This window comes from Pinus tabuliformis, chromosome 1_2 (genome assembly GCF_031772625.1).
Source record: "Pinus tabuliformis cultivar Carrire ecotype Pingquan chromosome 1_2, CPIR1, whole genome shotgun sequence".
Lineage (NCBI taxonomy): Eukaryota > Viridiplantae > Streptophyta > Pinopsida > Pinales > Pinaceae > Pinus > Pinus tabuliformis.
In genome coordinates this window covers 1,221,763,011-1,221,835,099 of record NC_142298.1, presented here as the reverse complement: position 1 = coordinate 1,221,835,099, position 72,089 = coordinate 1,221,763,011, and the positions used below count along the sequence as shown (strand labels likewise).

General features: G+C 36.4%; 1 protein-coding gene and 1 long non-coding RNA gene across 2 annotated transcripts; one reads left to right on the top strand and one right to left on the bottom strand.

The window, feature by feature from the left end:
• Positions 1-33,891: 33,891 nt before the first annotated feature.
• On the bottom strand, positions 33,892-34,311 carry LOC149210662 (uncharacterized). The gene has a single exon (XM_089399038.1). The coding sequence runs from the start codon at positions 34,309-34,311 to the stop codon at positions 33,892-33,894; it is 420 nt and encodes a 139-aa protein (XP_089255164.1).
• A 25,421-nt stretch (positions 34,312-59,732) lies between these two features.
• LOC149210661 (uncharacterized) lies at positions 59,733-62,016 on the top strand. Its single transcript, XR_016252297.1, has 2 exons — positions 59,733-60,156; positions 60,776-62,016. It is a non-coding gene; the product is annotated as an uncharacterized LOC149210661 (long non-coding RNA).
• Positions 62,017-72,089: the final 10,073 nt, after the last annotated feature.

Genomic DNA, 72,089 nt, shown 5'->3' with positions numbered 1-72,089 from the left:
TCTTCTACATTTTTATTAGATATAGAATCAACATAGATCTATGAAGGTTTCGACTAAAAAAATAATAAAATGTAAGAATTTTATTATTTTCACTACTTTCATATAATATATACATAGTTAATTTTGGAATGTTTTATTCGTGATTTACTTTTTCTACATTAGAATGTTAATACATGCCCTTTTAGAATGTGAGTGGGCTCGGGTGGGGGGGTTTGTGTGGCGTACGGTGAGGGGGGGGGGGGGGGCGTGCGGGTGAGGGGAGAGGGGGGGTGGGGTGGGCGGCTGAGGGTGGGTGGGGGGGGGGGGGGGGGGCGAGTGAGGGGGAGGGCGTGGGCAAGTGGAAGGGTGGGTGGAGGGCAAGCGGGTGAGGGGGCGGGCAGAGAAGTGGAGGGCAACAGAGGGTGAGGGTGGGTGGAAGCCTTGGGGGGGGCTGTGTGGGGCTGTTGGGTGGGCAAGGGTGCGTAGGAGTGCCTAGTGTGTGAGGGGGTGTGTGAGGGGGTGGGGGTGTGAGGGGGTGTGGGAGGGGTCGGGTAGGTGGGTGGGGGAGAGGCGGGTTTGTGTGAGGGGGTGAAGGAGTGTGTTAGGGGGGGCGAGAGGGCTGGGGGAGAGGCAGGTGGGTGTGAGGGAAGAGGGTCGGCGTGGACACGTGGAGGTGGAAGAGGGCTGGGTGTGGTTGGGGATCGGGAGGTTATCAAGTCAAAGGGGTCGGGTGAGAATGGGGAGGTTGGGGGCCGACCCAGCCCGCCTGGGCCCCCCCCGCCCTCACCTACCCGGCTGCCCACCCCGCCCCACCGTCCCTCACCCGACCTCCTGCTTACCGACCGACCCGCCCGGTGCCAACCCGCCTGCCCCCCCGGTTAGGGGTGGCTGGGCGATTCTGATTATACAAATAAGAAATTTATGATATGTTTTTGTTGTTAATTTAAGTTAATATGTTTTTATTATTTACTGATTTATGTGTTTCTAATTTTCAGGGAAATAGCATCAAAGAAAATTTCTATCAATCTTTGTGAACCAAAGACTCTTAAAGGTGCATCTTCAAGAAACATTGGTGAACAAACTCCACCTGAGCTCATAGCTACAAATCTTTCAAGTGCCTCAAGTGATAAGAAGATGATTTCAGACTGGAAGAATTCAAAAGAGGTGAAATTTCCATCAATAATCTGATATGTGAAAGAAAGAGAAAGCACAAATGTGAATATATATCTATATATTGATATACCGAATGATAATGGAATTTTTGAGGTGATGGGAAGAGTCATAGATATGTGTTCGGTACGGGACACTGAAGTTGTTTACATACAAAAGCTCCCAAGTCACATGAAAGGATTAAATACCAACTATCATATTCATTGAATGACACGAGAGAGGTATCTACAAAGTTGTGTAAACAAATCGTAAATGAGATGACACAAAACATCGTAAGTATTGTTATTTATATTTGTATTTTGTGTTCTTGAAACTGTCTCACTATATTTTTTTAACTTTGTTTTTTATTGACATATGATATTTTGTTTGGCATAATTTTGTTGAAAGTTGTTCAATTAGGTTTGGAGGCATTCATTTCATAGAGCATGATATCATGAAATTTGTTAGCAGTTTTTACTCAGTGTCAGAAGAAGATATGGGAAACAAGCAAAATGTAGTAATTGATGATGCTACAAAACTACATCCAAAGAATCAGAGAAAAAGGCCTCTGGTGGATAAATCTAGAAAGGGTAAACAAGTTACTTTTGAGGACGATGAAGTTGAAATTGATAGTGAATCATATGTTTCCATTACTGAAGATGACATTGGAATTAAGAAGAGTCGTAAAATACCAAAAGTAACAATGCCCTAGAATAAATCTGTTGGGAATGTTATGACGAATAAAAGTAAAGTTGAAGATTTTGAAGCAGTCATTACCAGCAGTCAAGAACCTAGTGAAACTTCAAAAGAAAGTAGAGAAATCATTACACCAGGAGCTGATCTAGAGGATGGCATTATCAAAAAAAAAAAAAATGCCATTCGAGAGAATTTGACAAAGAGAAACTTAATTGATGGTGGTCATACATTTCATCTTAATGTCAGACAAACCTATAAGGCAAGTGAAGGACAATGTCAATATCAAGTTAGAAAGCCACATCATCTACATGTTCACAACTTGAAGACATTGATGACGTACAATCCATATGCTCATGTGGTTAGTTATGTGCTTCTTTTTTATCCACTTCAAGTTCCCAACAAAGAAGCATTTGATAAGTCAAAATGTTTTGAATACAATTATTATGTGCTTGGGGGGAACCATTTTGTAGAAGCTCAAAGACAATTGATGGAGGAATCTCCTAATAACCCACATTTTGAAACAATGAAATGTATCATTTACGCTGGTTTATCAGATACAGAAGCAAAGTTAGTGGCATGGGATCATAATTCAGATAATGAATATAGGATGTCTATTAATTTCGTCCAAAGGGTTAGATTTATTCATAGTGAATTTGAAGAAAAATGTGGTGGGGATAGGATAAATGTTACTGTAGATTTCCGAAAGGAATGTTGTATGGAAATAGGCTATCAAATTGAAGAGAAAACCAATTCAAAAGGTGGAAAATGAAACAAAAATAGTGATTTATTCAGAGGTGTTGATAACATTTTCCAATTGGCATTTAGAACTGGAGATGTTTGGAAGTTGATTGATGAGATTCTTAGCATGTGGGAAGACATTGCCATTAAAAACCATAGGGTCAAAAATTCTAAGCCATTGATATGTAGCAACAGTAAATTAGCTCTTGAAATGAAGCAACTTCCAAACGATATGACTATCACACCTTGGAGGGCGATGCAAGGAGTGAAAGATGAAAAAAATTTCAAAACAATATTATCTCGTATGAGGTCAGGGGAATTATCATTGGAGGAAATGTCTGAAGAATTTCAAAAGTAAGTTTGTTGAATTATTTTTATTTATTTCTAAATTATAATTATATTTTAAATAAAACATGTTGTTCTTGGTAGTATTTGTCATACATATCATTATATTAACTTTTTGTAACTTTATCTATGCAGTCACAAAGTTTACATGAAAATTCAAGAACACATGGTTAGATTGTTGATTGAAGATAGTTGGGATGATGTTATACGCAACTATCCAAATTCAAGTTCTACATCAACATTAAAAGCTTTTTATCTTGCATTTAAAAAGGTATCTTGATTTATACATTCATTTTTATTCACCTATGTACTATTTTTAATTTATAACTTACACATATATTTGTTTATTTTATAAAATATGAGGAAGGATGATAATGGAGCGCCAGATAGTTTCAAAACCTTTATTGAAAAAATAAAGATCAAAAGACTAAGGAAGCAACGTATTAAGAATGTTCAACTTGATCCAACTCTTAATCATTTCATTTGGAATGGGCTAGACACTATTCAATATCAAGTAATACAAGTCGACTGTGAAGACATTGCTAAACTCATAACTAAAAGGGATTATGCCCTATTCATTGCAGATATTCCCCATGGTTTCAATATTCCAAACATTGACTATGATAGTGACCCTTATACTTATCAATATCTTAGTAAAGTGGTTGCGGGATTTGTAGAAGTCACGTCATCACCATTATGGAGATTTGTGACATTTCATTCAAACACACAATTGGAAATGATATTGTTAAGCTTCAAAGGGAAAACAAATTCAAGGATGCAACTTACATGGTAAGACATTTAAAATGTATATTTGATTAATGTTGAAAAATTTATTTATGTACAAGTTAATTGAACTTTTACTATTTCATGTTACAAGCAAAAGTCAAATATTCTTAACAATGGAGATTAACAATTTATAAATGATTGTGAGTTCATTCATATTGATAGTTGGGCAAAAGATGATAGCCATATGTCTATGATTTTTAATCGGGTAGGCGGAAAGAGTCATAGACAAATACTGACTTATGATGCTATTGTGAGAAAACTAACATATGAAGACAAAGAAGCAAAAGAATAGATAGTTAACATTTATCAAAAACCACAATTATTGATTAACTATCTTATAGTCATATGTTCAAATGAAAGAGATTGGGTTCTAGATTTATTTTCTAGCTCAGATAAGTTTTATTGTATGGAATTGAATTTCAATATGTTATTTTTTAATTAATATCTCATTGTAATAATTTAGTTCATTATTTCTTTTGTGCTTGATAATTAGGTACAACACTAGCATGTTGCCTTCAAAAAGGAAGAAATTGCATTGCAATCGAAAAAGATCCAGTACAATGCAATTTCATTCAGCAAAGAATTAATGCTCTTCAATTTCTTCCAAATGCAATGCAAGAAATTGGGTTGAAGAAAGGGGCCTTTAGTGAATCACTTATGGCAAAAAAGGCAAAGGAACCCCAACCACCATTACATGGAATGTTTGGAAAGACATACATTGGGAGATTCGCAGACATCAAAGATCCATTAGAAGAGGAAAATGAGCAAAAGGAAATAGAAAATATTGTGGAAGAAGACAATGATGAAACTCTAGAGGACAAAGAGTTTGGATTACGTGACATTGTTGATTAAATTTAAGTTATGCTTAGAAATCAAGCTTTGCAATGTTTTGACTTTGACATTTTATGAGAAGAATAAACACTCAATTAGGGTTGTTATGCGTTCAATATTTGTAATATGTGATTTTCGCATTGATTTTTAAGTTAATCATTATTTTTTGAAAAAAAAAAATGATTATTATTATTTTTTGACATGAAATTCATAAAAAAAACTATTATTTAACCATTTTTAGTTAAAATTTTCGTATAAAAATTGTGATTTTTACATGTCAATTCTAGCAAAAAATTACCAAAATGTGTAATGTTAAAAAGGGTTACTTTTATGTCCATTGTTAAAAAATATTGTTTTTTAGAAACAATTATTTCTTGTGGATTGAAAAATTAATTAAGGATGTATAAATATGTAGAATATCGAAAATTCAAAATATCAACCTTCTAATTTAAAAATGCAAAACAATAAAAACCTCACTACAAAAAAAATTAAAATTAAAATAAAAAACAAGAAAATATGAAGAAAACAACCACTTCAAAAATTATCAAATTTACAAAATAATTATTTAGATTTTATACATTAGAAAATTTAAAGCCAAAAAATAGGTCTTTTAAAAAAAGGGTCTAATGCAGAATACCCACTTTTTCATATCAGCATTAAAATCACTACCATTCTAAAATGTAATGTACATAAAAAAATTAAAGTGCCAAAAACTATGCTCTAAAAAAAACATGTGTGTTCTACATCACCCCTTTTCAAAATCAAGTCACTTTTTTGCTATCTCTACGAAACGGGTAACAATATCAGTTCCCGTTTCAAAGTTTACATTGATATCTATTTTTTCATCCCTTTTTGTATCCACTTTTGCATCAGGATTTGCAATGGGTTTTGTATATCATTTTGCGTCTACTTTTTCATCGACTTATGTTGCATCCACTTTTGCATCTAATTTTGCATCCACTATTTCACCCATGTTTATGTCCACTTTTGCATCCCTTTTTGCATTTATGTTTGCATCTTTGTTTGCTTCCTTTTTTGCAACTATATTTACATAGACTTTTATGTCCATTTTTGTTGTGCCATGATTTGCGTCATGTTTTGCACTTACTGTTGTACCGACATTTGCTTCCAATTTTGCATCTATGTTCGGATCCTGTTTTGCATCAAATATTGCATCTCTTTTTGCATCCACTTTTGTGTTAGGTTTATGCATTGAGTTTTATTTTTCATTTTGTTTCTACTTTTGCATCCAATTTTGTTTCGCCTTTTACACCCATTTTTGCATCCACTTTTACATCCCTTTTGGCACCTTGTTTTCCATCCAAGTTTGCATCTTTTTTTGTGTCTATTGTTACATCCACTTTTGCATCCATTTATGTTGCACAACAATTTGTGCCATATATTTCACCACCACAACCTATGCCATATCTTGAACCCATCGTTGCAAACCACATTTTCTTCCAGATTTTCATCCTATTTGTATCCAAGTTTGCATCGAATATGTGTATATTTTTTCATCCCATGTTGCATCCACTTTTACATCACGGTTTGCATCTCGTTTTTCTTCTACTTTTGCATCCACTTTTGCATCTAATTTTGTGTCCATTGTTGCACCCAAGTTTGTGTCCATGTATACATCCCTTTTTGCATCTTATTTTTCATCCAAGTTTGCCTCCTTTTTGCATCCAAGTTTGTCCTTTTTTGCATCTATTGTTGCATCCACATTTGTTTCACCACGATTCGTGTCAAGTTTTATGCCTACTATTGCTCCCAAGTTTGCTCCCACTTTTACATTGGTGTTTGCATCCTATTTTGCGTCCAAGTTTGCATTGACTATTGTATTTGTTTTTGCATCCACTTTTGTGTCAGATTTTGCATCTTTTTCATCTACTTATGTTGTAACCACTTTTCATTCAATTTTATGTATTTTGTTGCCCCAATTTTTGTGTTCTCTTTTGCATCCATTTTGCAACACTTGTCACATTTTTTTCATTGATAATATTCCTTATGACATTGACAATTATGAATAAGTAATGACAACCTCCATAATCATAATGATGATCATAATGAAAATGATGAAAATGACATGAATTGTGATTATGGTGATAACAACGAGGTAGGTGACAATGTAAATGATGATGATGATGGTCGTGATTATGATGATGTCGATGCTAATGACCTTGGACAATCTTCCCAATTTTTAAATGTTGTCATTGTTATAATAATAATCATTATCTTAGGTGTCGTCATCCAAGTCATCATCATCTGATCACCATTGTCATCTAGGTCATCATCAACAACAATAATGGCATGAATGATGATGATTTCCATGATGACAATGAAAACAATGATGATAGAAATTACATTAATGATGATGATGTAGATGATGAAAATGATAATGACGGTGATAATGGTGGTGATGCTCATCATCATCAATCATCTCTTAAAAATAGAGTTTTTATTTCTCTTGCATATATCATATGTGTCGTAAACAACCCTTTTCTATCACTCATCACATATTTTGGGTTGATGATATTTCTTACGACACCTATAACTATGAAAAAATGATGAGAATGTCCATAATCATGATGATGATGATGATGATGATGGCATGAATGGTGATTATGATGCTAATAAAAATGACAACGATTGAGGTGATGATGATGATAATGGAGATGATGAAAATGATTATGATCGTGCTAATGACCTTACAGTCATATGGATTCATGAACTTACTATTTTCAAGACCATCTTCTGCATACGTATTACTATCAAACTTTTGGCATTTTCCATATCTCTTGAGATATATTATTGTAATGGTGGCACCAACAATAGAAAGATATCTTGTTGTAATGGCGGTTCTAATGTTAGCACCAAATTGTTTTTGTTAAATTTTGGTTAAAAAATTGATGTATGAATTATTTTTACAATCTATATAAAAAACTAAATAACATACAATTATTTTGACTACAACCCCATGGATTTTCATGAATTCACTAGTTTCAAGACCATATTCTACATACATATTATTATTAAACTTTTTGCATTTTCTATCCCTCTTGGGATATCTTGTTGTAATGATAGTATTAGCACTAGAAATATATCATGTTGTAATGGGGGTGTTAGTATTAGCACAAAAAATTTGTCAAATTGTGGTAAAAACTTTTAATAAAGATTTTTTTTTAGCATTAATAAATTTTTTGCTAAATTTTGTTATTAACTAGTTCTAGGTCTAATCATATGTATTAACCATGTTCTTTGTGCTACATGTCAAATTCTTGGGACAAAATTTAGTTTTCAACTAAATTGAAAAGAGCTTATAAATGGAAGAATAACAATGACAACTATTTGTATTGTCCAACTATTTAGGATATCATGTGTGAAAATATTTAACAGTTACAGAAATAATGGATTAGAGGTGAGCTTGTAATTGTACAAAAAAATTTGATGATACATCAAAATAAATTTGGTTTCATCAATATGCTTAGTATCTACTTTAGATAAGAAACACCAGGTTTTGGAAGTATGCAAACAATTAATTTGGTCTACATTAATAACCAATGAAATTTTATTTCTTTTTCCTCATCAAACCAAGGAAGATATGGCAATAATCCTCATCAAAAAGCAACTTGTTGTTGAAGATTTATAATTGGTTCCAAAATTTCAACAACTGGCTATAGAAGTTTTCAGTTTCTATTAGGGTAACAATGTTATTATAGGTTTTAGTAGACATAGATCATTCTTGGTATTTGATTCACTTTGATGGTGGCCTCTATTGACCAATATATAAGATTATGAATTTGTTGATATTTTTGAGATTACCAAGTAGAGATAGTTGTCTATAGAATTTTTGTGAGACTTTGAGTATTAACAAATGATTTTTCACTGTCAAGCATGTTTAAGTTAAATTGGGTTGCAAAACTTAAGGAGAAAGAAAAATCAATTTTCAGTAGTTGTGAATTGCTATAGACATTAAATGATTCTCAACCATGTTCTTTGTGCCACAAATCTAATTCTCAAGGAAAAATTAATATTGTTGATCAATTACAAAGAGTATATAACTATAATAATATCAACCATGGAAACTATTTGTATTATCCATTAACTATTTAGTATATCGTGTGTGAAAATATTTAACATTTTATAAAACAATGGATATAATAGGTGGGCTTGTAGATATAAAAAATGTTTGGATGATACATCCAAGATAGAGTTGCCTTTGTCAATGTGCTCAGGATCTACCTTGGATTAGAAACCCTACGTTTTGGAAGTGTGCAAAACATTAATTTGATCTACCGTTAAATATGGTTTATGTACATTAACCTAGGCAATTATTTTTTTTTTCTCAACACACACACACATATAAGAAACTAGGGAAGATGTGTTGATAATCCTCATTAGAAAATAACCTATGATAGTGGTGGTGATGGTGAAGATGACGATGATGGAAATGACAATGAGGATGGTGATTAAATGATGACGATGACGACAACAATAAAATGATAGGAACCCCATGCCATCACAAATTCCCTATATGGGGAAAATATTACCTGCATGTGGGAAAGTTATCATTGATTAAAAAAATGAATAAAGTCATTAGATAATTTTAATTCAACTTCATTACCCATCCAAAGATCATCAACAACTCACATTTCTGTTGTAGTTGAGCTTAATATATTTGTGTTCATTAATTCCTTAATTAAACTTCACAAGTTATATTTGTGTGTATGCATAATATCTGACAGTTTATACATACATATATTATTTTATTTGTGTCTCAACCAGTAAATTCATATCACTTCTAACCATTTTCAACCATTATATGAAACTAACCATGGTAACTCTTATCCAACTCATTGAGATTGTTTTTTTTTTGTTGAAGCAAGAGTCGAACCTTCAATTTCATTAAAACTATAAACAACTTACATAATGTATAGCATTCCCAAAGGAATTGTGGGCCAAAGAAAAAACCCACCTCTTACAGCCCAGGCTTAAACACTGAGCCTCAGTCCCCAAAACAAAAAAACTACCATTACCTCAAAATACAAATCAAGCCGAAACTGTTCGAGCTAGAGATAACAAACAAATTAAACATTAGAAATGGACCCGAAGTGGAAATAGGGACACCACTAAAAGGAATACGGGTCCGGAAGGGGAACAACGCCTTCACCCTTGACTGTCGATTCTCCATGCCAGATCCAACAGTGGAGGATAATATCGCAATACCAAGTAGCCTGGCCATTAACCACACGATAGCCATCCTGGACCCACCAACATGCTTGATCATTCCTGGCCATTGATCTGTCTTGCACGATCCGATGGTCAAGGTGCATATCGCGTAGGCCTAACATACCGAAGATTAGTGCGGATGAGGGCGGTATTCTTGCCCCGTACAATGCCACATGTTTCTTGGTGAGTGGAATTGCTCCCAACTCCACAAAACCACTTCTTACATGAAAGGCTTGCGATGGACAATAAACCACTTCTTGAGCAGTATTGCATCCACAAAAAGGAAGACGGGGCTTTTTAGGCTGCTAGGAAAGCCAGAATTTCAGCCCCACTTACCCTCACTTCTCCGCCACTTACCATCACTTCTCCACGAACGTATGTACCCGTGTAGTACGAAAATCCAGCTTTTCGGCCAATTATTTGCAAAACTGTATCTGCTCAGCAACTCCGATCTGAAACTTCTGTGTTCATACTATCGAGGGTTGGGGAGGCCGACAGTGCCCTGAATCCCCAGAATATTCTTGCTTCTAAAAAAACCCTGCATAAAGAATCCAAATCAACTCGACCCCACCTCTGTGTCTTTGTTTCGAAACACCATTATATCCTCATCCGCCTGGTCGTGACATTGCGCCTTTAATCTATTCAGAGGCATCTCATGCCAATTCATCGCAACCCTGCTATTGTTACAAAGTACACCTTGATTGGCCAAGATGTCTGCCAATTTGTTTGCGGTCCTTCACACATGGTTAAAACTCACAGTGTGTAGACCATGGAGATGAAGTTGAATCCTTTGAAAGACCTGGAGCAACCTCCATTGTTTTGAGACTTTTTCTGGCTCCGTGCCATAGCTGATTCTTTTGACCGAGTTTATGATTAACTTAGAATTGGCTTCTACAATAACATTCTAGAGATTATCCTACTTCAGGAATTCCAAGCATTGCTCCAAATCCATTAACTCCGCCATATTGTTAGTGGCTCTTCCCAATTGGCAATCAAAAATAAAAAGGAGACTGTCATTTTCATCTCTTAACACCCCTCCACAGCTAGCAATACCCGAGTTATCTTTGTATGCCCCATCAATGTTGTACTTCAAAAAACCCTAAAGGGGAGGATGCCAATAATCCTACTTAGTGTCCATTTTCAAAACCTTCCTATCCAGGCCCTATGGAATAAGCCCCTGCATACCTAACTTGTGAAGAATCTACGTTTCAGCTTCTGAAGGTGGATTTTTAGGGGAAGTTCGCACTATGGTACTTACTGTCTCCTTAAGATGTCTTAAGATTTTCTCAAAAAGGCATTGGGAGTAACATTTTTCATTCTTGAAGATTCTGTTGTTCCTTTCTTTCTAGACATTCCAAATTATGAAGCTTGGTGTTAAAGCCCAGGCAGAGCTTAGAAGTTCAAAATCAGAGAAGTTGCTTCTCCAATTGATTAGGGTATTGATAATACTTCCTTTGTCCCTATATGTCTGCCGGAAGATAGTGGCAAATGTATTCCACAACCAAGAGGTGAAAATGCAATCATTGGGAAGGTGCTCCATTATTTCCTCTTGGGCTTCATAGAGCTAGAATCTGGAAGGGCCCATAACACCCCTCTTCTGAATGTTACCCCAAGTCAAAATTTTCCTATGATGAACCAACCATAGGAAGAGTTTAATCTTCATCCATCCTTGATGTTTCCATATGTTCTACCAAACCCTGTCTGAATCATTGGAAACCAGCTCAAGGAGTATGTGTTTTTCCTCCTTAAGATTGAAGGTGCCTGCATTGTTGTTGCCCCATCTAAGTTGGTCATGCCCCCCTATCACTAAAATTTTCCTTTGTTCCAATATTCTTAGAAGTGCCTCTGCTTTGGCTTTCAGTGGGTTGTCTTCCCTGTGATCCCAATTCTTCCAGGTTCTCCATTTTCCTTCACTGTTGGTTTGATCCCAAAAATATTTTACTTTGAATAACCTTTTGGTATCTGTTTCTTTCTTGAGGCCCAGAAGGTTCTCTCTTAACGGTGTAGGTTCTTGTTGCCATTTCTCCTCCCAAAACAAAGCAAGATCACCCTCTTTGATTTCATAGAAGCTATTTTTTTGAACTAATCCTCTATTCCCCCAGGCCTTATTCCATATGTGTGAGCCCTTTATAATGCCATACATCCTTATTAGATCATTATCTTGCCAATTGCTGGCATATTTTTCTTTCCAGATTCTAGCCCACTGCGCCTTTGGGTCTTTCACCCAGCGCCACCATAATTTTGCCCCTAAAACTTTACTTAGTACTTCTGGATCATCCAGTCCAACTTCTGGATCATCCAGTCCAAGACCCCCATAATTTTTGGGTTTGAAGATCTTCTCCCAAGCTACCAAGGCCCATTTCTTTCTTTCCTCCCCTTTACCCCAAAGAAAGTCTCTTTGAATGGTTCTAAAAAGTTGTAAAACTCCTTTTGGAGCTGGAAGGGCTGATAACATGAAGACGAGGATTGATTGGAGAACAGCTTTTGTAAGCACTAACCGACCAGCCAGGTTTAAAGATCTAAAGGTCCATTTCCTAATTTTATCCCGCATCTTATTAATCACTGGCTCCCAAATTCCCTTGTGCAAAGGCTTATCAATAAGAGGAACTCCCAAATATTTGGAGGGAAGGACATCCCTTTGAAAGCCTAGAATCCTGGAGATATTTTTCTAAATAGCTATATTGGTGTTAAAGAAAAAAATCTTAGATTTGGAGAGATTAACTTCCATACCTGTAGCCATGGCAAAGTTAGAGAGGATATGTTTATATGCTAGAGCTTCTTTGACCATGGGGATTCCCTGTAGCATAGTATCATCAACAAATTGTTGATGGGTCAAAGCCTGACCAGTCTCTAAAAATTGGAGGCCTTTGATATTACCAACTTCTTTCGCATGCTTGATATGCCGACCCAGATCTTCAATCATGAGGATGAAGAGAAAGGGAGAGAGCGGATCACCCTACCTGAGGCCTCTAGAAGGAGTAAAATTCCTGGAAGGAGAACCATTAACTAGAATTGAAAAGCTAGAAAAAGTTACCAGGGCCATGACCCATCTAACCCAGTTATGGTCAAACCCAAAAGCAATAAGGACCCTCCTTATATAGGACCAATTCAGCTTATCATAAGCTTTCGCTAGGTCCAATTGCATAATCATGCCAGCCTTCCTATTTCTTGGAAATGAGTGCACCATGTCATGTGCTTGAATGATGTTATTGAGAATTTGTCTACCTTCCACATAACCATATTCCTCTACAGAAACTAGAGTAGGAAGAAGTGGTTTGAGTCTGTTAGCAACAACCTTGGATATAATCTTGTAAACCACATAATACATTGCACAAGGCTATGGGTCTAAACCTATCAGGAGTCTGAGCATTGTCTTTTTTTGGGATCAGGGAGATGAAGGGAGTATTGAGAACCTTCAAAATAGTTCTATTCAACCTGGAATCTTCCACTACATTCAGAATATCCTGTTTAACTATATTCCAGCAAGCTTTAAAGAAATCCACATTGAAACCATCAAGGCCTGGTGCTTTACCATTCTGCATTTCTTTGATGACCACACTAACCTCCTCTTCTGTCACTAGCCTATTGAGATTGAAATTGTCCTCTCTAGTAACCAGTCTAGGAATATGCCCAGTTAAATCCCTGATAAAATGCTCTCTATCTGAAATGGTTTCCTGTGATATTCGATGAAAGTGCTGAACTAACACATTTTCTATATCTTCATGGGAGTTAAGAGGATGACCGCCCTCATCCTTGATTAAAGAGATCCTATTATGAGATCTGTCCGCTATGGTTGATCTGTGGAAAAAACCAGTGTTACGCTCCCCTTCTTTCAGCCATTGAACTCTAGATTTTTTTCTCCAAAATATTTCCTCTTGTTTACATAAATTCTCCCAGTCATGATGGTGTTTGGTGACTTGGTCATTTATATCTTTATCAAAGTCCTCTAAGATAAGGGTTTGATTGAGTACGTGCATTTTTATCTTCAACAGCTTTTTTAGCTGAAAAAATATTTCCAAATTCATTCTTGATCCAATCTTTAAGTCTTAGCTTGATGTGCTTTAGTCTTTTGTGTAGTTGGAACATACTTGTACCCTGAATATGCAAATATTCTTTCCACCACTTTGTAATGTTACTGATGAAGTCGGGGTGTGTGAGCCAGATATTCTCAAATCTGAAAGGTCTGTTCTTTGGGGTACCAATGCCCTGAACCTCAAGTTGAACAGGCCAATGGTCCGAACCTCCAAAGGGGAGAATTCTCACTATCATTTCCTTGTTGTAGAGCATAAGGTCCTCTGAGATTATGAATCTGTCTAACTTTGAGGCTACTTGAGGATCACCTCCTCTTTTATTATTCCAAGTGAAGAGACCATTGCTCATGTCAGTGTCAACAAGCTTCATATTATCTATAAAATTTTGAAAAGTTGTGGATTCTCTGCTTAATGTTCTGGTTCCCCCTTTTTTCTTTGAAAGTGATTTGATCATGTTGAAGTCCCCACACAAGATCCATGGTACATTTACATGTCTGTCTCTAAGCTCCATAAGAGAATCTAGGAACCTAAGTTTATCATCCAATATTTGAGGGCCATATACATTCGTGACCAGATAGGTCTCCCTATCTCCCACCGACTGTATAACCACTGACAAATAATTTCTAGATGCCTCAGCATCTATTATGCCAATCTTTTGGGGGTTCCAAAGAGTAAGTATGCCCCCTGTTGTATTATCTGCTTTGACTTCTAGAAACTCAATTTATTGAGCCATTTGTTGTGAATTTCTTTTATTTTCTGAATGGAACATTTAGTTTCCTGGATAAAGATCATATCTGGAGCTTCTTGTTTCATTCTAATACTAAGATTTCCTTGTTTCCTTTTACTACCTAGACCTTTGATATTCCAAGATGTAAACTTCATTATTAAAGATTTGTAAAGGAGTAGTTGGTTAGATCTTTCATCTTACCTGAATCTATCACTAGCTTTCCACATTCCATCAATAACTCATTCTGCTTTTTCCTGCCTCTTTTCTTACCTGGTTTTCTAGGTGCTAATCCAGGTGTGATTTTCATAGTTTTCACGCCTTCGTTGCCCTGCCTTTCATTTTTTCCTTGTCTGTTCAGCCCTATATCCTGAGTTTTCCATAGGAACAGTTGTTGTACTCTATTGAACTCTTCTGGTGGTAAAGAGTCTACCCCCCTCATGGTCCCTTGTTTCAAGAATCCTTCGAGATCTAAGTGTTCCCTGTCAATAATCTCCTGTAGTTCGTGATCCTCCATTTCCATCTCACTCTAGGTCATTTCTTGGTCCATCTCCGGTTCTACATCGCTCAACATAGTCTCTTTCCGTTTGTTAATATCCTGTGTTTGTACTCTCTCTTCTTCTTTCTCCTTCTCCATTGGGCTTCCCTCCATTTCCCGATCTTCTTTTGTTATTTCTTCTTCTTTTTCGAGTACTTGTAACTTATTCAAATTACCCTATTTCCCTTCTATTTGATGTTGCTTTGGCCCCCTTTTTCCCCCTTTTCCTCTATGAACCACTTTGTGAAAGCCTTCAGTATCTCTCATTGTGGTCGCTTTACTTCTATTCTCTATTTTACTGGGAGGGTAGTCTCTAAATAGGTGCCCATCCTCATGGCATCTCCGACATCTGAAAGGAATGTGTTCATAGTCTACTCTTTGCACCCATTCTTCATCAAAAACTTCCAAGATGACCTCATCCGATAGAGCTCCAGAGAGATCCATCTCCACACATATTCGTGCAAAGGAAGTGTACTTTCCCCTTTTGGTGGCCTCAGAAGTTTTGACAAAATGCCCTAATTTGTTTCCTATGGCAGATAACGATTCTGGTTGCCAGTAATCAAGAGGTAGAGAGTAGAGTCTTACCCAGACTAGGACCGAAGTGAAAGTTTCTCGCTCAGGGAAAAAAATCATCATCCACGGTCGCATGCACAGGCCTGCTGCTGCATAGAAGCAGGGCCCTCCTTCAAACACCCTATCTTTATCCTCAATATTTGTGAAAACCATAGTAAAGAATCCCTTTGACCCAAGATGTAGGTCAATGCTTCCTTTTGGTTTCCAGTGGTATTTAAACCATGTCTGTAATGCCTTTTCAGTGGGCCATAATCCCATGAATTTATAAATGATAGCATATGTCCGCATGTGGTCCCTGTGTGCCTGTAAAGCAGGATCATTCAGAACTACTCTGGGTGTGACCTCAGCTTTGGGTTTACATGGTCCCTTTTGTGCTTTGTTTTTTGCTCCCTGTTCCTTGTCTTCTTCCTCCTTTTCTTTTGTGCTATTATTCTCCTTTGATTTGTTTCCCTCTTGCTCCTCTTCCATGCTCCTTTTCCCTTCTTCTGCAGGACCTCTGACATTTTCTATTGGTTTCTTACCTCGGTTGGCCACGGCCTGCTTGTAGGAGGGAGTGGAGCTCCCTCCTTTGCGCTCTTCCATGGAGTTCAACACCTGCTAAAGCCAGTAAACCCTAGTTGTTCGTCCTGTCGCTGTCTAACCTTAGAGCTCATTCATAATTCATTCCACTCATTGAGATTGTTATTTCCAACCAACAAATCATATTAACTAACATACTTTTTAATGACATTAATTTCATCAAGTAATTAGTATATCTATAAGAATATCCAAAACACCAATTTGGATTATGAGTTTTAAACATAGTAATTAAATGAAAATTACAACCAAATAACAATGAACCATTTCAAAACTGGACATAAAAAATGTCCTTATGTAAATAAATTACATATCCTGTAAAGTATCTAGAAGTTTTCATTTATGTTATCATCTGCATCTTTGTCTTCCAATGCTTCCTTGTCAATGTTCATATTTTCTTGCAGGCAATTAATATATCTCTTCCTAACCATTTTTATAAAGTCATACTACGATATCCTCATCTTCACCTTCATCATATTTTTTTATCAATAAAATTTGTTTCTAGATCAAAAACATCAATGTTATGAGATATATTAATTTGATCTTCATTTTGTATATCATCAATATTGTCTTATTCTATAAGATCATTTGCATTTGGAAATTGTTGATTGTCATGGTGAATTGCCTCATTTAATTTATAATTTTGTGAAGATATGCCTCTAGCCCTGCTTCTCCATACTGCTAAAGGAATGTTTTCATCATCACCTAGTTCATAGTCTTCTCGTTGAACATCATCATTGATTCTAATTTGTTCTATGTCCTTTAATTCCTGAACTATATTTGGTTCGTCATCAGTACTTTTCCCTGTATTGATTAAGGCATCTTTAAATATATGCCTTAATATTGGATCATAATAAATCCAGGATCAAGTAAATCCATTATTAAATATGCATTACCTGAAAAAAAATCCTTAGCATGTGTGAAAACAAAAGTCTTCATCCTCACTGAATTCTCTATCGCTACACATCTATGACACTTAGTTGATTCTTTAGTTTCCACTTTTCAATAAGGTTAGCATTATCTGCTAGAGATAACTATCATTCACCGAATCCACTTTATATCAATACAATACATGCTACACCAAGTTGTGTAGTCACATGTACGTGTAGTCATACATTTATATATCTAAATTTTTCTCAAATGATCTTTCTGTAATATTTATTCTATTAGTAGTAGGAGTTTATGTATTTAGTTATTTAATTTTTCAAGATAGGTAGTCATAAATTTTATATATCTCATTTTTTTCAAATGATTTTTATATAATATTTATTCTATTAGAAATAGGAGTTTCTATATTTAATTATTTAGTTTATCAATATAATCTTCTGAAATCTATTGTTCTTTCAGTATATCTTTACAAATTTAGGAGAAATTACTAGTTTTATAATCAATGCAATGTAGCCACCAAATAATTGTTATAAACCTTTATAATATGGATTAATAAAAAATTATTTAAAAACTCTAACTGTGACCCATAGAAAAAAAATGCAAAAGAAGAGAGAAAGTGCATAAGAGAACTCCATCTTACAGGACTTCCTTGTAGGTTGTACCAACACTTCCTTTCCCCAAAACCTCTGCAAAGGCACAAAGAAGATCTTCTAGGTCAAAAGTATATTTTCTTCCCTCTAAGAATATGAGCTTGTTGCACTCTGTCGCTTATGCAGTCCCCATGTATTCCTTCTTAGAAGGCCCATCCTTCTCTATTATGGTTCGTTCGTCTTTCTAAGGATTTTCTGTCACACTCTCGTCCCTGTGTTTTGTAACGCATCACAAAATCAAGCATGCCAACAAAAAGAACAACACATTAACGATGACCATGATGATAGCCACGACCATGTTGGTGCTCAACTTCAATTTCTTGGACCCCCCAAATTGCAGTGGAGGAGCTGTGAGAGGAATATAATAAAGGGAAAAATGATTTGCATAGTGTTATTGGAACCCCACATATTTGAGCATTTCCTTGGAAAGAAATTTTGGGAAACCTCTATAGCGACCTAGCAATCAAACCATTGAGTTGATTGTTTGCTACACAAAAGAAATTCAAGTTCGGCAAGTTGAGATTGGGTATCCATCCACTCATTGAATTTTTCTACAGGAAGAGACCAGTGAGATGCATGAGGTTATTCAAGCAAAAAGGAATAGACTCATTCAAATGATTGAAGGAAAGATCTAATCGATTCAAGCGCCTCCATTGATACATAAATGGAGGAATTGGCCTAGAAAACAAGTTATATTATAGATAGATGCTTCTCATAGTGCTTCTTATTAAATAAAAGTGGAGGTGAAACTAAAAATCCAAATGATTCTTCTTCTACCTCCATAACAACCACTACCTCACAAACTAAGGCAATTCATTGAGACAATAGCTATAGGACACACTTTGAGATTTGTAACGTGGGAAATGGTGTTAGGATATTCCGACACATAGGATATAGTTAAGTTCAACTTGGTCTAGTATAGAGTTAGGTTAGAGTTAGGTAAAGTGTGTTTCTTTACCGTTGTACATTTTGTAACTTACAATCCGACGGTCACGATATGTAGTGATCCGATGGTTCACTCTCACCTCGGTATTACCGACACTTGATCCGTGGCTTGACACCCGATTGGTCCATGAGTTCTATTTAAAGCGCATGGAGGGTCATTGTTCGAGTAATCTGTGCATGAGAGAAACTTATGTAAATTTTCATTCTTTGATTAATAAATTGCCTGTAGTACCCACGTTGGGACAGGCCGTGGACTGTTTCCCTCCTTGCACTTTGAGGGTTTTAACCACGTCAAAAATACTGGTGTATTGATTTGAGATCTGGTTGTGAGCGGTGTCCTTTTGGTATTCTTTCTGAGGAACTTACCCTGTAAATTCCTAATGGGTTTACAGAACCAAGTATGGACCAGATGGGAAAGTTGATAAACATAAAGCTCGTCTCGTTGCTAAGGGCTTTTCACAGGTTGAAGGCATTGACTACACTGAAACCTTCTCCCCTGTCGCCAAAATGAAATCCATCCGCCTTGTTCTTTCCCTTGTTGCCTCGTTAAAATGGGAAGTCCATCAAATGGATGTTAAATCTGCCTTCTTGCATGGGGACTTGCAGGAAGAAATCTATATGGAACAACCCATTGGCTTCATACAAACAGACTCCAGCCTTGTTTGTCGACTTAAGAAATCCCTTTATGGCCTCAAGCAAGCTCCTCGGGCTTGGTATGCCAAAATGGATAGCTTTCTTTTAGAATCTGGCTTTTCTAGGTGTCATTCTGACAATACTGTCTACACCAAGAAAGTGGGCAACTCTCTTATCATCCTTGTTCTTTATGTTGATGATCTTATTCTTACTGGTAGTGGTCCCAACCTTATAAACCATGTGAAGTCTAGCCTTAAAAAGAAATTTGAAATGACAGACTTAGGACACTTACACTATTTTCTCGGTCTTCAAGTCTTGCAATCCCAAGAGGGTATTTTCCTTTCCCAGTCCAAGTATGCTTGTGATATTCTTCGTCATTTTCACATGGAAGACTGTAAGCCAGCCCCTTCTCCCTTTCAGTCTGGAGTCAAACTTTCAGTCTCTTGTACTTCTCCTGAAGTTGATGCTACCTTATACCGTCAACTTGTCGGAAAACTCTTGTATTTAACCCATACTCGTCCTGATATTTCCTTTGTTGTTCGCCTTGTTGCTTGTTTTATGCAAAACCCCCGTGAAAGTCATTGGAAAGCAGCTAAAAGAATACTTCGTTATGTTCGAGGTACAGTATAGTTTGGGATTCATTACAGTGCCAAAGCAGCTCCTCTGTTAGTTGGTTTCACTGATTCTGATTGGGCTGGTGACCCTGATGATCGGAAGTCTACTGCCGGCTATGTCTTCACTCTTGGTTCAGGACCTATTACATGGGCTTGTAAGAAATAGGCTGCCATTTCTCTTTCGTCAACAGAAGCAGAGTATCATGGTGCCGTGGAAGCTAGTAAGGAAGCCTTGTGGCTTCGTCAGATCCTATCAGAGTTTGGCTTTGAGCAGCAGCATCCAACCACACTTTGATGTGATAATCAAAGTGCCATTCAGCTATGCAAAGATCTAGTCCAGCATCAGCGCAGCAAACACATTGAACTACACATGCACTTCATCAGAAAGCTCATTCATGACCATGTTCTTGAAGTGCAATATTGTCCAACAGATGATCAGGTTGCAGACATCTTCACAAAGGCTCTCACAGAGGCGAAGTTCACTAAACTTCGATATATGCTTGGAGTTCAGGAAGTTGTCCCTAAGGGGGGATAGGCTCTAGTGCCTCCTTCCTTCTCCTGTTGTGTCATATTTGTAAATCCTTCAATCCTATCCCAAGTTGTTCTTAAGGGGGGATGTTCGGATATTCCGACACATAGGATATAGTTAAGTTCAACTTGGTCTAGTATAGAGTTAGGTTAGAGTTAGGTAAAGTGTGTTTCTTTACCGTTGTACATTTTGTAACTTACAATCCGACAGTCACGATATGTAGTGATCCGACGGTTCACTCTCACCTCGGTATTACCGACACTTGATCCGTGGCTTGACACCCGATTGGTCCATGAGTTCTATTTAAAGCGCATGGAGGGTCATTGTTTGAGTAATCCGTGCATGAGAGAAGCTTATGTAAATTTTCATTCTTTGATTAATAAATTGCCTGTAGTACCCACGTTGGGACAAGCCGTGGACTGTTTCCCTCCTTGCACTTTGAGGGTTTTAACCACGTCAAAAATACTGGTGTATTGATTTGAGATCTGGTTGTGAGCGGTGTCCTTTTGGTATTCTTTCTGAGGAACTTACCCTGTAAATTCCTACAAATGGGAAATGTTAGGATCAAGCATTGCCTCTATGAATGGAAGGGACACACCTATACCTAGTCCTATATTTATAATTACTATTATAGAGAAAAATAATATATATAAGCTTTAAATCGTCTAGGCTATAAAGGAATGGTCCTTGGGGATCCTCGTCCTTACTCTGCCTCTCTCCATTAAAGGATTTATGTATCAAAATTTTTGGTTCATACCTACTTTATGGTTCCAACAAATTATCATCAAAAACATATTCCCACACATACACGCATACATGTTTCTGAGCCATATTCATAGTAAAGCCTATAATTGAGGGCATCTTATATCTCATGTGTTCGCATAATGGGGTTGCCTTTAACCTTACCGCCTTCACTCCTCCAGAATATATACGATTGCCTTTAACCTTACTACCCTCTCTCCCCCTAATCTTGTGACCGCACAAAGGTCATGAGCATATTAATGGCGGTAGCTACTTAACCTCTAATAAGTCATAGTTGCATTTTAATTTAGAGTAAGATAATGGGTTGCAGCAATAAGGGAGACTAAATTGGCGTTTTTAAGAAATTTAATTAAAAAAAATTGTCTTTCCTTCATGAAATTGCACATATATTTTTATAATTCCGTATTATGGATATGACTTGATAATGTAAAATTCTAGTTATTTGGAAATCGTTGTTATTATTTTCAATATTGAAAGGAAATTGAAAAAATTGTATGTTCTTATATTTAAGTAAAAGGATTTGAAAATTTTGTGTGATTTAAAAATTGTTATCATTTTTAAATGTTGATTTTTTTTCTTAAATCTTACAATATATTTTTCTAAAAAATTTAATAGAAATATAAAAAAAAAAAAATCTAAAAACTTTTCTTAATTTTAATATTTAGATATTTTAATCATACAATTTTATTCTTCTACATATTGAAAAGTTAAAATAATATAATAGATGTTTTAAATAATACTATAAATATTTTGACATTATTATATAGATAATAATTAAATGTATAAATGAGAATGATATAATATATATTTTAAAAAATATTATAATGTATAGATAATAATTAAATGAATAAATGAGAATGAAAAAATAGTTATATACCATAGCTATTAATAATATATTCAGTACAAAGTCATATAGATAAAAAATGCTAATTAATGTAATCAATACAAAGTTATATAGATAGTGTACATAATTTTACTACGGAAAAATTATATAAATAATTTTTATTAATATTAAACAATAAAATTATATAGACTGTTTTATTAGAAATAAATTATATAGATAATTACACTGCAAAACTTTGGTGAGAGATAAAAAATTCAAATTATATAAAGAGATAAAAAAACAAATAATAATTTTAAAAGCATTTTATTTTATTAAAGAAACATGGCTTGTGTAATTTTATTTAAATATTGTTGACTGCGAAAATGTTTAAAATGAGAAAAAGAGAAATGAAAATAGTAATACGTATGACTAAACAATATTTTTTTATTAATATATTTGTATATTGGTATAAAAATAAAATTTTATTATTAATATATTAATAATTAAGTTATTAAATTTATAAATAAATTTTCAAAAACATATATTTAATTTTATTTATATTTATAATAAAAAAAAGTAGCTTAAAAAAGAATATTTATATTAATTCATATTTTTAATTAGTTATATATTTTTATAAAATTAAATGATACATATCTTTTCTATTCAAATTGTAAAATGTTTTTCACTTTTCTTGAAGAACGAGTTAAAAAATAAAATTGTGTTAAAAATAATTTTAAAAAAATACTGTATTTTTATTAAATGTCTCAACATATTTAACGTATTGATGATAATTTACTTCAATGTTGTCTCAATACTCCTTAAATAATAGCCTTGAATTTTCCAACACTTTAATATAGTTATAATGGTTTTGTTCCCACATGTTTTTCTAGCATAGAGCATGTACTATTTTTACACAGAAGGTCTGTCTATGGGCTTCATCCCAACCAATAGGATCCATCCACTTTCATCTCCCTCCATAGAACCATTTTGTACTATGTGGCACTCTAAACAGTGTAGTGCATCAACCTCATCGCCAACAACTCTTAGCACTCTGAACAGTGCAATTCATCTACCTCACCTCTAACAGCTCTGACCAGGTCAACATAAAGCTTTCCAAGAACGTTCGAATAAGGCAGTCAAGAAGCAGTCTCACACGACATATCTAAAGAGTTGGTTTATCATTTGAATCCACACTCACTCCTAAAATCCTCGTGGGCATGATTTGTGAAGTATCCAGAAAAGAGACATGAGGCCCTCCAAATGCCATCGAAGCCCCAACCTCTGAGTAGATCCAATAGTCATATATGCTCTAAAATCCCCTAAAGGCTTTTATATCATCAAAATCAATAGATGTGGCCATGAAAACTTTAACAACATTGGCATGTGCATTCCTAACAAAATCAAAGTAATATGAGACCCCTCCTTGGTTTCATGACATTGGATCATAACCTCGTAGACATCCTTGGAATTACTATAATCAAAAACCTTCAAAACAACCTTTAAGACCTTCATATCAAGGGTGCCTACCCGAATCGACCTAGCTTCTGTTGCATTAGTCTTTTCATCAAGAAGAGAAGCCTTCGACATGAGAAAGTCAGTGACATATGTAATCATCATTAGGAAACTCAAGAGTGGCTCCAACCTCCCCTAGGCAATCTCTTCCTAGTCAATTTTTTTCCTATCTCTTTAAAGTTGTCCTCTGAGTTGTATTGACCTAAATGGTAAATGCAAAAATTTGAAAATTGATACATTTTGTCTTCGCAGATTACCCTGTCTAGCATAACAACATATAAACCAACAATTTCATTAATGTTGAAGGAATTAAATAAGACATTATATAAAGATGTGGTCATTTAGCTATTTACCTATGTAATTTTCCATCAGTCATCCTACGTCGGGCATAACCAAATGTTGCAACCAAAAATTTCCAATAAACCAACAATTTCTTTAATGTTGAAAGAATTAAATAAGACATTATATAAAGATGTGGTCATTTAGCTATTTACCTATGTAATTTTCCATCAGTCATCCTAGGTAGGGCATAACCAAATGTTGCAACAGAAAAAGGAACCACTGAAGTAGAAGCTTGCTCTTTGTAATCCAACAATTTTTGTCTCTTTCTTGTAATAAGAGCATTAGCCTCATTCCTGAAGTAGTGTTGAATATACTAGTGGAATCTCACAGGATGACCCATTGTGCGGACTAGGGAACAAGTCACTGGGATGTAGGACATCAAAGAATGTTAAACTCGTGCCCTGGAAAAAATTCGAGACTAGCAGCATTGTTGGGTGGAGAAAATATAACTAGGCAAGTGTGACGCCTCTAGGGTAAGGTCTTTCAACACTTTGTGCTCATGCATAGGTTGTGAATAGTGGCAAAAATTCGAGACTAGCAGCACTGTTGGGTGGAGAAAATATAACTAGGCAAGTGTGACGCCTCTAGGGCAAGGTCTTTCAACACTTTGTGCTCATGCATAGGTTGTGAATAGTGGGCTAGCCTTGTGGCGCTTGCATTAGAGAGTTTGACAAAACTTATGGCATGTATTATGTAGTGGGTAAATTATAAAATAGTTTTATTAAATACAAAAATGATTTCTCTTTACAAATTTATAAGACATGTCAGTGATGCTTTTGGAAATTTGGAAGTCATCTAAATTTGATGCCCTTTGTTGTAAATGCTGCCATTTTTGTTCTATTACTTGAGTTTTGGAACAACTAGATGTCCGCTGGTGTAAAGAAATAGAGAAGCTATGAATCAGTGCCATCTTCCAAGACTATGTATTCGGAAATGCAATCAAATACTGGAGTTGCTATGTGTGGAACATCTAATGTTTTTGGAGAGGCTCGATGCATCTAGCTTTCCCTTAAGTGGCGTGCAGGAGTAGTGGAGCATAATAAATTGAGTTACGTGAAGAAAATCCTTGGCATGGGTTAAAACGAAAACAGACAGTCATCCTCAGTAAATTTGTTGTCTCTACACATCTATGACACTTGGATGATTCTTTAATTTCTACTTTGTAATAAGGTTAGAATTATTTGCTAGAGATATATGTAATTTATTAAATCCACTTTATCTCAATACAATACATGCTACACCAAGTAGAGCACTTAAATGTACGTGTAGTCATACATTTTATTTATCTCAATTTTTTTCAAATAATCTTTATATAATATTTATTCTATTAAAAATAAGAGTTATGTGCTAGAGATATATGTAATTCGTTAAATCCACTTTATCTCAATACAATACATGCTACACCAAATTGTGCACTTAGATGTACGTGTAATCATACATTTTATTTGTCTCAATTTTTTTCAAATAATCTTTATAGAATATTTATTCTATTAAAAATAAGAATTTCTATATTTAAATTTTTAAAATAGTCTTCGAAAATCTACTATTCCTATATATCTTTTCACTTTTGAAAATTATACTAAAATCTACTATTCCTATATATCTTTTCCCTTCCCTTTTAAAAACAGTGACTAATTATATAATCAATGAAATTTAACCACTAAATAATTGCTATAAACCTTTTATAATATAGATTAAAAAACAAAAAAACTCTGAACAGTAACCCATAATAATAATAAGAAGTGCGGAAGAGAACTCCATCTTCTCCTCCGCTAAATGAGTAGTTTAGTAGAGACAACAATTACTTAAAGCTCAACCATTACCACCATGAGTGAAAAATAATATAAATATATATTTCTAGTTATTTCGACATCTAAAGAGATTGGGACAAATTCAAGGTTGACACATGGAAAGACACTCATAAAAGTCTTCCAAGTTCTTTTCATACTGCTTTACTTTCAATTTAAAATATTGGAAAGTCATTTAGTTGTGGGAAAATGCAGAGAAAATTCCCATATGGAATAATTCAGGCACCTTTGAAAGGATGTGATGAGCAAATTGAATTTGAAAACTGTGCAAAAATAAAGGTAGTCTAAGTGGCCTCACTCAAATGCTACAAATCTCAAAGTAACAATCTTAGATTCATGCTTATCATCTATAATCTTGTGAAAATCTTCTGGTCGGCTGCTTTTTCAGAATTATTGTCGTACGGCCCTCTTATTTTTATTTAGAAAGTTGGAAAGTCATCAAAACTCTGAGCAGTGTACCACTATTAACTCATCCCATCGTTCACATAGTGCATGTTACCTTACACGCCTTTCAAACTTTTTTGGCGGACCTTAAATCACTCTGATCGGTTTGATCATTTTAAATAAAAATAAGTGGTCCGAAAGATTTTTAAATCTTCCGGTCGGCTGCTTTTTCAGAATTATTTTTATTTAAAATGATGAAGCCGATCACCTTGCGAAACTAATCTGTAGGCATCTTGAGAGGCAGCATTCAAAGCACCAACTTAACCCAAAAAAATACATGATGGACACAGAATTATGGGGCCCGGGATACTCTGTTGCTTTTGTATTGGACTGTTCACGGAAGCCTCTAGGACGATATTGAAATTTCCACTGCTTTCGTTAGTGGATGCCGTGGGTGTCAAGTAATTAGTGGCAGAGATTTGGGTACAAATCAAAGATTAGGACAACTCTTTTGCAAAGTAAAGACAATCCATGACTTTAAAACCGAAACCTGGAGCCTCCTTTGATTCCATGCACGTCATTACAGGGTACGGTAAGCTGAAAAGGATTTAGGTAATTGTCATTCTAAGCTTGCTTGGGAATTTATTTTAGATGGTTAAAACTAATTTATTTTAGAGGCTTAAAACTAAGTATTTTATTATTATTATTTTTAATTAAAGTATTAAATTTATTTATATATTTATAAATATATTTTAAATAATTAATATTTATAATTTTTCAAAAAAAGATATTATTAAATTATATAGATATATTGTGGTGAAAGACGCACCAATCTAAAAGTATTTTCCAATTTTAGTGAGAGAAACATAAAAATCTAGGCTACTTTGATTTACGTTATTGTTAATTTTGTTTAATAATTAAGAAATGTAATATTTTTTTATGATTTATATTTTATTAATTTAATTTAATAATTAAAAAGTTTGGTAGATTTTTTTTATGGTTTATATATATATATATATATATATATTGTTATGTCTCCCCATATTACCCAAGATTACCATAGTAAAAAAAAATGAATTATTACACATTACTATAGAACTATTACGACAGCACCCTTTTTTTATTCCGGCGCTAGTGGAGTCTTTTCCCGGCAACCGGATTGTTGAACTCACAGTGATGTTGTCGACCTGGCACTATAGGATCTGGTTCATTAACTTTGCACGTACTTCGGAAATCATCCGCCTCCTCGCGATCAGCAACTGGGCAGATATGTGTTACACATGGCATTTCATTGATTTTTCTCTGGTTATGCAGTACTGTTTAGAGTTATTACACTGGGTATTGGTGTTAATTCTCCCTGCTCGGCCCCCTACGTGGCACGAGCAGGCTCCTCTAACCGCAGGTGTTTACCTCGAGCCCCTCACCATTGCATCGGAGGATGGGCGGGTTTATGATCCGACAGTTCAATCCTTTCAGGGTTTGGTTCATTCAGCACTCCGTTATCAGTTTGCATTATCGCCTCCACCGTTTGGCTCCGGCTCGATTCTCCCCTTAGTTTTCTGCGGGCCTACTCAGTCTGCTGCCAGGCCTTGGAACAGTTTGGAAGACCACCAGAGGAGAGGATATGGCGACTCTGTTACACGGAAAAAGTCTGGGTATGCTTATATATATATATATATATATATATATATATATATATATATATATATATATATACATATATATATATATATATATATATATACATATATATATATATATATATATATATATATATATATATATATATATATATATATATATATATATACATATATATATATATATATATATATCCACAGTTATTTGGCATTCCCGTCTCTGGAGTTTATTTCTTGCTATTTGTTTCCACCTCTATCTGCTAACTACAGTTGTAATGGTGTATTTTTGGTGTAGAGCCTGCCTCAAACAACCGAGGCCCTCAGACGAGGCTACAAGGTCAGCATTTCTCTGGTTTCCTTGCTCAAGAAGCCCAGGTACGGGTTTGCTCCTGGATAACTATTTTTTTTAATGAATGTGACTCATCAGAGGATTCGAATCTGAAATGGTTAGCTATTTTGATTCTGTATCACAGCCTTCTGAGTTCCAAAGGTTTGAAGCTTGTTGAGTTAGCAGGGTAGTCCTTCTTGTACAGTCGAGAGCTGTCGGGGTTGGAACCTGTACCCCTTATACTTGGTAGAGGGATTTGTTTGTAGTTTCCTGGCATCAGCTGGGCAATGTTATCTTACTGTAATTGTGTATATTCTTTTATCTGCCATGGAATGTTTTCGGGGTTTACTAGGTTGTATTAAGTGTACTTGCACGGTGCTACGAAGCAACTCTCAGGAATTTTTGAGGGTATCTGTAGGAAGCACCTCTAGTTGAGTAACTCTCTTCTCCAAATGCATAATTGCAACTGTGTAACCCTCTGTTACAAAGTTATCATTGACTGTTAATGGATGTTGTTTTCTAGCTATGTACAGTTGCATGCTTTAATGAAATGGATCTTGTTTTCGATCTAGATTTGTAAAGATAGAAGTTCCCATCTAGATTGTCACTTAATCTGATAGTTTGAACTGAAATTTACATGATTGTTTAAATGTCTGGCACCATTCATTTCTCTGCACTTATCATTTTTGATTCTTTACAGCCTCGGTGCTATATTTGGTAATTTTAAATTTCATATGCAGGGTTTCTTAGTTAAATGTTTGATGTAAAACCCCACCCGTAGAGTCCTGAGGGTCTGCGTGCATGGCAACCCTTGTCGGCTGGTTTACATGATACAGGTTTCTCCCTCCATGGATCTTTGGGGTCCGACGGTTACAGATTCTCTTGCTTTTATACACTGTATGTATATGTATATATCACTGGACTGTGTACCAACTTGTTGACGGTAAGGAGATGTATGCATTTTTTTTTTTTTTAAATGAATGGCATTGTCACACCATACCCTACTCCTGTATAACACCCTAATGAAATTTATAGGCCGGTATTACTTGGATTCTACCCTTCCTGTTCTGGTTAACTTGAACAGAAAGATTCTTGTCTTTTGGTTCGTTTCCTGAGTATAAAATTTATATATTTACAGTTCCAGAATTACACCTACCCACCGAGAGTTTCATTAGTGGTTGTTGTATACTACACCTACTGCTTCCTAGGCTCATTATCAGAGTTTTGTGTAGTCCAAAACTGTACAATTCCACTAGTTTACTGTGGTCACCCTTACTCACATGTTTCCAGATATGAAATAATTTATATATCCTACCCTCTTCTAAATCTTCTATAAAGTCCACCAACATTTCACTTAATTAACTAGTGCATTTAACTACAGAATTAATCTTGTACAGGTATTAACTATTCCCTCACTGTTACAGTTCTTTTATATCAAATCAATAACACAGAACTTATTCACACACAGTAAATAGAGTTTCGTTTGGTACCTGTCCCTCGATGTCAATGTACTGATTTCACAGAATTATTCACCTATGTTTCTTCGCTACGCCCTCCAGACGTCGAGCTTTCCTCTGCCTCCTACTTTTGTTTGCCACCCAACCTTGAGATTCGTCTTTCGGGACCAGAATCTCCCACCGTGCTCTCTTACAGGACCACTGTCCTTGGCAAGATATCTGCACATAGTGCTTGGCTATCTGGTCCTCACCAGACTTAGCCATCTTTTTCTTTCTGTCTGTCTGTCTCCACAACACAGCCTAACTTTTTCCTTTTTCCTGGAAATCTTTCCAGTTAGGAGAGATAGTTAGGGTTGCAATCACTGCAACCGTTCTTTCCCAACTTCCACTCAAAAGTTGCCAGCATTTTCCAAAAGGAAAAACTTTTCTTTTTTTAACTTATTAAAGAAATAATAACAATATTATTAAATTTCAAAACAGTTAATAATGTCATATTCAGTTTCTTCTCTTTTAACCACGGTAAAATCAAATATTTACATTTCTCTGGGGCATTACATCTCCCCCTCCTGAAATTGGACATCATCCCGATGTCCGTTGACCACGAACAACCCTGGGTAAGCCTTTTTCATGAGCTCTTCATCTTCCCAAGTGGCCTCATCAGGCCCAAAGTGCTGCCACTGCATTTTAACTTGGGTAATAGCTCGCTTCCGCAGCTGCACTTCTCTCTGGTCGAGAATGCTCAGCGGCTCGACCAAGACTTCTCCTTCTGGTTCGACCTGCACATGCAATATTCTAAATCAGTTTCTTTTGAAGAAAACTTTTAGACTGGTCTACTGGAAATAATCCTTACCTGTATATCTTGCCATCTGATCACATGTTTAGGATCATAAACGTATTTTTTTAACACAGAGACATGGAAGACATTGTGGACCCGGATGTGACTTGGTAGGGCGAGCTGGTAAGCCATTGGCCCAATTCTTGCTAAGACTTGGAATGGTCCACAATATCGAGGTGCCAACTTGGCACACCCACTCCATTGCAGTGTAATCTTCGTTGCTTGGATCCTCACATAAACATGGTCACCAACTTGGTATTCTTTAAACCTCCTCTTCCGGTCAGCAAAGCTCTTTTGCCTATCCTAAGCAGCTTTTAAATTAGAGTGTACCCTTTTTACCATTTCCTCCATTTCCTTAAGCATTTCTGGCCCTAACCTTAATTTGTCTTCAGGTCCACCCCAGCTTGAGGGTGTGCGGCATTTCCGCCCGTACAGGACCTCAAAGGGACTCATTTGTAACGAGGTATGATACTCGTTGTTGTATGCAAATTCAACCAAGTGCAAATACTCCTCCCACTACGTTGGTTGTTGCATTACATATGCTCTTAACATGTCTTCTACCACCTGGTTCACTCACTCTGTTTGTCTGTCGGTCTAGGGGTGATACACTATACTGAAGTTCAGCTGTGTCCCCAATTCTGCAAATAATGTCTTCCAAAAGGCTATCATGAATTTCACGTCACGATCTAAAATTATCGTCTTCATAAGTCCATGCAATTTAAACATATTCTGCATGAAGATATGAGCAATCTGTACAGCTTTGTAGGTGGATTGCACAAGTATAAAATGTGCTGCTTTACTCAACTTGTCTACCACCACCATAATAGAGTTGTTATTCTTCTTTGTCTTAGGCAGCCCTGTTATAAAATCCATAGAAATGGTTTCCCACTTCCATTCTGGAATGGGTAAGGGTTGTAATAGCCCCGTTGGATGCTGATGCTCTGCCTTAATTTTTTGGCACTCCAAACACCGTGCTAAATACTCGGCCACATTCTTCTTCATACCCGGCCAATAGTATTCTTTTCGAAGCACAGTGATCATTTTCTAATACCCTAAGTGTCTAGCATAGTGACTGATGTGAAATTCATCCAAAATCAGATTTTTAAGACTATTTTGACTAGGTACATATAGCCTCTTTTTGTAATACAACATTCCAGCATCATCTACCTCATAGCCTTGCCGTTCCCCTCGCTGGTAGACTATTGTACTTGCTGTTTTATTTGCTGGTATACAGTGCCTTGTTCTGCTGCTTTTTTAATCATTTCCTCGAAGGGGCTTTTCCATTCACTAAAGGAAATTTCATACAAACATTGTAATTTCCGACTTAAAGCATCCGCCACCCGGTTTTCTTTCCCCTTCAAGTGTTTGATATCAAAGTCAAAACCACTTAGGAAATCTACCCACCGTGCTTGCATCGCATTTAAAGTGGGCTGGCTAAAATAATTGGTCAGACTGTGGTGGTCTGTCAGTAATAAAAAATTCCTTCCCAAGAGATAATGTCGCCACATCTTCAAGGCGTGTATGACGGCTGCCAGCTCTAAGTCATAGGCAGAATATTTCTGCCAATGCTCCTTTAGTTTTCTTGACTCGTAAGCAATCACTTTCCCTTCTTGCATCAACACGCCTCCCACACCTTCCTTGCTGGCGGCAGTGCACACCACATAGTCCTTATTAGGATCAGCTACGCTCAAAATGGGTGTTGTGGTGAGCAAGTGCTTAAGCTGCTCAAAGCTTCTTTGACATTCCGAGATCCATTTGAATGCTCTTCCCTTTTTCTGTAAAGAAGTGATGGGGTATGCCACTCTTGAGAAGCCTTCCACAAATCGTCTGTAATAACCGGCTAACCCCATAAAGGACCTAATGTCTACTACATCTTTTGATACGGGCCACTCCATTATGGTTCTTATCTTTTCAGGATCCACCACGATCCCTTCCCTTGTGATTATATGGCCCAAATACTATCTTTCTTCCTTGAAGAAGTCGCACTTGTTGAACTTCGCATATAACTGGTGTTCTTGGAGGGTTTGTAGCACCAATCTGAGGTGCACCTTATGCTCTTCCATGGTACGGGAGTATATCATCGATAAATATCAGCACACATCTGTCCAAATATCGATGAAATATGTTGTTCATTAAGCACATGAAAGTTGCAGGGGTGTTAGTCAACCCAATGGGTAGCACCAGAAGCTCGTAATGCCCATATCTAGTTCTAAAAGTTTTTTTAGCTATGTCTTCCTCCTTAATTCTGATCTGGTGGTAACCTGACCGCAAATCGATCTTGGAGAATATTGTTGCACCCTTCACTTGGTCGAAAAGTTCATCAATCCGAGGTAGAGGATACTTGTTTTTGATTGTCAGCTTGTTCAGCTGATGATAATCTATACACATGCGAAGAGTTCCATCTTTTTTCTTAACGAACAATACTGGAGCTCCCCAAGGAGACACATTGGGGCGAATATATTTTTTGTCCAACAGCTCCTGTAGCTACATTTTTAACTCTGTCAACTCAGGTATACTCATTCTGTAGGGTGCTCAGGATACTGGGGCTGCCCCTGGTACCAATTCGATAGTAAAGTCTATATCCCTCTTAGGTGGCAGTCCGGGAATCTCTTCCGGAAACACATCAGTGAATTCTTGTATCACAGGGATGTTGTCCAATGTGGCTGTCTTATCTTTTGAGTCAGCATAGCCCACTTGGATGGCATAAATTTGACATCCCTTCCTAATGCATTTTGCTAGCTGAGAGGCAGTTATTGGCCTGACCTGTACTGGCCGCTTAATTCCTTGCATCTCTTGCCTTGTTCCCAGCTCATCTCTATAATAAATAGTCTTTGTTTTGCAGTTGACTAAGGACTAGTGTTTCTCTAGCCAGTCCATACTGATTAGAACATCATATGAACCAAGGGGAAGCACGTTTAAATCTGCCATTACTGGCTGTCCTGCTATCTGTAGAGAACAGTTATTGACTTTTGCAAGTACTCGCCTCTTGGCTCCTGTAGCCAGCTGTACTAGCCATGGATTCTTGAATTTAACATGTTGTAGTTTACAATGCTCTACAAATTTAGGACTAATATAACTTAATGTGGCTCCAGGATCAATTAAAACAGCTGCAGTAACGTCTGAGATTTTACCTTCGAATTCCACCATGGTCGACTGGTACTCCACCTGACGATCGTCCAAAGCTGCATTAATCCTTGGTAGGCTACGTCCTATGTCACCGACTATCGATGCTTCTTGAATCTAGGATACCTGTTCGGTTCCCTTTCGTTGAGGGAAGTTTTGAACATAGTCAGGTCCACCACAACCCCAACACTGCACTGGAGGCCTTGCTGCCCCTTCGCTGTCCAACTTCACAGACTGATCGCCGACTCTGGACTCATTTGTTGGCTTGGTCCTGAATGAATTTTTCTGTACAGCTCTGCTGCTTTGCCCATTGCCAAGACCCTTGCTACCACCACTATGCATCCCATTGCTGTTTCCAGCCGACTTATTACTTCTTTTATCATTCCATATTTTACCTGAAATCTCCCCCTTCTGTTTACTCTACTAGTAACAAATTCTGGCTTTATGTATTGCCTCATCCATTATCTTTGGATTGTCAAACTCAATCCTCTCCCGCATATACAGAGGCAAACTACTCATGAACCTCTGTACTTTAGCTTTTTCTTCTCTAATATAGGGCACATAACGAAGCAAGGACATAAAACGGGTGATAAATTCATCCACGGTTTGTTGTCCCAACCGCAAGTCATGAAATTCTCTTGCCTTTTCGTCGTAAAAATTCTCAGTCAAGTATCTCTCCTTAAAGTACCTTTGAAATTTCTCCCAGGTTATGGTCTGTTCGCTTACTCCCCTTACGATCTTAACTTCTTCCCACCACAAGGTAGCTTTTCCCTGCAGTTGGAAAATAGCCAGTCGTGCTTTAAGGTTGTGATCGTATTCATATAGCTGGAAATATTTGTTCATATTAATCAACCATGCCTCAGCTACTTCCTCCTGTTCTCCATCAAAATGTGGCAATTTAATCTTACGAAACTCCCCTTGCAGCTCTATCCATTGCCTTTTTGATGTCTGTTGTTCGGATGCATTATCGGATCATTCCTCCCTTTCCTCAGTCCCTTCAGGTTCTGTATGGTGATGCTGCTCCCCAGACATTCTTTGCTGCTCCGCACTGGGATTTGCTGGCGGAGGGTTATGTTTGTCAGACAGGCTTTTTATGATTCTCTCTTGTTCCATAGTCAGCCGTGCGTTATCTTCTCGTAACCGGGCCATCTCATTTCTCAATTCCTGCATGGATTCCAAGATGGCCATGTTTGTATTTCGAGCCTCCTCTCCGAGTTGTACCCATAGCTCGGGGTTGCTCTCAGGACCAGGTACAGGTCCCTGGCCCATCGCATACCTGCGTGATGCACTGTCCGCTCTTCTCATACTGTCAGTCTTCCGGTTCCTGGTTCTGTCCTTAACATCAGAAAAGTGACAGCAAGGAAAAAAAAAAATAGCACACTAACTGTTTTCTTGAATTGCACAAATAAATTGAAAATAAATTGTATGTGTTGTTTTCTGTAGTTCACTTCCAATTCCCAGAGGCCTCAGTTTTGTAACTGGGCTCTGATACCAATTGTCATGTCTCCCCATATTACCCAAGATTACCATACTAAAAATATTTTTGAATTACTACACATTACTATAGAACTATTACGACAGCACCCCTTCTTTTATTCCGGCACTAGTGGAGTCTTTCCCGGCAGCCGGATTGTTGAACTCACCGTGATGTTATCGACTTAGCACTATAGGATCTGGTTCATTAACTTTGCATGTACTTCGGAAATCATTCGCCTCCTCGCGATCAGCAACTGGGCAGATATGTGTTACACATGGCATTTCATTGATTTTTCTCTGGTTATGCAGTACTATTTAGAGTTATTACACTGGGTATTGGTGTTAATTCTCCCTGCTCGGCCCTCTACGTGGCACGAGCAGGCTCCTCTAACAGTAGGTGTTTACCTGGAGCCCCTCACCAATGCATCAAAGGATGGGCGGGTTTATGATCCGACAGTTCAATCCTTTCAGGGTTTGATTCATTCAGCACTCCGTTATCAGTTTGCATTATCGCCTCCATCGTTTGGCTCCAGCTTGATTCTCCCCTTAGTTTCCTGCGAGTCTAGTCAGTCTACTGCCAGGCCTTGGAACAGATTGGAAAACCACCAGAGGAGAGGTTATGGCAACTCTGTTACACGGGAAAAGTTTGGGTATGCTTTTATATACATATATTTTTTCCACAGTTATTTGGTATTCCCATTCTGGGAGTTTGTTTCTTGCTATTTGTTTTCCATTTCTATCTGTTGACTATAGTTGTAATGGTGTATTTTTGGTGTAGAACCTGCCTCCAACCACCGAGGTCCCCAGGCGAGGCTACAAGGTCAACATTTCTCTGGTTTCCTTGCTCAAGAAGCCCAGGTACAACTTTGCTCCTGGATAACTATTTCTCTTAATGAATTTGACTCATCAGAGGATTCGAATCTAAAATGGTTAGCTATTTTGATCCTATATCACAACCTTCTGAATTCCGAAGGTTTGAAGCCTGTTGAGTTAGCAGGGTAGTCCTTATACAGTCGAGAGCTGTTGGGATTAAAACCTGTACCCCTTATACTCGGTAGAGGGATTTGTTTGTAGTTTCCTGGCGTCAGCTGAGCAATGTTATCTTACTGTAATTGTGTATATTCTTTTATCCGCCATGGAATGTTTTCGGGGTTTACTGGGTTGTATTAAGTGTACTTGCACGGTGCTACGAAGCAACTCTCAGGAATTTCTGAGTGTATCCACTGGAAGCACCTCTGGTTGAGTAACTCTCTTCTCCGAATGTATATTTGCAACTGTGTAACCCTCTGTTACAAAGTTATCATCGACTGTTAATGGATGTTGCTTTCTAGCTATGTACAGTTGCATGCTTTAATAATATGGATCTTGTTTTCGGTCTAGATTTGTAAAGATAGCAGTTCCCATCCAGATTGTCACTTAATCTAATAGTTTGAACTGAAATTTAAATGATTGTTTAAATGTCTGGCACCATTCATTTCTCCACATTATCTTTTTTTGATTCTTTACAGCCTCGGTGCTATATCTGGTAATTTTAAATTTCATATGCAGGGTTTCTTAGTTAAATGTTTGATGTAAAACCCCACCCGTAGAGTACTGAGGGTCTGCATGCATGGCAACCCTTGTCAGCTGGTCTATATGACACAGGGTTTCTCCCTCCACGGATCTATGGGGTCTGACGGTTATAGATTCTCTTGCTTTTATACGCCGTATGTATAGGTTTATATCACTGGACTATGTACCAGCTTGTTGACTATAAGGTGATGTATCCATGATTTCTTTTTCTTTTTTAAAACGAACGGCGTTGTCACACCATACCCTACTCCCACATGACACCCTAATGAAATTTATATACTGGTATTACCTGGATTCTACCCTCCCCATTTTGGTTAACTTGAATAGAAAGATTCTTGTCTTTTGGTTTGTTTTCTGAGTATAAAATTTATATATTTATCATTCCAGAATTACACCTACCCACCGGGAGTTTCATTAGCGGTTGTTGTATACTACACCTACCGCTTCCTAGGCTCATTATCAGAGTTTTTGTAGTCCAAAACTGTACAATTCCACCAGTTTACCGTGGTCACCCTTACTCACCTGTTTCCAGATTTGAAATAATTTATATACCCTGCCCTCTTCTAAATCTTCTATAAAGACCACCAACATTTCCTTTAATTAACTAATGCATTAATTACAGAATTAATATTGTACAGGTATTAACTATTCCCTTACTGTTACAGTTCTTTTATATCAAATGTATAATACAGAACTTATTCACACACAGTAAATAGAGTTTTGTTTGGTACCTGTCCCTGGATGTCAATGTACTGATTTCACATAATTATTCACCTCTGTTTCTTCACTACGCCCTCCAGACGTCGAGCTTTCCTCTGCCTCCTGCTTCTGTTTGCCACCCAACCTTGAGATTCGTCTTTCGGGACCAGAATCTCCCCCCGTGCTCTCTTGCAGGACCACTGTCCTTGGCAAGATATTTGCACCTAGTGCTTGGCTATCTGGTCCTCACCAGACTTAGCCATATTTTTCTTTCTTTCTGTCTGTCTCCACAGCACAGCCTAACTTTTTCCTTTTTCTTGGAAACCTTTCCAGTCAGGAGAGATAGTTAGGGTTGCAATCACTGCAACTGTTCTTTCCCAACTTCCACTCAGAAGTTGCCAGCATTTTCCAAAAAGAAAAACTTTTCTTTTTTTAACTTATTACAGAAATAATAACAATATTATTAAATTTCAAAACAGTTAATAATGTCATATTCAGTTTCTTCTCTTTTAACCACAGTAAAATCAAATATTTACATGGGGCATTACATATATATATAACTGAATATAATATCATATTCAGTTTCTTCTCTTTTAACCACGGTAAAATCAAATATTTACATGAGGCGTTATATATATATATATATATATATATATATATATATATATATATATATATATAGATATATTGTTAAACATTATATATATATATATATATATATATATATATATATATATATATATATATATATATATATGTTTAACAATATATCTATATATATATATATATATATATATATATATATAATTTAAATTGTGATTAATTTTGTTTGATAATTGGAGATTTTTGATAGAAATTTTCAATGATTTGTATTTTATTTAATTGAATTCATTGATTAGAAAAATTGATAGAATAATTGATCATTTATGTTTATTTAAAAAATATAATTTTGGACAATAATTTTCCCAAAAAACATTTAAAATTGTTGGACACCTAATCCTAAAGGGTTAGTGTGGAAGCCGAAAAGACTAAGCAGTCCAAGAGACCTTGGGATCTGAAACCCAAGAGTCAGATATTGTACTATAAATGTAAATCAATTGTTAATAAAAATTGCATTGCATGATTTATCCTTCATATCTTTTGTGTTGTCCATGTGTGTTTAACATGGTATCAGAGCCGCTTGTTTTTCTGTGGCCTGTTATGTGCATGTCAGTTCTGCACCTCTGCCCTGCATAATTTCTTTGAACCATTTGTTTTATGGTTTCTGCCATCACTTATTAAGGAATATTTTCTCAGCTAGAATTTAGCTGCCACCTCTTGCATATACCTGCGCTGCCCCTCCATATTCCTTTCTCTGCGTTTTTGTCTGCCTGACCAGCGCTGTCCAAAATAAGCTTTGTGCGCTTTCTGCCATAACGGTTGTCTGCTATTCGCTGCCACCCCTGTCTATCAGGTCTACTTCCTACATGCACCCAGCGGTTTCAGAAAATTATCCCTCTGCCATTTCTTCAAAAGTCTGACTCTGTCCCTCTGTCAATTTTCCTGGTATAGCCTCCCACGCTCATCCACTTTCATGCGTTACCGTGTTCTTTACCCAGAATAATGCATTCAATTTGACATGATATTGATAACGCTCAACCCCTCTGTCCATAACGCATCTGCATAACATTTTTTCCATAACGCATCTGCATAACTGAGGGCTATTTGGTTCCGTCGAATTGCTAGCAGAAGTGGATTCGAAGTCCGATTCGGCTCACTGATATTATGTTGGTTGCATTTATTAAACTCTGAGATATGATCCATGCATATATCTAATGGTTGATTTCACTGTGGATTGGAAGGCGTTGATGGTCTTTTTATTCCTCCGCTTACTATTTGATTGTGTGCATTAAACCAACACTCTGATTTGATAACATTACAATCAGATTAAAATTCTCTGTTTTGGCGCATTCTAGAATAAGAACAGTATATACGATAAGTATATTGGGGATGCAAATATGCGGGAGTTTTGTTAGAACTATAGATATCGAGGGATCACCATATTGAAACAAAGCTGAGTGGGATCGATTTAATAGAATTTCCAGCATATATGTATTGCAGAACCGTCAAGATCAACGTCGAACAATTGCAAATATCTATAACCATGTGTATTGAATATGTCTGGAAAGGGTTTCTGTTCATTATATAATTGTGCGCAGACAGAAGGTGTCCGCTGGCAAGTCGGTTCTTAGCTACCAAACCAATAGTTACATATCCGCGCGCGTGGAGAACCTTTCCGAAGCCATCGACATTGGTTGTGAGGGTTGTCGCAGTCATTGTGTTGTAGGGTCGAAAGAGATTGCTGGTATTGCTGTCCGTGCATCGATATGAGATTGCTGGTATTCTAACCAGCGATCACAGGCCGCCTTTATAATGATAGTTGCTGGTGGAAATATATCCAGAACGCAGGTATTTTGATGCTCCATATTTGGTTTATATTTGTTTAAATTTAAAGGCGATACATCTATGCCCTCGAGCTTTTGAAAGCCAACGATAACCAGCGTGATAAAGAAAGACTGCTGCATATATGTGTATATTGAATACGCATGTGCACATTAGGTGTATATTGAATACGCAGTTGGATATACACATAGTATATTGAATAAGAAGGTATATTGAATACGCATGTGAATAGTAGACCTTCTTAAATCTATGTTCGCATTGTCTCCTTCTTATACATCGGTTACGGTGTTATCTTTTGGTGCGTTGGCTCCTTCCTACCCTGTGTTAATTGTGGTGCTACATGCATATTTGAAGACTATGATTTTGTGCATTTAAACAATGGTCCATTGGAACGATTCCTCTGTAATTTGCTTTAATCAAAGGTTCGTCATTGAATTGTGGCTGAACTCTGCCTCTGCACTCAAGATCATGAATCTGCTGCATTGAACTGTTCCTGGAATCTTTGTTGCTCATGATTAGTGTACACGCTGCTTATGAAGCCTTCGAACCTGTGTTGAATGGTGCATAAGGTTATGATGGTCATGCAGTGAAATATAGAGCATTGATTTGTGCTCCCTGTTGTGCATTGAGTTATTCCTGACTGTGTATACTTCTCGGAAATGATTTGAGCACTTTGTGAGTGTTGGTTCATATACACTAAAGGGAGTTTATATGGTGTGTTGGAATGTGTTGGTGTGCATTGTTCATTATATTTTCGATAGCTGAGTAAGCGTGAGCGTAACTGTGGTATGGTGCAACGTAACATGATCGATGATATCAGCGCTGTGCCGAATTGGGGCAAGGTGAATAGTGGGATGCTGAAGATGTACAAGGCTGAGCTGCTGGAGAAGGTGCCCATCATGCAGCATTTCTTGTTTGGATCGCTTATTAAATGGTGAGTTTAATCAGATAGCGTTTTCTTTTGGATGTTTATAAAGAAACTACTCCAGCGGGGCTGCACATTATTTGGCTTAAGTGCCAGGTCTGAAAGGCATGCATTCCACCAAAATCATCAGGTCCTATGCCCGTGGCGCAGCGGAAACCAGGTGGACGGCTTAATTCTCTGTTGATCACACTAGTAAACTGACATCGGTTGGCAATTAAAACAAAGTTTTGTTTTAGACAGAATCTTTGATTTTTATGGTCACCAGTATCTGTTGTTTTTGTTTCAACAGAATCCGGCATTTCACGGTCACCGTTGACCGATGGACTGATTTCTTATAAGATATAACAAAGTTGCCCTCGATCTTTAAGTACCAGGACTTCATGGACAAACATTAGAATATGCCTTTTGTACATTTTAGCAATATCTTACTATTTCACACTGATAAAATATTGTCAAAATGGTCAGTGACAGCCTGACAGGTATAATGCCTACTAAATTCTAAAAGCGATATATATTTCCTCCGTTAGAAAGGCCGAGTGCATACCTTGGTGGTTGATAAATCACTGTTGGAAAGTCGAATGCTTTGTATTGTGCACAAGTCCATATTATCTTTGTTGTAGCAGAATTTTTTAGAGATGCCAAGTTGAATTGGTTAAATGATTTTGGTGATTGAAGTCGAGGAGTTCTTGCCTGTTCATTTTCAGAAACTTTGTTTCAGTCCTGTGGCTTTAATTTGAGAAGACAGTTGGTTCCAGGCCTAAAGAAATCTTTCTAAAGTTGGTTCGTGACCTGCATAGGCCAACTTTGTATTTTCTACAGCGACTTCCATAAAGAATGATCTAGCCCAAGGCTACAAACTTGTATTTTCTGTGGTTGTTTCAGTTGAGCAACATATCTATTGTATCTATGTTGGAAGGACTTTGAGCCTCTCATTCTTGCTGTGAAATTTCTACAAAATTTAAAGAACAGAATCTCTGAAAGTCTGGTGATATTTGTATAATTTTGACAGTTTCAAGATATCTCTGGTTGATTTTTCCCTTTAAGCTATAGGGCTCTCTTGTGCAACTTGAAGATATTTAGCAGCTTACATTTTTCTGTGGGATTTGGAGATTTTTAAGGTATAGAAAAATGGCTAAGCTTGAAAGAATATTAGAATTATTGAGAACTCTAATCATGTCCACTGCTAACAGCACAGTCAAAATTAACAAAGCCTCTCTTTCAGACATTCAAACATGTCTGCTATATGCACAAGAAAAGATAGAGTTTTTGCAGCTTGAATCACAACTGCAGCAGGAAGAATTACAGCAGTGGAGTCATCATTCTGAACCTGTTTCTGTTCAGAACAATGAAACAAACTCCCATGAACAGCATGTTAATAATGGTACAATTCATTCAAATAAAGCAGCAGTTGTATATGCAGATGCAGAAACTCAGTCTGCACTTCCCAAGCCCATCATCGGACCTTGGGAACAGCTTGTCCACAACAAGCACAGAACTAGTCTTGGATATGACAAGGACTTGTCCTTTCATATTCCAGACTACTCAAAGCCCATTCAGTTTCAGAGTGCTGGACTCATTCATGACAGTTCACCTGCTCCTCATGACAGTGCACCTACTCCTCATGACAGTTCAGCTTCAGCTGTTCCAGAATCTGCCCCTCTTCCACAGCAACAACAACAACAACAACAACAACATCAGATTGTAAAATGCCAACACTGTGACCGAGTTGGCCATCTGAAAGATCATTGTTTTGATCTTCATCCATGTGAGCACTGTCATAAAACTAGCCATTCTTCACACAGGTGCTTCAAAAACAAACGTCCTACAAGAACAAAGATTCATCTTGGATGGATCGCTTCTTGGCAATGGGCATCAACAACCAAGAAGATATTCCAAACACATGTCAGAACTTGTTCCAGAGTATTGAACAGTCTTGCAGTTGAGTTTTCTCCATCTTCTCACCTTGTACCTGACAGGGGGGAAAATGATGGTCATCTACAAGCTTCAAAGTCACATCAAGCGAGCCTGAGCCACAACCTGCCACACCAGTTTCAGAGTTGCAGCCAGAGACAAAGATGCCCGTGAACACAGATTGAGAACACTTCCTCTAGTAGAAGACTCCAGCTTCTTGCCAGTTTTGGAAGAGTTCTAGAGTTGTTGGTCATCCTTAAACCATCACAGATTGAGAACACTTCCTCTAGCAGAAGACTCCAGCTTCTTGCCAGTTTTGGAAGAGTTCCAGGAATTGCATTAAGCATTCCAGAGTTGTTGGTTATCCTTAAACCATTACAGGTTGAGACTTCCCTTTTCAGGTTGAAGTTTTACCTTTTATGCGGGGTGAGACCTCCCTTTTATGGTTGAAGGTTTCCCTCTTTAAAACAATAGGATCACTTCCTCTAGCAGAAAACTTCAGTTTCTTGCCAGTTTTGGAAGAGTTCCGGGAACTGCACTAAGCGTTCCAGTGTTGGTGGTCATCCTTAAACCACTGCCCTTTTTTACCAACATTTCATAGAGCACATTCAGCCTAGTGCTGCCATGCATTTTTTGCACATTTTGTATTACAGCTCTCTTCTTGGACTCATACATAACCCTTCAGATTAAGGGGGGAATGTTGGACACCTAATCCTAAAGGGTTAGTGTGGAAGCTGAAAAGACTAAGCAGTCCAAGAGACCTTGGGATCTGAAACCCAAGAGTCAGATATTGTACTATAAATGTAAATCAATTGTTAATAAAAATTGCATTGCATGATTTATCCTTCATATCTTTTGTGCTGTCCATGTGTGTTTAACAAAAATTTAAAATATTATGGATTTTTTTTAAATTATATTAATTTTCTATTAAATTTATAATTGAGAGAAAATTCTTTATTATAAGATTAATTAAATTCAATAAATTGCTCCCTTATTATTAAGTAAAAATAATAAAGAAAATCATATAACAAATATATATATATATATCTATATAATTCTTCTAATCTTATTTTGTTTTCATTTAAATTATTTTAAAATAATTACAAAATTATAAAACAGTTATATTAAAATTTCATTGAATTTAAATAAAAATAATAACACAAAATTTATAAAATTTCTTAAAAAATAAATTTATTTTTATTTATTAATTTACTAAATTTCAATTTCTCAACTTTTATGGTATCCAAGTATCTCACTTGTATACTCGCTAAATATATATCCTTTTTGTGTATATTAAATTGTTCCATGATTATGTTTTTTGCTTGGTGAAGAAGGGCTAAATATGTATACTCTCTAAATAAGTGTTGTCTTTGTGTATATTAGATTGTTTTATGATCTTGTCTTTTGGTTGGTATAGAATGGATCTTGGGATGGAGTCTATGAGGCATTGACATGCTTCTTTGGCTAAGCTGACTTAAAAAAAAAAAGAACATTGTTTTTGCATTGGCAACATTGGGATAGGTATGAGTTAACTATTAAACAAAAATTGGTTCTTATGATTGATGTGCAGAGAGACCAATTCACAAAATCTATTTGGGATTTGGCTCCATATCTAACATAATAATACTACTTGTAGATACCTCAAAATAGATGACAATCTACTAAACATTATATATATTGAAAATGTTTTCCCTTCCACCAAATTTTTTTGGTTTAAGTAAAGTTCTAAACTTTTATTATTTTTAGAGACCAATTCACACAATCTATTTGGGATTTGGACCCATAGCTAACATAATAATACTTGTTGTAGATACCTCAAAATAAATGACAATTTAGTAAACATTATATATATTGAAAATGTTTTCCCTTCTACTAAATTTTTTTGGTTTAAGTAAACTTAACTTTTATTATTTTTATGTTCTCCATGTGGGAATTAGCTCAAGTAATTGATTCCAATGAAGTAAGTGCAAACTTGGGCCAAAGCTCAGATACCATGTTGGGGTTTCTCATTATAATAGATCCCATAGGCTTTAGTAAACTTAGAAACCCTTACCATTTCCCAGAGTGAGCTATTAGTCGCATATTTCTAGAGTGGGTATTAAGTCATGTAATTAATTATGAATAAAATAATGTGACAATTATATATATATATATATATATATATATATATATATATATATATATATATATATATATCCATTGTGGTAAGGATTTAGATTGGTTTTCACTATTCATAGCTATCTCAGATATGAACTTCTCTGATTTGTGTTGTATTTTGTTTTGATGGTTTTTATAGAGAGATTTGAGTTTTGTTTTGATTAAGATTACATAATAAACTTAAAATGAATCTATATATATGTATATAAATAAAGACCTTCACCTATTTGAAAAAAATGCGGTTACTTGGAACAATGTCTAAAAAATGGTTTGAATTTTTAACAATAAAGTAAAAATACCTCTAATTTCTAATTGGTTTTTTACAAGTTAAAATGAATTTATAAAGAATTCAACTAAATGAAAACATGCCTAAATATTGGTTTGACGTTTTGACACTAAAATTAAAATTTCTTATTTATTTTTAACACTAAATTAAATGAATTTATAATTGAAAAAATGAAACATTTGAAAAATGGTTATAGTACTCATTTTTCAAGCAACAAAGAAACTTAGTTTATCTCTTCAATTTTCTCTTTTAGTAGAAATTTTCTTAGTTTGTCTCTTCGATTTTCTCTCTTAGTAGAATTTTTTGATTATGCACTGGAATCTTTGGGTGTCTTCTTGTACACCTACATGACATTAGAGCAAATCCACATGCCCCTTGTATTCCTTCTGTGTATCTTTGCACTTTTAAGGACAATTTCTAGTTAATAATGTTTTTTAAATTTAGTGGTTTAGCCACAGAATTTGACCTACCATAGATTTCTTTTTAGATTTTTAAATGTATTTGAGGGTGAATAAAAATTCTAAAACGTTAAAAGTGAAAAAGTACAAAAAAATTAACCTTGAATTTGAGATTCAATAACTTAAATTACTTGTCATAGGTTTAGACACGAAAAGCTTAAATAAATAGTTTCGCCAATAAACATTCTTTTGACAAAGTAAATTACCAGTCATTGTAATTTCACCAATAAATACATTTTTCTGCAATCATATTTCAGTATATGTAAATTTGCACAGTTTTAAACAAAACAAATAATAATATTAACATACATTTACATGTTGTGATTTTGTCAAGTTTTACTAGCACAACTAGTTGAGGATGGAGCTCTTATCAAACCTCGAGGGGTGGTTGTGCTCTCTACTAGGGGGATGAGACATGCTAAAATATTGAGTCAACTAAGGGTTGGTGTGCAATCCTCAATGACTTTCACCCCTTAAATTCCCGTGGATGGCAGCTCCTCAAACCACAGGGCAAAGGCGTAGTCTAACGAGGCGGAGGAGTTGCCCGGAAAGATATGGAAATTCCCGTTATATTTGGAGAAAATCCGGCAAGGTTTTTTGTAAATCCAAGTTATAATTGTTAAACTTCAAAATTTTAGGTGACCTAGATGTTTTTGATGGTGCTGAATCCATTTCCACCATCAAAAACACGATTCAAAACTGCCTCTACAAGATTTTTTGAATTTTTTTTTCCGCCTACTTTTGGCCGTCCGGGCAATTCCTCTGCCTCATTCCAGGGCAAACCTCCAAGATCACAAACAACTTGACAAACAAAAATATGATTTTAAAATAAAAACAAATAATAATGTTAATATACTTTAAGCATGACATATGATTTTAAAATTAATACATTTTTGTTAAATTTAAAAGTGAAAATTTTGAATCCAATTCAGTTATACATTTTTGTTAATTTAAAATTGAAACTTTTGAATTAAGTTCAATTATTTATATTGATAGTTATTTTCCACTTTTAACCAAAAAAAATAGCAGTTTTACTCAACACAAGTAATTAGAAAAGTATCATTTTAAATGCTCTATATTTAATATTTGAGACTATTTTACAATAAAGTGTAAAAATAAATCATTAGTTTAATGAGGTTGCAAATTTGCCAAGAAAATAATGGAAATTCTGTTAGGATTTCAGTAAAATTTGGTGATTGTTTTTAGAAATCCAAGGTACATGTTAAGCTTCAAGATTTTAAGTGTCCTGTAAATTTTTGCTGGTGCTAAATCTATTTCCACCAGCAAAAATAAAATTCAAACAAACCTAATATAAAAAATTAAAAATAAAATAATTACAAATTTTAAATCTTAACAAATTGAAATTGCTACCTCTATAAACAATGCCACACACAAATAACTCCATCACAAAGTGAATTTGAAATTCCAATGTATCCACGCTTTTTTCGTGAATGACATATAGAATCTCTTGCTGTGAATACAGCTCTAGGAAACGTTATCGGTAGTCCGTAAAGTGATATTCCTTCATTACGTAAACTTAGTGGAATACGACCTGTGTATATGATATATATAGAAGTTCTCCTCCGAACATACACCTAAAGCTATACCGCTAAAGCTATATATATTTTAGATCGTTAAAACTAAGTATTTAATAAAAAAAAATTAAAGATTTCTATTTTATTAATTAAAATTTCAGATTTTTTTATGGTTTATGTTTATTTAATTTTTTTTTCTTAAATTGTATTGATGTTGGAAAAAAATACAAAATTCTAAAAATATTGTGAGATTCTAGTGAAAGATAAATAACAAATCTAGGCTACTTTACTTTAAATAATCGTTAAATACATTCGTTAAATATAAATGTAGACTACTTTACTTTAAATAATTATTAAATATAAATATAATTTAAATTGTGTTTGATAATTAAATATTTTAATAGAAGTTTTTAATGATTCGTGTTTCGTTTAATTTAGTTTATTTATTAGAAATTTTGGTAGAATATTTGATAATTTATATTTATTTAAAAATATAGGATTTTGGACAATAATTTTTCGAAAGGATATTATAAATTCAAAATTTTATAGAAATTTAAATTTTTTAAATTAAATTAATTTTGCTTAATTTTATAACTGGGAGAAGATTCTTTATCATAAGATTAATTAAATTTAATAAATTGCTCCTCTATTATTTAGTGAAAACAATGAAGAGAATCATATAATAAATAAATATATCAAAAAAAATCTTTTTCTGATCTTATTTTTTTTCATTTCAATTATGTTAAAATAATTAAAAAATTATAAAACAATTATATCAAAATTTCACTAAATTTAAATAAAATAAATAACATAAAATTTATAAAATTTCTTAAGAAATTAAAATTACCTCCACTTGCCAAAAAATGGTATCTAGGTATCCCACTTGTATACTCGTTAAATATGTATCCACTTTATGTATATTAAATTGTTCCATGATTACCTCGATCGGGGTGTGTGCCAGTGGATGGAAATGCCTGCAGGAAGTAATGAGGCGTACATGTGAATTGCATATGACCACCCCCCACACGCTCAAAGTGATGGGTGTGGTGGCCCTTGGCATGAGTACATGCAAGGGTGGTGGGAAAGGTGGCAGAGATGGCAATGGAGAGAAAGGTAGTATAGAAACAAAGGCTAGTAAGACAGGTAAGGATTGTGAGTTAGCTTGCGAAGTAAGGAGTTGGAGCAGAGGCAAGGGAAGATGATGGCACCAACGACATCAAACTTGGCGCAGAAACGGGTATGTATCTTGGCTCTTCGCCTCCTTTGAAATGACGACATGAGTTGGTTTTTGTTGGGGGGAGAGGGAGATAATTAGGGGAAATGTTGGGGGAAATGGAGGAGGCATCAAGCTGCAATAGTTTGGCTATGTGGCTTTGTATTGAGCTTGCCTGGTATTGACCCTGCCTCTGGCTATTTGGACTTTGCATGGTTTGGCAATGGGAACCTGGACACCGCACACTGCGGGATAAGTGGGGTTGGTCGCTGGGGTCTAGTAGGCAGAGGTCTACCCTCTAAGGTTGAGGGAAGCGAGGGTCAACTAATCTGTCAGGCGGGAGTATGGCCCTATTGTCGAAACCACGACAAATCCTGGGGCACTAGGAGAAATTATTGTGTTAAGAGAATAACTAGGATCTCTGTGGGTGGTGTCGGGTATAATAATGACAGACGTATTGTTCTAGCTTACTAAGCAGAGGGGAAAGGGATTGCACTCCACAGAGGGAAACCTAGTGGGTAGAGACTAGGCTCTCTTGCATGGCCTTGGCTTGGGAACCCAATATTTGAAAATTTGGCGCCAATCTAGAATTAATGAACCGATTTTGGGGGGAACGGTTAGATTTGAATTTGAAAGAGCCTATAAATTATAGGCGGTTTCCCAGCGAAAAATACTTAGCATTTTGAGAATTGAGTTGTTGGGTTCTTAGGCGCACATGAACCGTGAAACCTTTGAAGTTTTGCTACATAGGAATTTTTCCATAACATCATTCCGAGGGAGTTGTTCCAGAGGTGGCTATCACAGCAGAGGGAGCTGCCCTAGAAGTTGCACCTGCAAAAGTACCAAAGGAAGTGCTTAAATCCCCCAGGACACCTTGTCCAAGGCCTAGGCCGACCCAGGAGGGGCCAAAACCAAAGAAGGACAAGCAGAAAATGCCACCGCTAGTGCGTGCATCACTAAGGGGGCACCCACAGTCAGGAAAACCCACCACGTAAGAAAAGGCCAAAATGATTGACCTAGAGCCAGAAGAAGAGGTCGAAGAAATCCCCATGAATGATGAGGATATTGCAGTAGAAATGGAGGCTGTTTGAAATTGAGGGGTTGGACCCCATATCTACACTGCTTGAATACGTTCCTCCGCGCAAGGGCAAGACAAAGGTGCCCAAATATATTGATGAGAGTGAAGTCACCCTGCACACACCCCTCCTGCCAGACAAAATCATCTTTGAGGGATCGCGCTTGGGCTGTGTCCTCCTTTTGAAGTTGGAGGACTGGGACTTAGCAGACACGGAGCACTTCCCTCATTTAGTGACAGACCAACTTATGCACTGGGTCTTCCACACAAATACTGTGATCACATTGGAGCCGAGGAAGTGGCTGAAAGGTGTGGACAAGGCAGGCCTGCTAAACCTGTTATGGGTGCCACATTACAACCACGTGCCTATCACACTGGTAGTGATCAAGTATCTAATGTGCTTGGTGCATGATGAGTGTATGTGGATGGAGGAACCGATACGCATCACAGACATGCTGATCCATAGGATCACGTGACTGCCATACACAGGAGAAACTCCAACCATGGTGTTTGGTGGAAAGGCCGATGAGCATATGCTTGCCGAGGCGATGAAGGAGAAATTCAAGCTAGTAAAGAAGTAGTGTGGCTATGCCATTTCGAGCATATGTGACCCTGCATTCAAAGTTGTGACACAAATCTTAGCAGGAAAAGTCATGCTGAAGTGTCGCGCAGATGAAATATCGGCACCAGTGATAGCTTTGGCAGCCTAATGCACGAAGGGAGTTCAATTTAACTAGGCACACTACCTCTATGGTGAGTTCCTCACGAACTGTTACGAAGTACAAGATCACAGTAAGACCTTTCACTATGCAATGCTATTGTTGTCCATAGTGCTTGTTGCATGGGGGCTACCTGAAGATAGCCAATTCCCTCCGGTTGCACCGGACCTACTGGAGGCAGTGAAGTTCGCTTCGCTGTGGGAAACGAAGGATCATTAGCGGATAAGGGATAGCAAGATCTTTTGGATCTTTATGGAAATGAGCATACATATGGCCTCAACCGCAAGCTGTGGTTGACACCTACAAATTTTGAGAAGTTACAAGAATACGTGGAATTCAAGTCCGACTTCCACCATGTGTCAATACAGGTGCGAAAGGACCCTAAGAAGAAATGGCATGACCTACCATACTTGGCCACCACTCATGCAATTACAACAGTCCTTGATTGTTGGTCGGCAAATTGGCGCAATGCCACAGACTCGACAACGGGGTCTAGAAAGACCACCGTGCAGTGAAAGAAGGGAGAAGCCAAGTTGAAGATGGAATAGCTGGCCGTGAAGAGGAGAAAGGAGGTTGACAATAAGGCCAAGGTAGAGCGTGCTTTTGCGCAGCAGTCAGGTGGACAGGAAAGTGAAGAAGAGCATGATTCTGACCCGAGTCAGAAGTCGCCTTCCCTGGAGACCGAGGAAGAATATGATTAGACGGAACAAGGAGGAGCGGACCTAGAGATGACTCCGTTCCACACCAAGTGCACCAGAGATCCATAGAAAGTGGGGCCGTAAAAGAAATCCAAGGCTAGCAAGACGTCTTTTGACCCAATTACCCTAATAGAGGGGGCCTTAAACAACATAGACGATACAGTGTGGAATGCCATTACGGAACTACTGCAACAGTTCGAGTAGCAACAATAGCAAGCATTGGGAACTATACAGATGGGTCTGTGTGAGCTGTAGATCCATGCATCACAGATACAGACCAATGTGGCATCAACTAGCTTGGTGCCCAGCACCTCAGAAGCCACATGGATGTTGTGCGAAAGGGATCCCCGAGAAATAATGCTGCCGGATGGAGCACTAACAACAAAGACTAAAGTTGACAGACCCACTGACAGAGCACTCAAGAGATTTGGACTCAACTTGGCTGCACTTCCGAGTGAGGTGCTTTACCTTTTGAAGGATGGTATGATCGCGAAATTTCGGGCCCATGAACAACGTGCATTACGGGTGATCAATGAACAGAAGGTCAACAATGCCCAACTAACCATGCAAAGAGACTCCGCCCTTAACCTTGTCAAAGACATTAAAAACAAGAACCAACGCATTACCACCGTCGTAATTGAGGTGTGCAGGACTGCCCTAGAGTTGGGCATTCTCGGGGCCGAGCCAATCGATGTGAGGATTCAGAAGCTCATTGCTGGAGTGCGAGATGAATGAACTGAATTGGCAAAGGTTTAGTTGGAGCTGAACCTCAAAATTGCAGAATTGCAGTTGAAGGGCCCAGCCTTCGACTCCACCAGAGATCAGAGAGCAGCGCGAGACCGCTGTGAAAGATGTGGTAGCAGCGGTGGAGAGTGCAGTAAAGGACTGTACCATGCTCTTCGAGCAGTCGCTAATTCGGGTAGACATTGTACCTCTATTGGCTAATGAAAACCCCGTTGGGTAAAGCCATGGAACAGATCTCAGTGGGTATGGCGGTTTCTCTCCAAGGGATGTCGAGCTACAAACAGGATTTGCAGAAAATTCAGTTCCAACTCCATAAGCAAGATATTCGACTCGACAGAATTGAAAGACACATTCCATACATCCTGTAATTGTTTGAGATGCCTGGAGTAACGGTCAAGGATCCCGCACCTGTGGAATCAACCTCAGAGGAACAAAAGGGCTAGTTAGTTTACCATGTTTACTTTTGCTATATATGCGGTTAGCATTTACTTTTAGTCATGCAAGTATATGTATAGATAGATATATAGAGTCTGGTCATGAAACAGAGACATAAATAACTTGGCTAGAGAGATTGAAACTCTATTGTTTTTGGATGACTTACAATGAGGATAGGTGGCCAATAGACTTGGTTTCCCATTAGGCAAGTTGAGGCCACATAGCCAAACTTTGTGGTGTAAATTTTCCGATTATAAATAGAAAATGAAAGGTCATGCCAAGCTTAACAGAAAAAATAAATTGTTCCATGATTATATCTTTTTCTTGGTAAAGAAGGGATCATGTTTATACTCCATAAATATGTATCCTTTTTGTGCATATTAAATCGTTCCATGATCATGTCCTCTTTGTGTATATTAAATTGTTCCATGATTATGTCTTCTGCTTGGTGAAGAAGGGATCTTGTGTATACTCGCTAGATGTGTATCCTTTTTGTGCATATTAAATTGTTCTATGATCATGTCTTTTGTTGGGTAAAGAAGGGATCTTGGGATGGAGCCTATGAGGATATGTATCCCTTTCATGTATACTAAATTGTTCCATGATCATGTCTTTTGCTTGGCGAAGAAGGGATCTTGGGATGGAGTCTATGAGGATATGTATCCTTTTTGTGTATACTAAATTGTTCCATGATCATGTATTTTTCTTGGTGAAGAAGGTATCTTGCGATGGAACTTATGAGGAATTGGCATGATTGCTTTAAAAAGAAGAACCTTGTTTTTGTCATGGGCTACATTGGGATAGGTATAAGTTAACTATTAAACAAAAAGTTGGCTCTTATGATATTCACACAATCCATTTGGGGTTTGGACCCATAGCTAACATAACAATACCTGTTGTATATACCTTGGAATAAACTACAATTTAGTAAACATTATATATATTGAAGAGGTTTTTTGGTTAACCAATTTTTTTGGGTTTAAGTAAACTTCTAATTTTTTATTATTTTTATGTTCCCAATTGTTAGTTTGACAACGAATTAGTAACTTTAGGTAAAATGTAAATAGACAGTTATATACCGAATAATTAGTTATGTAACGATAGTTGGTGATATAAAACTATCAAATGCCCATGAAATGTAATGCGGAGAATCATTGTTGAATAACACATTCAGTTTCTAATTCAGTTTCTTATCTTGGTTATTCTGTTGAGTTTCTTGTTTTCTTCATTATTTCACTTATTCATCCTACAAGTGGTATTAGAGCTCCGAGGGCGGTGAGCCTGGGCGTGAAGGAGAATTGTTGTCTGCGTTCTGTGCATTGAAGGCTGTGCTTTCTGTGCATTGAAGGTTGAGTGCGTTAAAGGCGTGAGGTTGAAGGTTGTGCGTTCTGTGCGTTGGAGGACCAGCGTGTTTTCTGTGCTGTGAGCGTTGAAAGACCAGTGAATAATCTGCGTGTTGCTGTCCAGGAGCCCATCTCAAAGAGCGCGTGAAAGACTGAGGGGAGGCATTGAAGTGCGTTGAAAGGACCAGCGTGTTTTTTGTGCTGTGACCTGTGACTGGCTGTACATAAGCCCATATGGTGTGCTCTGCTCTCTGCGTTGAAGTTTTCTATAAGAGCCAGTTTGTTGCGTCACTATGTGAAGACGTTGTAGTTCAGCCTGCGTAGTGGAGTTGTTGTGTGTTGCAGTTCAGCAAGGAACGCAGAGCACTGTCCAGCGAGAAACGCAGAGCCAGTTTGTTGCGTGACTGTGTGAAGACGTTGCAGTTCAGCAAGGAACGCAGAGCCAGATTGCTGCGTGACTGAGCCGAAGTTGCTGTTAAAATCCAGGTATTTTTTTTTTAAGAAATTTTGTTTCAGAAAGTTTTTGAATAAAGGGGTGAATGTGAGAATTTGAAGAGAAGAAGACATGGTTTTTTTTTCTTTGAGGAAAGGAGAAAAAAAAGTTTTTTTAAAAAGGGTTTTTTTTGAATCGAAAAAAAAAGGTTTTTTCCTGGAAAAATTATTCAACATTTTTTTTTTTTAAATGAAGTAGGGAGAGTTAAAACTTGGAAATCCTTTGTTGGCATTGGAAATTTTTTTTTTGGAAGAAGAAAATTGATTTTTTTTTTAAAACCCTAGACTGAAGATTGAAAGTCTTAGAAAATGGCCAAGATGTCGAATGAAAAATTTGAGGTGGAGAAATTCACTGGAAAGAGCAATTTTGCTCTTTGGAAACTGAAGGTTAAGGATCTGCTTGTGCAACAAGGGTTGCACAAGGCATTGGATGGGGCAACTAAGAAACCTGCAACCATGACTACTTCAGACTGGGAGGACTTGGATGCCCGAGCTCTTAGTACCATTCGGTTATGCCTAGCGGATGAAGTTCTCTTCAACATTGTTGAAGAGACTACGGCGTCAGGATTGTGGGAAAAACTTGAAAACCTCTATATGACAAAATCATTAACCAACAGAATTTATCTGAAATGACAGTTATACAGTCTTCGAATGAAAGAAGGTTCAAACGTTGCATAACATTTGAATGTTTTTAATACACTAATTTGTCAATTAACAGATATGGAAGTCAAAATACAGGAAGAAGATAAAGCCATAACCTTGTTGTGTTCTCTGCCTGAATCATGGGATCACTTCGTAACTTCAATCAGCTTCAGCTTTGCTGATTCTTTGAAGTTTGAATCAGTCGTGGGAGCTCTTCTGTCTGAAGAAGTACGAAGGAAATCCAGCACTGAAACAGCTGCATCAGAAGCCATGGTCGCTAGAGGACGCTCAAAGGAAAGAGGAGAAAAACCAAGGGGGTCTTCCAGGTCGAAATCGAAGGGCAAGAAGTGTAAGGCAAAATGTTGGAACTGCGGTAAAGTTGGACACTTGAAGAAGGACTGTTGGAAACGGAAGGAATCCGAAAACCTGAAGAACGAAGCGAATCAGGTCGATTCAGGTATGATAGACGAAGTTTTATCTGTTGAAGAATTATGTATGATAGATGAAACTTCACCTGAATGTAATGTCTCTTAGAGTTTTGATAGCTGGCTGTTAGACTCTGGTGCTTCGCATCACATGTGCCCACATAGAAATTGGTTTACCTCGTATGAAAATGTAAACGGTAGTTCTGTGTTTATGGGTAACAATGTGTCATGTCAGATTGTTGGGATGGGAGATATCAGGATTAAGATGTATGATAACACAGTTAGGACATTAACTAGTGTTAGACATGTACCTGATTTGAAGAAAAATTTAATCTCTTTGGGAGTGTTGGATTCAGATGGTTACAGGTCAGGATGGCGTCTTGAAAGTCTTTAAAGGAGCCCTTGTGGTTATGAAGGCAGAAAAGGTCGGAAATCTTTACAGGTTAAAAGGAAGTACTCAGGTCAGTGAAGCAGTGGTTGCGTCAGAAAAGGAAGAAGCAGGTACTCGTCTGTGGCATCAGCGTTTGGGTCATATGAGCGAGAAAGGTCTTCATATACTGATGAAATGTAAATCTCTTCCAGGTCTGAAATCCTTGAATTTAGATTTCTGTAAACATTGTGTGTATGGAAAACAGTGTAAACAGAGATTTAAAGTTGGAAATCATAATAGTAAAGATGTTTTAGACTACATTCATTATGATCTGTGGGGGCCTTCCCCTATTGTGTCATATGGAGGTGCATTGTATTTTTTAACGTTCATTGATGATTACTCCCGTAGAGTTTGGGTCTATATGCTAAAAAGGAAAGCTGATGTATTAAATGTCTTTAAACAATTTAAAGTAATGGTAGATAAAAGAACAGGAAAATCTATTAAATGTCTAAGAACTGACAATGGTGGTGAGTCCACTTCTGTTGAATTTGAACAATACTGTAAGGATGAGGGCATTGTTAGACACAAAACTGTTGTTTATACTCCTCAGCAAAATGGTGTTGCTGAGCGTATGAATCAGACTCTTATGGAAAGAGCCAGAAGCATGATCCGCAATGCTAACTTGCAAAAGGAGTTGTGGGCAGAAGCAGTATCTACTGCTTGTTATTTAGTTAACAAATCACCTTCAGTAGCAATTGATTGTAAAATTCCTGAAGAAGTTTGGATAGGTCAGTCTTGTGACTATTCTCATTTGAGGATATTTGGCTGTGATGCTTATTCTCTTATTTCGAAAAATCAGCGTTCAAAATTAGATCCAAAGTCGAAATGTTATGTCTTTGTGGGGTATGACTATGCAGTGAAAGGATATAGGTTGTGGGATCCTACATTGCGGAAGATAGTCATTAGTAGAGATGTAACATTTGATGAATCCTCTTTGTTAAAATCAAATGTTGAAAGAATTGAACAGGAACAGGTATCGCCGAGTCAACGAGTTCAGTTGGAGGCTAGACCTTTCGGTGACAGTCAAAAGGAAGGAGAGACTTCTGGAGAAAAAGGTGTTGAAGACACAAAGGAAGTCGTTGAAGCTTCTGATCCAGTGCAAGTTTCTGAACCAGTTCAGCAACCAGTCGCTCTGAGAAGTTCTACAAGGGAAAGGAAAACTCCCAAAAGGTATGAAGATTCTGCTTCATCTTTTGCTTTGATTACTGAAGATGGGGAACCTTCTTGTTATCAGAAAGTAGTAGATGATACAGATAGCGAGAAATGGAAAATGGCTATGGAAGAAGAAATGGACTCCTTAGCCAAGAATAATACCTGGGATCTTGTAGAGCTTCCTGAAGGGAGAAGTGTTGTTGGATGTAAATGGGTCTTCAAGCTGAAACGGAAAGTTGATGGTAGTATTGAAAGGTATAAGGCGCGACTGGTAGCAAAAGGGTATTCTCAGGTTGAAGGTATAGACTTTCATGAGATTTTTTCTCCAGTTGTAAAACTTGTTTCTATACGTACTGTGTTGGCACTAACTGCGTTGCTTAATCTTGAGTTAGAACAGTTAGATGTTAAAACAACTTTTCTACATGGTGATTTGAACGAAGAGATATATATGGAATAACCAAAAGGTTTTGTACGAGGTCGCAGCAGAAGATTAGTTTGCAAACTCAGGAAATCATTGTATGGTCTGAGGCAGTCTCCCAGACAATGGTACAAGAAGTTTGATTCCTTCATGGTGAGCCAGAACTTTATAAGAAGTGAGTATGATCATTGTGTGTACTTCAAACGTTTCAATGGCATATTCATTATCTTAGCTTTGTATGTTGACGATATGCTTATTGCAAGCAAAAACATGGAAGAGATCAACAGGTTAAAGGCTCAACTCTCTAGGACATTTGATATGAAGGATCTTGGAGCAGCAAAACATATCTTGGGCATGGAGATACACAGAGACAGGAAAAATGGTAAGCTTTGGTTGTCACAGCAGAAGTATGTGGAGAAGGTACTTGAAAAGTTCTCTATGAATACTGTGAAACCTGTTAATGTTCCTTTAGCTTCCCATTTTAAGCTTTCTTCGGTTTTGAGTCCTAGAGTTGATGAAGAAAAGCAGTATATGTCTCATGTACCATATGCAAACGTTGTAGGCAACTTAATGTATGCGATGGTATCTACAAGACCTGGCATTTCACATGCAGTTCGAGTTGTCAGCAGGTTCATGGCAAATCCAGGTAAAGAACATTGGCAAGCAGTGAAATGGGTGTTGCGATATCTAAGAGGCACAAGTGGCCATTGCATCGTCTTTAATGGTAGTGAAGGATCAGTCTGCAGATATGTAGATGCTGACTATGCAGGTGATTTGGACAAAAGAAGATCTACTACAGGTTATGTCTTTGCTCTTGCAGGTGGAGCAATTAGTTGGATGTCAAAGCTTCAAGAAACAGTTGCGTTGTCCACTACCGAAGCTGAATATATAGCTGCTTCAGATGCCAGTAAAGAAGCAACCTGGTTAAAGGGTCTGCTCGATGAGATTGGAAGGAAGCAAGAGAAAGTGAATGTACTTTGTGACAGTCAAAGCGCTATTCACTTGGCTACAAGCCCTGCCTATCACAGCAGAACCAAGCACATTGATGTAAGGTATCATTTTCTGAGACATGTGATCGATGGCAGAAAAGTAGCTCTTAAAAAGGTCCATACACGAGAAAATTGTGCAGACATATTCACAAAGCCAGTTACAGTAGAGAAGCTACGATGGTGTTTAGCTTCTCTTGGCTTGCAGGAAAGATGATGAATGGGAAAATTGTTGTCAAGGTGGAGTTTGTTAGTTTGACAACGAATTAGTAACTTTAGGTAAAATGTAAATAGACAGTTGTATACCGAATAATTAGTTATGTAACGATAGTTGGTGATATAAAAGTATCAAATGCCCATGAAATGTAAGGCGGAGAATCATTGTTGAATAACACATTCAGTTTCTAATTCAGTTTCTTATCTTGGTTATTTTGTTGAGTTTCTTATTTTCTTCATTATTTCACTTATTCATCCTACACCAATGTGGGATATGCCCACATATTTGATTCGAATGAAGTAAGTGCAAACTTAGGTCAAGGCTTAGATACCATGTTGGGTTTTGTCATTATACTAGATCCCATAGGCTTTAGTAAAGTTAGAAACCCTTACCATTTCCCACAATGAGCCATTAGTCCCATATTTCTAGAGTGGCAATTAGGTCATGTAATTATAAGATAGTGTGACAATTACTCCAAGGCACGCACACACACATTCACATTGTGGTAAGGATTTACATTGGTTTTCACTATTCATATCTATTTTAGGTATGTCTTACCTATGCTTTAAAATCTTTTTGATTTGCATTGTAATTTGGTGTGTTTTGTTTAGATGGTTTTTAGAGAGATATTTGTGTTGTGTTTTGATTAAGATGACCAAATAAACTTAAAATGAATATATATATATATATATATATATATATATATATATATATATATACACTCTTCACCTATTTGAGACAAATGCCATTACTAAAAAATGGTTTGATTTTTTTACACTAAAGTTAAAATCTCTCTAATTTCTAGTTGGTTTTTTACACTAAGAGAAATGAATTTATATGAAGACAACTACTTGGAAACATGCCTAGAAATTAGTTTGACTTTTTGACACTAAAATTAGAGTTTCTTATTTATTTTGACACTAAATTAAAATAAATTTATACGTGAATCAACTACTTGAAAAAATGAAAACATTTGAAAAATGGTTATAGTACAATTCTATTATTAGAACATTGTATCTTTCTATCTTTAGGAGCAATTACTAGTTAATGTTCTTTTTAAAATTTAGTGGTTTAGCCTTGGAATTTGACCTACTAGAGAAAGTTTTTTTAGATTTCCAAATAAAAAAAAATTAACCTTAAATTTGAGATTCAATAATTTAAATTACTTGTCATATGTTTAGACGCTGAAAAGCTTAAAGAAATAGTTTCACGGTGAGGCAATGGTCACTATCTCACATATAAAACATGAAGATATGCATCTTTATATTTTACTCCATAATTAGAATTGGTTTATTGGTTTTCTTATTAGGGAGAAAACCTTCTTTGACAAAGCAAACCACTGTTCTACAATTTCACCAAAAAAACTACTACTCATTGCAATTTCACCAAATTTTTTATTTTTCTGCAACCATATTTCACTATATGTTATAAATTTGTACAATTTTAAACAAAACAAGCAATAATATTAATTTACATTAACATGTTGTGATTTTGTCAAGTCTCACTAGCACAACCAGTTGATGATGAACCTCTTAACAAACATCTTAAAAAATGGTTGTGCCTTGTGCTAAAGGGAGGATAAATGCTAAAAAATCCAATGAACTAAATGCTAATATGCAATTCCTGGTGACTTTAACCACTTAAATACTCCTCAAAACTCCTCAAACCACAATTCAAACCTAAAAAATCACACAAACAAAACTTTTATGTTTATTGTTTTAATCATCAAACTTCGTGGATACAGCTTGTTGATGTGACATATAGAATCTCTTGTGTGAATACAGCTCCACGAAACGTTATCGGTAGACGGTAAAGTGATATTCCTTCACTCAGTGGAATACAAGCTCTCTAGAAGCTCTCCTCTCAACAAGGAATACAGCTAAAGCTATATTGGAGTCTGGAGTGCCCCTTGGAGCTATATGTTGAAAATCTCAAGTCCCTGACTGGCTGTATAACGAGTTGAAGTGCGTGCCTGGACTCATTTTTCATCATTCTTTCACAGTTGCCCCTCGTTCCTGCGTTGTCAACAATTTATCAACCATGACTGGAACAAAAAACTGCTTTTCTTGTCTCTTTCATGGATCTGCAAAACCTGATTCGACCGCTTCTACTTCCAGCCCTCAAAAGCTACCGGATTATGCTGAGAGGATAAGGGAAGCAGCTGAAGCAGTTGATGAAGAAAGGGTTGATGTAGATGCCCTTTTCGACTACATATCGCGGCTTTCAGATTTTATCAAGGTCCATCTCTATCTTCATTATTGATGCTCTATTTTAATTATACAATTCATATAGAATTAGATTTGTTTTTTATAACATTGGTATAGATCTAGAATAGATCTGGAATTTTTTTATTTGTTTGTTGGTTTTTGATTATTTATTTTTATTTTTATTTTGTGTGAATAAGTTTAAGTTATTTTTTCATGTTTTAGTTGTAATTTTTTTATTTAGAAGAGTTTGTTCTTATTTTGTTTCTTAAATTTATGTGTGATTGAGATATTTTCTCAACTAACAAACAAATTGTGTGTTCTTTAAAATAAACTTTGCATATATTTATTTTTAATATTATTTGATCAATGTAAATATAGATTTTTTTTTTTAAATTTAACCCAGTACTGGGATGAGCCTGAAATGAGGGAAACAAGAGAGGAATTGCCCTCACGGTTAAAAATGGTTGGAATTCGGGTAAAAAAAATTCAAAAAATCTTATAGCGACGGTTTTTGATGGTGGAAGTGGATTCAGCACCATCAAAAACATGTAGGACACCTAAAATTTTGAAGTTTAACAACTATACCTTGGATTTACAAAAATCCTTCCAGGATTTTCTCTAAATATAACTGAAATTTCCATAACTTTCAGGGCAATTCCTCTGGCTAGTTAGACTACTGCGAATGTATTTGTCTTGAGAATATTAATAAGCAGAGAAGTGCTCTACCTACCTTTGCAGTGATCTAGATCTAGTTGCAAGGCGCATCGAGGAGAGACACGACCATATGGAGAAGACTCTTTGTTGAAATGTGTGACGATAGGAGCTGTGAAGCGTCGAGGATGCAGCCACTACTCATTTTGAGTATCTCACCTGTTTTGAGGGTAAGAGTAGAGGAGGAGCGGTGGCCTGTGGTTGGTGCGTGTGAGAGAAGCTATGTAATCCTGGGAAGACTCTGTTCCCAGTTGTTTGGAGGCTCTGCAGAACAGATGTTGAGATCCACAGTGCTGATTCATTTTCCTGCATGAATCTTTGAAAGCTAAACCAACGTTCTTGAATCGAGCCTATGACGAATCCAATATTGGGTTGGTGTTTGTTGTTAGAGCCTGTGGTTGTGTTTTGCAACCTGGATCAGCCAACGGTGGAGAGCTGATTGGTCCGTGCTGCCGGGATCTATGAAACAGAATCGTGGATGAGCCCGGATCTACCAAGGATCAGCAAAGGAAGGGGCATACTGCTTCCATGGCCGCCAGCAGATATGTTTACAAAGCGAGCATACTGGGCTAGGCTAAGGTAATCGCCAAAGAAATGGCGCCCAAGGCCCGTATTGCCTTTTACAAGGTCTGCTAGTCGTCAGGTTGCTTTGATTCCGACATACTCTCAGCGCTCGACGGTGTTGATATTATTTCGTTGTCTGTCGGAGGAAGCGTTGTTCTTTATTTTCTGGACAGCATTGCCATTGGCACCTTAGGTGCTGTGCAGAGGGGTGTTTGTTTCTGCATCGGCGGGAAACAACGGCCCCGGGGATGGGACGGTGACTAACGTTGCTCCCTGGATAACCACGGTGGACGCCGGCACTATGGATCGTAGCCTTCCTGCTGACATTGTGCTGGGCGACGGGAGTGTCAAGTCGGGTGTGTCAATGTATAGCGGAAAGGGATTGGCCCCGGGACGACAGTTTCCTCTGGTGTATGCAGGTGATGCGGGTCCAGCCGAGAGAATGGATGGGAAGGAGTTTCAACTCTTGCGGACCTCTTTGAGCAAGCAAGCAAAAGACATACACAAATGCGCTTACTCGGAACCCGAAAGTTTAATAATATTGTTAAATTCTAGTGAAAGAGAAATAACAAATCTAGATTATTTTACTTTAAACATTTTTTATATACAAATTTAATTTAAACCGTGATTAATTTTGTTTGATAATTGGAGATTTTGATAAAAGTTTTTAATGATTTGTGTTTTAATGTATAAGAATTTTTCGGAAGAAATTACATTGAAGATTTTGGTCAATGCCTTTCCAACCAACAGATCTAGGAAGAGGGTTAAATAGATCAACAAGTCAACCTAATAGCTAGATTTGTGTTTTATTTAATTGAAATTATTAATTAGAAAATTTGGTAGAATATTTGATAATTTATGTTTATTTAAAAAGATAGAATTTTAGACAATAATTTTTCTAAAAAATATTTAAAATTTAAAATATTAAAGATTTTTTTTTTAAATTATATTAATTTTCTACTAAATTTATAATTGAGAAAAGATTCTTTATTATAATATTAATTAAATTTAATAAATTGCTTCTTTATTATTAAGTAAAAATAATAAAGAAAATCATATAACAAATAAATATGTAAAAAAAATCTTCTTCTAATTTCATTTTTTTCATTTAAATTATGTTAAAATAATTTTCTAATTTCATTTTTTTCATTTAAATTATGTTAAAATAATTTAAAAATTATAAAACAGTTATATTAAAATTTCATTGAATTTAAATAAAATAAATAACACAAAATTTATAAAATTTCTTAAAAAAAAAAATTTTTATTTACTAATTTACTAAGTACTTTCCAAGTATCCCTCTTGTATTGTGTATATTAAATTGTTTCATGATCTTGTCTTTTGGTTAGTGAAGAATGGATGGAATTGACACGCTTTTCCTGCTAAGCTGGCTTTAAAAAAAAAGAATTTTGTTTTTTGCATTGGCAACATTGGGATAGGTATGAGTTAACTATTAAACAAAAATTGGCTCTTATAATTGATGTGTAGAGAGATCAATTCACACAATTTATTTGGGATTTGGACCCACAGCTAACATAACAATACTTGTTGTATTGAAGATGTTTTCTCTTCCACCAATTTTTTTTGTTTAAGTAAATTTCTAAATTTTTATTATTTTTATGTTCCCATGGTGGGAATTAGCTCAAGAAGTGCAAACTTGGCTAAGGCTCAAATACCATGTTGGGGTTTGTCATTATAGCAGATCCCATAGGCTTTAGTAAACTTGGAAACCCTTACCATTTCCCACAATGAGCTATTAATCCCATATTTCTAGAGTAGATATTAAGTCATGTAATTAATTTTGAATAAAATATTGTAACAATTACTCATATATATATATATATATATATATATATATATATATATATATATATATATAAGGATTTATATTGGTTTATCATAACTATTTCAGATCTGAATTTCTCTAATTTGTGTTGTGTTTTGTTTTGATGGTTTTTATAGAGAGATTTGTGTTTTGTTTGGATTAAGATGACCTAATAAACATATATATATATATATATATATTTGAAACAAAGGCAATTATTTAGAAAAATGTTTTAAAAATGGTTTGAATTTTTTACACTAAAGTTAAAATACCTTTATTTTCTAATTGGTTTTGTACAAGTTAAAATGAATTTATACATAAGTCAACTAAATGAAAACATGCCTAAATATTGGTTTGACTTTTTGACACTAAAATTAAAATTTCTTATTTATTTTTAACACTGAATTAAAATGAATTTATACATGTTAAAGAAAAACTTTGAAACCCTTACCATTTCCCATAGTGAGCTATTAGTATCATATTTCTAGAGTGGGTATTAAGTCATGTAATTAATTCTGAATAAAATATTGTGACAATTACTCATATCTATCTATCTATCTATCTATAACACAAATCTCTCTATAAAAACCATCAAAATAAAACACAACACAAAAAGAGAAATTCTGATCTGAAATAGATATGATAAACCAATATAAATATAGGTAAGGATTTATATGGTTTATCATATCTATTTCAGATCTGAATTTCTCTGATTTGTGTTGTGTTTTATTTAGAGAGGTTTGTGTTTTTTTTATTAAGATGACTTTATATATATATATATATATATATATATATATATATATATATATATATATTCACCTTTTTGAAACAAAGGCAATTATTTGGAAAAACGTCTAAAAAATGATTGGTTTTTTACAAGTTAAAATGAATTTATACAGAAGTTGACTAATATTGGTTTGACATTTTGACACTAAAATTAAAATTTCTTATTTATTTTTGACACTGAACTAAAATGAATTTAAGAAATCAACTACTTGAAAAAATAGAAATATTTGAAAAATGGTTATAGTACAAATTCTATTATTAGATAATAGTTCATTTTTTAAGCAACAAAGGAACTTAGTTTTTCTCTTCAATTTTCTCTCTTAGTAGAAATTTTATTAGTTTATCTCTTCAATTTCCTCTCTTAGTAGAAATTTTATGATTATGCACTCAATCTTTGGGTGTCTTCTTGTACACCTGTATGACATTAGAGCAAATCCACATGCCCCTTCTATTCCTTCTATGTATCTTTGCACTTTTAAGGACAATTGCTAGTTAATAATTTTTTTTTAATTTAGTGGTTTAGCCTTTGAATTTGACCTAGCATAGATTTTTTTTAAGATTTTGAAATGTATTTGAGGGTGAATAAAAATTCTGAAAGGCTAAAAGTGAAAAGTACAAAAAGTTAACCTTAAATTTGAGATTCAATAACTTAGATTACTTGTCATAGGTTTAGACATGAAAAGCTTAAATAAATAGTTTCACCAATAAGCCTTCTTCTACAAAGCAAACTACTGCTCATTGCAATTTCACCAATAAATCTATTTTTCTGCAATCATATTTCACTATAGGTAAATTTGCACAGTTTTAAACAAAATAAATAATAATATTAATATACATTAACATGTTGTGATTTTGTCAAGTTTTACTAGCACAATTTTGGACTTCTTATCAAACCTCAGGGGGGTGGTTGTGCTCTCTGCTAGGCAAATGAGACATGCTAAAAAAATTGAGTCAATCAAAGGTTGGTGTGCAATCCTCGGTGACTTTGACCCCTTAGGATGGACTTCTTATCAAACCTTGGGGGTTGGTTGTGCTCTCTGCTAGGCCAATGATACATGCTAAAAACATTGAGTCAACTAGGGGTCGGTGTGCAATCCCTGGAGACTTTGACCCCTTAAATGCCCCTGGATGGCAACTCCTCAAATCATAGGTCAAGCCTCGAGGATCACAGATAACTTGACAAACAAAAATATGATTTTAAAATAAAAACAAATGATAATGTTAATATATTTTAGCATGTTATGATTTTAAAATTAATACATTTTTGTTAAAAATTAAAAGTGAAAGTTTTGAACCCAATCCAATTATACATTTTTGTTAAATTTGAAATTGAAACTTTTGAATCAAGTTCAATTATTTAAATTGATAGTTATTTTCCACTTTTAACCAAAAAAAAAATAGCATTTTTACTCAACACAAGTAATTAGAAAAGTATCATTTTAAATGCTCTATATTTAATATATAAGACTATTTTACAATGAAGTGTAAAAATAAATGATTAGTTTAATGAGGTTGCAAATTTGCCAGGAAAATAATGGAAATTACGTTAGAGTAAAATTTGGTGATTTTTTTTTGAAATCCACGTTAAATGTTAAGATTTAATATTTTAAGTTCTCCATGGGTTTTTTCTGGTGATGAATCTATTTCCACCATAAAAAATAAGGTTGAAACACCCCTACTATCAAAATTAAAAAAAAAAAATTAATTACAAAGACTCTTTAATGAAATGTGTGATGAGAGGAGTTGTGAAGCATCGAGGATGCAACCATTAGGCATTTTGAGTATCTCACCTGTTTTGAGGGTGAAAGCAGAGAAGTGATGGCCTATGGATGGCGTGTGTGAGAGAAGTTATGTAATCATGCGAAGAATCTGTTTGCAGTTGTTTGGAGGCTCTGCAAAACAGATGTTGAGATCCACAGTGTTGATTCATTTTCCTGCATGAACCTTTGAAAGTTGAAACGAACGTTCTTGAATTGAGCCTATGATGAATCCAATATTGGGTTGGTGTTTGTTGTTAGAGCCTGTGGTTGTGTTTTTCAACCTGGATTAGCCAACAATGGAGAGCTAATTGCCATGTGCTATTGGGATCTATGAAGCAGAATCGTGGATGAGCCTGGATCAGTGTCGATCTACTAAGGATCAGCAAAGGAAGGTGCATATTGCTTCCATGGCTGCTTGCAAATATGTTTACAAAGCGAGCATGCTGGGCTACGCTAAGGAAATCGCCGAAGGAATGGCGCGCAAGGTCCGTATTACCGTTTACAAGGTCTACTGGTTGTCGGGTTGCTTTGATTCCGACATACTCTCAGTGCTCGATAAGGCTTTAAATGACGATCTTGATGTTATTTCATTGTCTGTCGGAGGAAGCGTTGTTCCTTATTTTCTGGACAACATTGCCATTGGCACCTTTGGTGTTGTGCAGAGGGGAGTGTTTGTTTTTTCATCGACGGGAAACAACGACCCCAGAGATGGGACGATGACTAACATTGCTCCCTGGATAACCACGATGGGCATCGACACTATGGATTGTAGCTTTCCAGCTGACATTGTGCTGGGTGACGGGAGTGTCAAGACGGGTGTGTCAATGTATAGCGGAAAGGGATTGGCCCCGAGACGACAGTTTCCTCTGGTGTATGCAGGTGATGTGGGTCGAGCCGAGAGCATGGATGGGAATGAGAGTCAACTCTTGCAGACCTCTTTGAGAAAGCATGTAAAAGACATGCACAAATGTGCTTACTCGGAACCCGAAAGCTGATTAGTAGAGAAATGAAAGTCAGTGAAGATAGCAGGAATTTTGAAAAGCTACATTTCGGAGATTATGAGTAGTTAAGTGATGGGAAAGCACTCGAGCGTGTTTGTAACTTTTCATGAGGTTTGGTAGAACTTTTTCATCGAAAGAAGGAGAGAGTCGTCTGTAGGTTTTTGGATACAAATTGTTGACTATGTGTGAGCTTAGTGTGTTTTGGGCAATAGGCCACTCCTCGTTTCTTCCGTAGCCATTGTTTTTCAATAAATGAATTTTCTTTATGATGAAAGTAATTTTGGAATTAAAATAAATAAATAAATAAATAAATAAATAAATAAATATATATATATATATTTTGAGATTAGCCACCTCAGTATAAAGTTATTTTGTTAGAATTGGCTATTCTAACAAATGACAGATTCAGCATGGAATTCCAAGACTTAATTGAGAAAGCAAAGATGCCCGAGATGTGAACAATTTTAAAGGAGGAGGTAAAGAAGTAGCAATAGCTATTAAAAGATGATGGACAACTAAGTGAAAATTTGTGAGTTAGTGTGAGTTTGTGGATTAGAATCACTAGCATGATGTATTATGAGTCATACATATTAATTGTAAGCAAGTCTAGGATGTTTTATAGTGGTATTTATAGTGTATGTACGTGGTAACTCAAAGAGTTGGAGTTTGAAATGTAAGCCTAATGAGGCATGTGTATCCCCATAAAGTTCGTGGTAATCTTAAAACCACTGTGTACTTGCAGTGTCAGTTTGTGGTAAGCCGAAAACCACATGTGAGAGTGAAGTGGACATGGATTCCTATAGGCATGGTTTAGGGTTAGCCGCGAAGACCCTCGGCCTAGTTGAGTCGGGTCTTCGGTGAGCCTTAGTGGTTGGAGTGCCCTAGGGGCAGGTTTGAAGCCCAAAGTGGCTGGAGTGCTCTAGTGGCAAGTTTGTGGCCCAGAGTGGTTGGAGTGCCTTAGTGGCAGATTTGTGGCCCACATCGGCTAGAGAGCCTTGGTGGCAGTGTTGAGCCTTGGTGGTTGAGTTGAGCCATGGTGGCTGAGAGCCCTTGGTCGCATGGTTGAGGGTGATCCAATAAAATCGAGAACATGGTTACGAGTAATCCGATAAAACCCATGATGATGATATTGGAGGGGGATTCATAGGTACATGTACATTTATGCAGTTATAATGGTTGACAGAACCATGTATGCGAAGGACATCCTGGTATACTAGCGGTTGCAGCGGTTAGCACCCATGCATTCCGGTGGATGATTGCTCCTTTATATGGACATCAACATATTCTTTTGTTATGTTTGACCACAACTAGATTTTGTAGATTGATAACGAGACAAATACTCATTAAGGGGGTGTGTTGGAATATGTAATTCCTACTTATCTCAGTTGTGATTCTTTCTATCTAGAGGAGTTTGTTCCTATTTTGTTTCCTAGATTTGCTTGTGTGATGTAGACAATGTTCCCTCTGCGGACAGAGGAAACCTCTCTAGCCCTAGAGTTGGTCTAGTCATAGCAAGACAAAACAACATCTAATTCCTTAAACAGTCATTGTTTAAATACCCTACTTTATGCCGGTGTTCGATGGAGCCTTCGTTATGCTGCTTCAACTATTGTTTACTTCTCCTCAATGAGTGATTCACCTAAAACAACACAAGAGAACAACAGAACACATCATAGAGCACAAAAATTAACTATTTACTTACAAAGTCAAGGAACAATAAGCTACCAAATATATTTCATACAAGACATAGGAAAAAAACCATTGATTGTATTAACATGAGAAAAAGCAAAGCTTACAACCAAGCCTTGATGTCGCAATCTTCCTTGAAGGGTCCAGTTAGTGTGTCTCCTCAAGCATTCATTCTCAAAAGGTCTCCCAAAAGGCTGACAACTCTCTCTCTCACCTAAAAGCACTAGTACAAGGCTAAAGAAATCCACAACCAATTGCTAGACTATCATCAATTCACACTGCAAACTATCAATCTCACACCAAAACTAGCTAATTTGCTCAATACCAAAAATCTAGCTGATCATAGCAATGGAGAATGATTTTATAAGAGGAGGAGCCTCCATAAATGAGGGAGAGGGAGCTTATCTTCAAGGGAGGTTTCTCAATAGGAGGAACCACCATTTCCAAGGAGGAAAGGCGAACTTCCTTGACCTAACAACTAGTTCCAGAACCACCCAGAAGCATTCTGTTTGAACTAATTCGCCATATCTGGGTCGTCGCGAGTCAAACACTAGGACTAAGAGATGACTTCGCGGGGCAACAATGTATTTAGAGCTATCGTCGCAAGCAGGACATTGAGGACTTGCAACGAGTCCTAAAATCTGACCGTCGCAGAGAACAGATGTACCCCTGCGACGATGTCGCAACGTTCTAGTCCACTTCAGGTTATCATCGCAAGCAGAATGAGGTTGTCGTTGCGATGATGTTGGAACATGGGTAAAAAGGGTCAATCTTCAGGATTAAAGAGCATTGTTAATATTATTGAATGATTTGGAAGATGTGGACACATTTGTTGATGTATGACATTGAACAGATGCCATTCAGGGACTGAATCTACCCGGGACTAGGGGATGCGGGGTCGGTGACAAAATACTGTGTAACAGTGTGTGGTTGAGATATTCTCTCAACCAACAGATTGTGCATCCAAGATAGTTTCCCTATCTTGAGATAACACTTCATTTATTTATTTGTAACATTATTTGATTAATGCGAATATATATTTCCTTATGGAAATTTAACACTCTGTTTTGTTCATCATTTTGATTTGGTACATTTCTCTTAAAGAAATTTTTGAATTTGTTAACTTACTTATCATTTTTATTTATTGCATTGTAAGACATATCTTCTAGCTATGGCTATAAGCTTTCATTGCACTTATAAATTAAATAGTTGTAATTCTTTTTTAATTCAAGCAATGAAGTGATTTTGCCTTTGTTGCATTGTGGTTGTTGGGTGTTATACACTCCTACACAATCTTGTATTAGTGCTCCTTGTTTTGCTACATGATATGAGAGCATTCTTTTTCTTCTACTTCTCCTGCATTATTATAGGTATGAATTTCAAGTTTATGTATGATACTAGTTGGCACTCCTCATTAGTATTGCTAAGTTCTAGGCTCTTCTGTGGATGGATAGTATCAATGTGCCATGGTCGTCACCCTAACATGGTGCTTGTAGAGGTTCCAACTTTAGGGTCGTTGCTTTCTTTTCTAGCTATCTTTTTGCTAAAGGTTCATCTCTCTTTGTGACAAATATCATACACCATCATCTTTCTCTTAATATTTGCGCCCTCTCCTTTAGATCAAGTCATTTAACTCTTATGCCCCAATAATGTGTAATATCCCTCTTACATAATTTACTCTTAGGGTGCAATTTACCCTTCAACCCCTCACTATCGTAGAAAAGATGGTTCTAGACCTACATTTCCTTAGTTGAAGGTTCCAAGATATGTTGTTGCCTATAAATTCCCTAGATATGGCCGGCAACTATAGGGTGAGTTCCTTGCTTCCAGAAAAACTTCAGATGACCATGCTATTATAGTAAATGGCCTAAGAGAACCTCATTGCATCAGGTAGGAAGCTTCACAACCTTGAATAATCTCATTTTCCATAGAGAAAACACTTTTAATAGGGCCACTACCACAAACTTGGGGTATCAAGGGATTCTGCAACCAAAGAACTAGCCCTCAAATAACCTTGCTACTATAGGGAACCTCCTTCGCATGCCTTAGATTAGGGTTGTTTTATTGCTGACATACTCTTGTTTCCTTGTAATTTCCTTAAGAGGCTTACACTACCACATAAAGGGTTTCCTGTTGCCCTGATAAGGTCTTCATTTCCCTAGAACTGTCTTAGATAGACATTAGTGCCACATAATTGCTCCTTAGACCAATCAATTTGCATAAGTCTTACCTTGATTTCCAAAATTAGATGAAAGATGCCTCAGAAAATTATGCCAAACAAAATAGAGAGAAGGCATTGGCTAGGATGGAATATTTCACAATCGAAACTAATAAAAAACAAGTGTTAAAACCCTTTAAGAGCCTCAGGTCACAAAACAAAAATATCCAGAAAGAAAGATGGTAAAAATGATTCTCCTCTCTACGATTTATAGATTCCCTTTGGGGTTTCTTCTCCCAATTTTAATTTGAGGGGCTAACAAGTTTCCCTCCATTTTTCCCCAAATTTTTCTTCTTTCACAAGTTTTCCTCCAATTACCCTAATTTACCCAATGCTACCCCAATAACATTGAAGAATGGATTCCCCCCTTTATAAATTACCATGGCCTATGAGGTTGGATAGGCTATTTTTCCCCCCTTGTGAAATTTAATCAGTCAAGGACATTATAGTCCTCCCATCCTAACATTGCTTGCCCTCAAGCAATTGGAAATTTGATGTTGCATGATATTCTTTGATCCCACTATACAATCAACAATGATCATGATCACCTTTGCATAACTATTTGGAGTTGGTGAATGATTTGAAAATTTCAAATTATCTCCCTTCCAGTAAGCATAATTTTCACAATAAGTCCCACTACACAAATAGGGAAATTACTTTCCACACATGATTTGGAAGTCACATGGTGTATATTGCCAACATGGTTGATTGTTTCTATCAACACATAATTTGTTTATTGAGGTATGAACAACAAAGTTAAAAGTGTACTTCAACCTTTGTAATTTTTCCCTTCTATGCCAAAACCTTATTTATGTTCGAGCTTTTGTTCCCATAGAATCACTATGGTCATCCATATCCCACTTTTTGCAATGTGTTTAGCTATATATTTAGAAACTTTATTGCTGGTTGTTGAAGCATTGTTTATGGAGAGGAAAGTGACTCTTGAACTTGTAACTGTTCACTATTACAACTTCCATTTTTCTTATAGTTTGAATTTATCAATTCCCATTACAACGCCATTTCCCTTAGTTGTTTGTTGTAATATGCCTTTGTCTGCGTGAATTTTTTCTAGAGGCTCTTGATCTACATTAGTTGAGCTATTTATCGTAACAAATGTATGTTTATTCTTCTTTGAAAGAGAGCTTGAATGGTTCATTGAGCTTGGATGTTGAAGCTACTCTTTATTTAGATCCACCTGAATTTGACTTGGTTGTATTCCATACATCCCATTAGCAACTTGCATGATTGAATCTTCACTAACATCACACTGTTTCATGTTAGGAAGCCAATGAATAATTATATAACAACAACTTTTTGAATGTGATGAATGCTCCACCTCACAATGCCATTTCTCATAGGCATCACACATTATCCAATTGTCTTTTATAAAAAAGTGACGGATCTCATCCT

What these genes read in the sequence shown, in the direction of transcription:
- LOC149210662 (XM_089399038.1), bottom strand. Translation starts at nt 34,311, where the DNA reads ATGAACAAATATTTCCAGCTATATGAATACGATCACAACCTTAAAGCA.